Below are 72,089 nucleotides of genomic sequence, written 5' to 3' on the forward strand. Positions count from 1 at the left end.
CAGATAAGATGAGGCTGGGTAGTATATATTTGTCTCATGTCTTCCTCCATCTCTACCTGGCCCGCATGCAAAGTTTCATGTTTAATTGTCAGCAGCGACTGTTTAAGTAGGCACAGAAGTGGGATCGTTGCATTGATGATGTCATCACCGCTGCTCACCATCTTTATGGAGTCTTAAAAGTCTTGGACAACTGCACAAAGATCAGACATCCATGCTCACTGTTTACTTGTTATGTGCAGAGGCTGACCAGAATACTAACGGGCATCTTAGAGCTGGTATTTCACAACTGGCCTATGCTGCTCACAAAGCCTTGTTAGCATGAGCAGTGTGGAGTTGCAGTGCGAGGTCACGTTGCACACCAGTCTGTGAGCTAGCACTTGAATGCGATGCTGCAGTAACGGCAGCAGTAGCTGACTTGCGGAAATGGCTGCTGACACAGAGTACCTGTCCTTGACCAGAAGCTCTGGCAACCGCTGAACTACCAAGTTGAGCACGTGGGCCAAGCATGAAATGTGTGAGCTTGCCAAGCTTCACAGCAGCCACCAGGTTATGGCCATTATCACACACAACCATGCCTGGTTTTAGGATCAGCAGCTAGAGCCACAAATCCTTCCGGTCTGTTATACCTTTCAATAACTGTGCTGTGGTGTGCAGTTTGTCTCCTAGACAATTTAGCTTCAGCAGAGCCTGTTGTTGCTTCACTGAGGCAGTGCTGCAAAGCTTCCAGGTGATGTGTGCTCTGAGATAGTTTGTCGGAGATAGAGGATGAGCAGGAGGGGTGCGATGCGGGAACTGGTGTAGGAGGTGGAGGAAACCATGACAGAAATAGGGCCATCAATCTTCTGCAGCAGTAGCCCTGGCCTCCACAATGTTCACCCAGTGAAATATAGCGTCCCTGGCCACAAGCGCTTGTCCGCGAGTCATTTGTTAAGCGAAAAATCCCAGTAACTGTGTTGGTAAGGACACAGGTGATGTTCCTGGACACATGCTGGTACAAGGCAGGTATGCCACACTGGAAGAAATATTGGCGGCATGGGACCGAGTACCGAAGGACCAAATTTGTACATCTGTAGCAGGCCAACTTTGTTTTTCATTTCAAACAAACAAAATTGCAAACACCAAGTTCTACAGTATATATGAAAATAGTAAATTTTTGAAGAACCAAATTTGTACACCTGTAGCATGCCAACTTTGTTTTTATTTCAAACCAATGAAATTTCATACAAATAGTCATATATACCAAGGCCAAGCAGTTTTGAAATATTTGAACCTACCGTAATTTTATACAAAGCATGCTAAACTGTATGTGTCTGATTGCAGGGAAAGGTACCTGCAGCTGTTGGAGAGGACTTGCCCCTCAGACCATGTGGGGTCATCACAACTGTCCTCTCCAACAGCTGCAGGTACCTTTCCCTGCAATCAGAAAAAATGTAAAACCTGTCCATTTATAATGACCACGGACAAGATAAAGATCCCCAATTCACACCAGGACTACAAGATACCAGGTACATTCAGCTGCATCACTTCTAATGTGGTGTACCTAATTATTTGTACTAAATGTCCAACTGGGGGTCTGTATGTGGGGGAGACAGGGCAGAAACTGAGAACAAGGATGAACTCTCATCGCCATACAATAAAAGAATGGATATACCTGTGGCAATACATTTCTGTCTCCCAAATCATAGCATTATGGACATGAAATTACTTGTATTGAAAAGTAACTTCAAAACTCAGAGAGACAGAAGAGTCTGGGAGTATAAACTGATGACGACCTTTGACACTCTAAATGCAGGAATGAATGTGTCACACGGATTTATGTCTTTTTACATCAACTAATGAACTTGCCCCTCAGACCATGTGGGGTCATCACAACAGAACGAGACCCTAATCACAGGACAATAAAACAATCCTTATCTAAGAATTGGCCCAATATTTATGGACGTAACTGTTTATCACCCATGGTAATTCTGCTTCATGTCACCTAGCTTATCCATGGTTTTTTTTCCCCTCTTTTTTTTTTTTTTTCTCTATACTATGTTGTGCATAAATATGATTCTTCAGAATTTGTTTTAGTCTTTGCCTGATGAAGAGACGTATGTAGTCTCGAAAGCTTGCAATTTGTTACCATCTTTTCAGTTAGCCATTAAAAGGTATCAACCACTGAGGACTCTCAATTCTAAATATTTTTCTATCTACTGGCTAACACGGTACCAAGATATATTTCTTTCCTGTATCTAAATGAATCCAGACATTTTTTCAATGCTTTTGTCAAGATCCCCAGGACTGCTATACTGGTCAGTACCTGGGTCCCAATGAGTGCACAGCTATACAGGGGCTTACTCAGACAGTAGAGGAGTTAGAATGTCCTGGAATGGCAGTCGGCGTGCAGGACCTGTGGCACGTGACTGTCGGTGCGGAGCCGGAGGCGGAGTCAGCCGCGGGTCTCCCAGAGGGAGCAGCAGCTGTGAGAACTGGTGACCGGGAGAGCAACAGGTAACCCATATGGGCAAAGGTGCAAATGAGCATCGAGTATAAGGGGAGTCCTAGAACAGAGCCAAGGGTCAAAAGCTGAGAGGTACAAAACATACTCTGGAGGGGAAGACCGTAGCGCAGCCGGGAAACAAGCAGAAGTCAGGCACCAAGAAGTCAAATAGACAGAACCGAATCAGCAGGTAGATACACAACGGGGACAGACTGGGTCAATAACCAGAGATCAAACAAAGCAGTAGACACATGGCACAAATACAAAATGCACAGGGGTCTGTTATGACCTGGTGGTTAAGAGGCCGTACTGATATGACCTGGTGGCTAAAACGCTATATGGGACGAGCTCTGAGAAGGTGGTATCTCTACTGACCGCAGTCCCTAATCCTAACAACAACACTAGTAATAGCCGTGGGATGTTCCTGACTCTCCCTAGACACCTCTTCACAGCCTAAGAACTAACTACCCCTAAAGAAGGAAATAGAAAGCTATCTTGCCTCACAGAAAACCCCAAAAGGAAAGATAGCCCCCCACAAATATTGACTGTGAGTGGAGAGGGAAATGACGTACACAGAAATGAAATCAGGTTTCAGCAAAGGAGGCCAATACTAAACTTGATAGACAGAGAGAAAAGGATACGTGCGGTCAGTATTAAAAACTACAAAATCCACGCAGAGTTTACAAAAATGAACTCCACACCGACTCACGGTGTGGAGGGGCAAATCTGCTTTCCCAGAGCTTCCAGCTAGCCTGAATATGACATAGTGACAAGCTGGACAAAAAGAGACATATTTGCAGAGCAATAAAGTCCAAAACAAATGGACAAACAAGAACTAGAAGAAACTTATCTTTTGCTGACAAGGACAGGCCATATGAGAAATCCAAGGAGAGAACCAAATCCAACCAAGAACATTGACAGCTGGCATGAACTAAAGCCCAGAGCAGGTTTAAATAACAAACCCAGGCAAGGCGATTAGTGAAGGCAGCTGCTACAGCCACCTAAAGGAGCAGCAGTTCCACTCGAAACCACCAGAGGGAGCCCAAGGGCAGAACTCACAAAAATACCATTAGCAACCACAGGAGGGAGCTCCAGAACGGAATTCACAACAGGGGTCACTTAAGTAAGCCAAGGGCACAAGTATAACTGATGAAGATGGAGGTCTGCAGTGGCTATAAAAACCCTCCCTATGCCCAAACCAAGGCCACAGTGTTAACCCCCAAGGCTCCAGCTCGAACTTAACCACAGGATCATGACAGCTTTTTTGGGGTGTTATATTCCACTTTAATGTCACGCAAAGCACCTAATACTCTATGGATGACTAATTAAATGCAATCAAATTTTTCAACTCTTTTCTCAAGTGTTATATACCACCAAAATTTTACAGAAAGTACCTAATACTGTAGGGAGGACTTATTGAATCCAAATTTTGACACTTGTTTGGAGTATTATATAACACAGAATTTTAAAACAAAGCATCTAATACTGGATGGATGAGTAATTGAATCCAGAAAAAAGTTTTGAACATATACCCCTGAAAGGCAACAACTGGCCTAATTCAAATATGTATATAGTGTAATTGATTTATTTCTACTCTCATAAAGGCTGTGTAGAAAGTGTCTCCTGAAGCATGAGCTGGGCACGTTTCTGGAAAACACCCACGGGGTAGAAATCGTCACTACAGATAAATGAGGGGGGGGATTCTGCTTTTCTTGCAATTGTCTATGATATGGGGTCCGCAAAATATTCTAGGAGAATCTGCGCTCCAAGAGGCAAATAGCGCTAAGTCCCTCCTGAATCTCGCCGTGTGGTCAACAGTACTGTACAGCCACATATGGGGCATTTCTACATTGAGCAGAAATTGTGGGACAAATTTTGGTGCCATTTTTACCCATTTCTCAGTATGAAAATGTAAAATCTGAGGCTAACACAAAATCTTGGTGGTAAAAATGTAAATAATTTTTTCTTCACTGCCTAATTGTATAAAATTCTGTGATACACTTGTGGTGATAACATGACTACCGCACCCCTAGATGAATTCATTGAGAGGTGTAGTTTGTAAAATGGTGTCACTCATGGGGTGTTCTGCTGTTCTGGCAACTCATGGGCTCTGCCAATGTGACATGTCACACGCAAGCCAGTGCAGCAAAATCTGCACTGTAATATAGCGCTCCTTCCCTTTTGAACTTTGCATCAAAAGTAGTTTTTGACCACATATGGGGCATCGATGTACTCAGGAGAAATTGCACAGCAAATTTTGGGGTACATTTTCTACTGTTACCCTTGTGAAAATGCAAAATTGGGGCTAATAAACATTTTTGTGGGAAAAATGTGATTTTTTTAAAATTTTTTAATTTTCACGGCTCATTGTTCTAAAATTCTGTGAAGTACCTGGGGTCGTGCTCACCACACATCTAGATATCTTCCCAGAAGGGTCTAGTTTCCAAAATGGTGTCACTTATGGGGGATTTCTATTGTTTAGGCACATCAAGGGCTCTCCAAACAGGACATGGCATCCACTAATTATACCAGCAAATTTTACATTCAGAAAGTCAAATGGCGCTCCTTCCCTTCCCAGATCTGCCATGCGCCCAAACAGTTGTTTTACCCCACATGTGGGGTATCGGTGTGCTCATTAGAAATTGAACAACAAATTGTATTGTCCAATTTGTCCTGTCTAAAAAATGTATTTTAAAAAAATTTAAATGTATTTTTTCCTTACACATTCCATTAATTCCTGTGAAACACCTGAAGTGTTAAAAACTTAATGAATTATTATTATAGCGCCATTTATTCCATGACGCTTTACATGTGAGGATGTGGTTTTGAGCACCTTGATGGGTGCAGTTTTTAGAATGGTGTCACTTTTGTTTATTTTCTGTTATATATATGCCCCTCAGAGTCATTTCAAAAGTGATGTGGTTCCTAAAAAAATGGTTTTGTAAATTTTGTTAAAAAATGAGAAATCGCTGGTCAACTTTCAACCCTTCTAACTTCCTAGCAAAGAAAATTATGTTTCAAAAATTGTGATGCTGTAAAGTAGACATGTGGGAAATTATATTTATTAACTATTTTATGTAACACGACTCTCTGATTTAAGGGTATCAAAAATAAGTTTTAAAAGTGCAAAATTTTCAAAATTTTCACCAAATTTCAGATTTTTTTCACAAATAAGCGTGTCATATCGAAGAAATTGTACCACTATCATGAAGTACAAAATGTCATGAAGAAAGATTCTCAGAATTAATGGGATTTATTGAAGCATTTCAGAGTTAAGACGTCATAAAATGACTGTGGCCAGAAATGAAAAAAATTGGCCCTGTCAGGAAGGTGAAAACAGGCTTCAGGGTGAAGGGGTTAAGGATGTGATAACAAAAATGCAATTGCCACTTTGCTGTTGTGGTATAATCTATAAGTAATACTGGGTCATTATATTATAATATTCAGTTAATATTGCCGATTGTTGGCTAAGCACTATATTTACGTTTTCTTTTAAAAGGTCCTGAAATCTTTCTGTACTGGATATATACTACAGAGCAAAAGTTTGGACACACCTTCTCATTTAAAGATTTTTCTGTATTTTCATGACTATGAAAATTGTAAATTCACGCTGAAGGCATCAAAACTATGAATTAACACATGTGGCATTATATACTTGACAAAAAAGTGTGAAACAACTGAAAATATGTCTTATATTCTAGGTTCTTCATATATCCACCTTTTGCTTTGATGACTGCTTTGCACACTCTTGGCATTCTCTTGATGAGCTTCAAGAGGCAGACTCCGGGAATGGACTTCCAACAATCGTGAAGGAGTTCCCAGAGATGCTTAGCACTTGTTGGCCCTTTTGCCTTCACTCTGCGGTCCAGCTCACCCCAAACCATCTCGATTGGGTTCAGGTCTGGTGACTGTGGAGGTCAGGTCATCTGGCGTAGCACCCCATCACTCTCCTTCTTGGTCAAATAGCCCTTACACAGCCTGGAGGTGTGTTTTGGGTCATTGTCCTGTTGAAAAATAAATGATGGTCCAACTAAACACAAACCGGATGGAATAGCATGCCGCTGCAAGATGCTGTGGAAGCCATGCTGGTTCAGTATGCCTTCAATTTTGAATAAATCCCCAACAGTGCCACCAGCAAAGCACCCCCACACCATCACACCTCCTCCTCCATGCTTCATGGTGGGAACCAGGCATGTAGAGTCCATCCGTTCACCTTTCTGCATTGCACAAAGACACCATGGTTGGAACCAAAGATCTCAAATATGGACTCAGACCAAAGCACAGATTTCCACTGGTCTAATGTCCATTCCTTGTGTTCTTTAGCCCAAACAAGTCTCTTCTGCCTGTTGACTGTCCTTAACAGTGGTTTTCTAGCAGCTATTTTACCATGAAGGCCTGCTGCACAAAGTCTCCTCTTAACAGTTGCTGTAGAGATGTGTCTGCTGCTAGAACTCTGTGTGGCATTGACCTGGTCTCTAATCTGAGCTGCTGTTAACCTGCAATTTCTGAGGCTGGTGACTCGGATAAACTTATCCTCAGAAGCAGAGGCGACTCTTGGTCTTCCTTTCCTGGGGCGGTCCTCATGTGAGCCAGTTTCTTTGTAGCACTTGATGGTTTTTGCAACTGTACTTGGGGATACTTTCAAAGTTTTCCCATTTTTTCGGACTGACTGACGTTCATTTTTTAAAGTAATAATGGCTACTCGTTTTTCTTTACTTAGCTGCTTTTTTCTTGCCATAATACAAATTCTAACAGGCTATTCAGTAGGACTATCAGCTGTGTATCCACCAGACTTCTGCAGAATCAACCCCATTTATAAGGCAAGAAATCCCACTTATTAAACCTGACAGGGCACACCTGTGAAGAGAAAACCAATTCCGGTGACTACCTCTTGAAGCTCATCAAGAGCATGCCAAGAGTGTGCAAAGCAGTCATCAAAGCAAAAGGTGGCTACTTTGAAGAACCTAGTATATAAGACATATTTTCAGTTGTTTCACACTTTTTTGTTAAGTATATAATTCCACATGTGTTAATTCATAGTTTTGATGCCTTCAGTGTGAATGTACAATTTTCATAGTCATGAAAATACAGAAAAATCCTTAAATGAGAAGGTGTGTCCAAACTTTTACTCTGTACTGTACGTGCATAAACGATGTACATATTGTTAGGGCTGGCAGAACGCACCGAGTAAATATCGAGATCATATAGGTGCGTTTGCAGCCCGTGGTCCACCGTGCAGGAGTGGAACCTGCTGCTAGTAAATGGTGGCACTTTCTGGCGGTACTATGCCTGAATAGACACGGGTTCCGTCACTCTTGCTTCACAGAGTCACCGGGATTAGAGATAACGCTGTGCTCTGTTAACCTCACAGAGGATCACAGCTCACAAACGGAGCAGGTAGCTTACAGTGGTCATACAGTCAGCAACAGCACACAAACAACTCCTCTCCGGAGGTGCCGGAATTCTAGTGGCTATATGCCAGCCCTAAATTCACACACACAAACTCCTCTCCGAAGGTGCTGGAATTCTAGTGGCTTTACAGCCGACCCTGAGCACATGCTGACACAGACCACAAGGTAGCTAAGCTCATACGCTCATAGACATAAGTTGATGCTAGCGCATGGCCGTGCGGCCATGCAAACCTTTTTATAGAAAAAGCTCTCCAGGACCTTCATAGTGATCCAACAGGAACTGCTTCAGGACCTGAGCATGTGACCCCCGACCTCCAATGAGAAATCGTCCCTTGGGCATGCTCAGTAGCGGAAAAGCAGGACTTGGTCCCAGGAGCATCTGCTCGCCGCTGAACAGTGCTGGTTACAATGGCTGAGCATGGAAGATCAGCAGTAACCAAGCGCACAGTATGAGACTGAGCCAGACGCTGGGACCGACGTCTCCGCTGAGCAAGCTCCACTGCGGCTGAAGTAGAATGGGAGACCGCAGCGGAGGTGGCTCGAGATTCCCCCTGTGCAGCGGCAGGAACTCGACACCTAACACATATTCTACTAATTGCTTGGACTGCTGCCCATCACTCACTTGTCACATATTAAATCTATATATCTAAGCAACTGTTTTTTAACTAATCATAATAATAATCTTTATTTATATAGCGCCAACATATTCCACAGAGCTTTACAGTTTAACAGTTTCAAATGCAATACATACACCAAAGAAAAAGCACTAAGCGAGAAAGTAATAAAATATATAAATTTTATTATAACACCAATAAAATCAATCAAGTAAATACCATATATAACCAAGGGGAACCAAAAAATACAGAAAAAACACAAGGTATGGCTGGAAAAAGTGGTAACAGTCAATATGGAGTAACCTTTACAATATCAGCATCATCATAATGACAGCAAAGTAATCACATATTCAAAGGACTTATATATAAAACATTAACAATACACATGATACCACAGCCATCAATGACAATGAACCCAAAGCCAGTGCATATATATGATAAAATATTAGTTTATATAAAGATAAGGTGCAAAGTACCAGCTAGGAATAAATATAAGTATCAACAAATGGTAAAGTTTTTAAGGGTTCAGAATCATTGTAAGCCAAAGCATCAGAGGATATAATAACAGCATTAGAAAAAAGCAAGTAAAGGGAACATATTTACCCAGTATAGACCACCAGCCAGGGACCCACGACACCCGACGCACGTTTTGCTCAGGAAAGCTTCGTCCAGGGGTGGTGGGTAACTGGAAAGGAGGCCCTTTTATGGTTGTCATTGGCCAATGACAGAGAGGCACATTGACTCTCTGATACTATACCCCAAAAAAGACCTTTATGAGATATGCAAACCACAGACGCATTGTCCAAAATATCTAATATATACATAAAGATAGATAAATGATAAATTAAACATCTTAATAAAACACTAATGTCACCAATCAGGCAATCACTTCCGGGTTATCTCCATTTGTTTCCTGCTCCTGTGAGTCCGTGTACTGCTGTAGTCATAGTGATGGAGCTCCAGTCACGTGAGCGGGAAAGACCCACCTCCGAACACATTGCCATGGAGATGAGTCACTCCACGTAACGGAAAGGGGGAAGAACGTCCTTATCCATCATATAGATCCAGAATGTTAGCACAAGCTCCGGACAGAATAGCACACGGGATACAAGCGACACACATCCTCCATGGAATCCCAGAAAACATGCAAGTTCGAGTCCAACAGGTATGTCCAGCAAAAAACAAAGAGATTATACTAAAGCAATTTTTTAATTATTAAATCCTACAAAAAAAACTAATCATTAATGACAATATATACTATGTGCAATGTGAAAAAATAAATAAAAATTTTTTTTTTTACCAAATATGAGTAAAAGACACAACTTATAAAGGCAACGTATGCCAACCCTTTACACAATAATAAATAACAAGTGAATATGAAGATGCATGACAATAGGTGCAAACAATTGAAATGTAAAGTGAAAAAATGAAAGTCATAAGTAACAACGTTAACAATACAATAATTGAAGCAAAATAAGCCGACCCTGCTCGCGAGAGCTTACAATCTTCATTGAGGTGGGGGAGATATAAAGTACAGGTGTGTATTTACAATGATGGTCCAGTCATCTTGAGGGAGTGGGGGATAGATGGAGATAGTGAATGGGCTACACAGTCACACTTACACTTACACATAAAATGACTTTGATTCTGGAACGTGATAGGCTGCTCTGAACAAATGTGTTTTGAGGGAGCGCCTAAAACTGTGCAAATTGTGGATGGTCCTAATTTCTTGGGGTAGAGCATTCCAGAGGATTGGCGTTGTGCCGGAGAAGTCTTGGAGTCGGGAGTGGGAGGTATGGATCAGTGCAGAGGTTAGTTGAAAGTCGTTTGCAGAGCGCAGCGGTCGGTGTTATGATCCGGTGACCTTGGAGCCGCATGAAAACTTTCTCTGGAGTCGGTGGGACCTGTACTGACCGCAAATCCTGAACTAACACCGCAACTAGAAGTAGCCGTGGGGTGTGCCTAACAAACCCTAGACACCTCGACACAGCCGGAGGACTAAATACCCCTATAGATGGAAATAGGAATGCTATCTTGCCTCAGAGCAGACCCCTAAAGGATAGGCAGGCCCCCACGAATAATGACTGTGAGTAGGAGAAGAATAGACACACGCAGGTAGAAAACAGGATTTAGCAAAATAGGCCACTCTAGCTAAATAGGAAAGGATAGGACAGATTACTAGGCAGTCAGTATTAAAACCCTTCCAAAAATATCCACAACAGATAATACAAAAAGTTCCCCAATCTAACTAAAGACATGGAATGTATATCTGCCACTCCAGAGAATCCAGCAAGACTGAGAAAATACTGACACAATCTAAGCTGGACAAGAAAACACAAAGAATAGCACTGAATTGTGAAGCACGCAGCATGTGTGCCACAGGAAAAAAAACCAGACACTTATCTTTGCTGATTTGGCAGAATGACAGGAGGAACCAGGCAGAGGTCCAACACCTCCCAACAACAATTGAAAACTGGCAAGGACTAATGAATCCTGCACACCTAAATACCCCAGTCAGAACTGCAATCAGCAGACACACCTGACCAGGACTGCAACCCAGGGACAACTGCATTACCACCTACTACCACCGGAGGGAACCCAAAAGCAGATTTCACAACAGTACCCTCCCCTTGAGGAGGGGTCACCGAACCCTCACCAGTGCCCCCAGGCCGATCAGGATGAGCCAGATGAAAGGCACGGACCAGATCAGCAGCATGGACATCAGAAGCAAAAACCCAAGAATTATCCTCCTGGCCATAACCCTTCTATTTGACAAGGTACTGAAGCCTCCGCCTCGAAAAACGAGAATCCAAAATCTTCTCAACCACATACTCCAACTCCCCATCAACCAAAACAGGGGCCGGAGGATCAACAGAGGGAACAACTGGCACCACATATTTCCGCAATAAAGATCTATGGAAGACATTATGGATAGTAAAAGAGGCCGGAAGCGCCAATCGAAAAGACACCGGATTAATAATCTCAGAAATCCTATAAGGACCAATAAACCGAGGCTTAAACTTAGGGGAAGAGACCTTCATAGGAACATGACGGGAAGACAACCAAACCAAATCCCCAACCCGAAGCCGGGAACCAACACACCGACGACGTTTAGCAAAATGTTGAGCCTCCTCCTGAGACAACACCAAATTGTCCACCACATGAGCCCAAATCTGCTGCAACCTGTCAACCACAGAATCCACACCAGGACAGTCAGAAGGCTCAACTTGCCCAGAAGAAAAACGAGGATGAAAACCAAAATTACAAAAAAAAGGCGAAACCAAAGTAGCCGAACTAGCCCGATTATTAAGGGCAAACTCGGCCAATGGCAAAAAGGCCACCCAATCATCCTGATCGGCAGACACAAAGCATCTCAAATAAGTCTCCAAAGTCTGATTAGTTCGCTCGGTCTGGCTATTTGTCTGAGGATGAAATGCAGAAGAAAAAGACAAATCAATTCCCAGCCTAGCACAAAAGGCCCGCCAAAACCTAGAAACAAACTGGGAACCTCTGTCGGACACAATATTCTCTGGAATACCATGCAAACGAACCACATGCTGAAAAAACAACGGAACCAACTCTTAAGAGGAAGGCAATTTAGGCAAAGGCACCAAATGAACCATCTTAGAAAACCGGTCACAAACAACCCAGATAACCAACATCTTCTGGGAAACCGGAAGATCAGAAATAAAATCCATAGAAATATGTGTCCAGGGCCTCTCAGGGACCGGCAATGGCAAAAGTAACCCACTAGCACGGGAACAACAAGGCTTGGCCCGCACACAAGTCCCACAGGACTGCACAAAAGAACGCACATCACGCGACAAAGAAGGCCACCAAAAGGACCTACCAACCAAATCTCTGGTACCAAAAATACCAGGATGACCAGCCAACACAGAACAGTGAACCTCAGAAATCACTCTACTAGTCCATCTGTCAGGAACAAACAATTTCCCCACAGGACAGCGGTCAGGTCTATCAGCCTGAAATTCCTGAAGAACCCGCTGTAAATCAGGGGAAATGGCAGAAAGGACCACCCCTTCTTTCAGAATGCCGACCGGTTCAAGGACCTCAGGAGAATCAGGAACTCCTAGAAAGGGCATCAGCCTTAATATTCTTAGAACCCGGAAGATACGAAACCATGAAATCAAAACGGGAAAAAAACAAGGACCATCGAGCCTGTCTAGGACTCAGCCGTTTGGCAGACTCGAGGTAAATCAAATTCTTATGATCGGTCAGGACCACAATACAGTGCTTAACTCCCTCAAGCCAATGTCGCCACTCCTCAAACGCCCACTTCATAGCCAACAACTCCCGATTGCCGACATCATAATTGCGTTCAGCAGGCGAAAACTTGCGGGAAAAGAAGGCACACGGTTTCATCAAAGAACCAACAGAATCCCTCTGAGACAAAACAGCCCCTGCCCCAATCTCAGAAGCATCAATCTCAACCTGAAGCGGAAGAGAAACATCTGGTTGGCGCAACACCGGAGCAGAAGTAAATCGGTGTTTAAGCTCCTGAAAGGCAGAGACAGCCGCAGAGGACCAATTCGCCACATCAGCGCCTTTTTTCATCAAATCAGTCAAGGGTTTAACCACGCTGGAGAAGTTAGCAATGAACCGGCGATAAAAATTTGCAAAACCCAAAAATTTCTGAAGGCTCTTCACGGATGTGGGTTGAATCCAATCATGAATGGCCTGAACCTTAACCGGATCCATCTCCATAGATGAGGGAGAAAAAATAAAGCCCAAAAAAGAAACCTTCTGCACCCCAAAGAGACACTTAGACCCCTTCACAAACAAAGCATTGTCACGAAGGATCTGAAATACCATCCTGACCTGTTCCACATGAGACTTCCAATCATCGGAAAAAATCAAAATATAGTCCAAATATACAATCAAGAATTTATCAATATAAGTCCGGAAGATATCATGCATGAAGGATTGAAAAACAGATGGAGCGTTAGTGAGCCCGAATGGCACCACAAGGTATTCAAAATGGCCTTCGGGCGTATTAAACACAGTATTCCATTCATCACCCTGCTTAATACGAACAAGATTATATGCCCCCCGAAGGTCAATCTTCGTAAACCAACTAGCCCCCTTAATCCTAGCAAACAAATCGGAAAGCAAAGGTAAAGGGTATTGAAACTTGACCGTGATCTTATTCAAGAGGCGATAATCAATACAAGGTCTCAAGGAGCCATCCTTCTTAGCAACAAAAAAAAAAACCTGCTCCCAACGGTGAAGAAGATGGCCGAATATGCCCTTTCTCCAAAGACTCCTTAACATAACTCCGCATGGCGGTATGTTCAGGCACAGACAGGTTGAAAAGTCGGCCCTTAGGAAACTTACTGCCTGGAATCAAGTCAATCGCACAATCACAGTCCCTGTGCGGTGGAAGGGAACTGGACTTGGGCTCATCGAATACATCCTGAAAATCAGACAAAAACTCTGGAATTTCAGAAGAGGAAGAAGAGGAGATTGACATCAAAGGAACATCATTATGAACCCCCTGACAACCCCAACTAGTCACAGACATAGATTTCCAATCCAACAGAGGATTATGTACCTGCAACCACGGGAAATCCAGCACGATAACATCATGCAAATTATGCAACACGAGAAAACGGCAATCTTCCTGATGGGCTGGCGCCATGTGCATGGTCACCTGTGTCCAAAACTGGGGCTTATTTTTAGCCAACGGTGTAGCATCAATCCCCCTTAAAGGAATAGGGTTCTGCAAAGGCTGCAAGGGAAAACCACAACGCCTGGCAAACTCAAAATCCATTAAGTTCAAGGCGGCGCCTGAATCCACAAACGCCATGACAGAAAATGATGACAATGAGCAGATCAAGGACACCGATAACAGAAATTTAGGTTGTACAGTACTGATAGTAAATGAACTAGCGATCCTTTTTGTCTGCTTAGGGCAGACTGAAATGACATGAGAAGCGTCGCCACAATAATAACACAACCTATTCTGACGTCTGAATCCTTGTCGTGCCATTCTAGACAAAATCCTATCACACTGCATTGGCTCAGGACTTTGCTCTAAGGACAACGCCACAGCGCGCACAGTTTGACGCTCCCGCAAACGCCGATCAATCTGAATGGCCAGAGACATAGAATCACTCAGACCGGAAGGAATGGGAAACCCCACCATAACATCTTTAACGGATTCAGAAAGACCCTTTCTGAAAATTGCCGCCAAAGCATCATCATTCCATTTAGTCAACACAAACCATTTTCTAAATTTCTGACAATACAATTATGCCGCCTCTTGACCCTGAGACAGGGCCAACAAGGTTTTCTCCGCTTGATCCACAGAATTCGGTTCATCATATAATAATCTTAAAGCCTGAAAAAAAGAATCCACATTAAACAAGGCCGGGTTCCCAGATTCCAGGGAAAATGCCCAATCTTGTGGATCGCCACGCAGCAGGAAGATGACAATTTTAACCTGCTGAATGGAATCACCGGAGGATCGTAGTCTCAGAGCAAAAAACAGTTTACAATTGTTTTTAAAACCCCAAAATTTGGATCTATCACTAAAAAACAAATCAGGAGTAGGAATCTTCGGCTCTAAAGCAGGAGTCTGAACAATATAATCAGAAATATCCTGTACCCTAGCAGCAAGCTGGTCTACACGAGAAGCTAATTCCTGAACATCCATGCTGGCACAAGACTCCTCAGCCACCCATAAATAAAGAGGGAAGAGAAGACAAAACAGACTGCAGAAAAAAAAATGGCTCAACACCTTTCTTCCCTTCTTCTGAGATGCATTTAACTCATTATTGGCCAGTTGTATTGTTATGATCCGGTGACCTTGGAGCCGCATGAAAACTTTCTCTGGAGTCGGTGGGACCTGTACTGACCGCAAGTCCTGAACTAACACCGCAACTAGAAGTAGCCGTGGGGTGTGCCTAACAAACCCTAGACACCTCGACACAGCCGGAGGACTAAATACCCCTATAGATGGAAATAGGAATGCTATCTTGCCTCAGAGCAGACCCCCCAAAGGATAGGCAGCCCCCCACGAATAATGACTGTGAGTAGGAGAAGAATAGACACACGCAGGTAGAAAACAGGATTTAGCAAAATAGGCCACTCTAGCTAAATAGGAAAGGATAGGACAGATTACTAGGCGGTCAGTATTAAAACCCTTCCAAAAATATCCACAACAGTTAATACAAAAAGTTCCACAATCTAACTAAAGACATGGAATGTATATCTGCCACTCCAGAGAATCCAGCAAGACTGAGAAAATACTGACACAATCTAAGCTGGACAAGAAAACACAAAGAATAGCACTGAATTGTGAAGCACACAGCATGTGTGCCACAGGAAAAAAAAAACCAGACACTTATCTTTGCTGATTTGGCAGAATGACAGGAGGAACCAGGCAGAGGTCCAACACCTCCCAACAACAATTGAAAACTGGCAAGGACTAATGAATCCTGCACACCTAAATACCCCAGTCAGAACTGCAATCAGCAGACACACCTGACCAGGACTGCAACCCAGGGACAACTGCATTACCACCTACTACCACCGGAGGGAACCCAAAAGCAGAATTCACAACAGGTCAGTTAGGCTGATAGCCAGAGATAAGGGAGGAGATTTAAGGGGGTGCCGCACTGTGGAGAGCTTTTTGGGTGAGATCAAGTACTTTTGTTTGGACCCTATAATGAATAGGCAGCCAGTGTAATGAAGAGCGGATGTGTCTGAATACCGATTAGCTAGATGGATCTTCATTATCCTACAACCCAAAACAACTGTTCAGCACATTCAACTCTCTCCTTAGCACACCACTGCCACCTTCAACTCCCCTCATCTCTGCCGAGGACTTTGCCACCTACTTCAAAAATAAGATCGACCAAACAAGGCAAACTTTTACTGTTCCACCACCCCAACCACTCCATATACCTGACTTCTGCCCTTCCCTAAAAACCTCCCTCTCCAACATCACTGAAGGAGAGCTCACTCACCTCCTTTCCAAATCACTCCTCACCACCTGTGCACTTGACCCCTTCCCTTCCCACCTGCTCCCCAACAGCACTAAGAAGCTCATTCCAGCCCTAACCCATCTCTTCAAACTATTGCTATCTTCTGGTACCTTCCCCACTGCCTTCAAACATGCCACCATCACACCCATCCTCAATAAAACTAACCTTGACCCAACTGCTATGCCCAGCTATCGCCCCATATCACTGCTCCCATTTGCTTCCAAACTCCTTGAGCAACATGTCCATGCTCAACTTTCCACCCACCGCTCATCTAACTCTCTCCTTGACAACTTCCAATGTGGCTTCCGCCCCATCACTCCACCGAAACTGCCCTGACCAAAATTACTAATGACTTACTCACAGCCAAAGCTAACAGAGAGTTCTCCATCCTCTGCCTTCTCGACCTGTTCTCTGCCTTTGACAGTCGACCACTGCTTACTGCTACAGATTCTTTCTTCCCTTGGCATCAAAGACCTTTGCCTGTCCTGGATTGCCTCATACCTTTCCGACTGCACATTCAGCGTTTCCCACTCTCACGCTACCTCCTTATCCCACCCTCTCTCTGATGGAGTCCCTCAAGGCTCTGTCCTGGGGTCCCTACTTTTTTCCATCTATACCCTTGGCCTAGGACAACTCATAAGGTCCCATGGCTTCCAGTACCACTTGTATGCGGACGACACTCAGATCTACTTCTCTGGCCCAGATGTCACCTCTCTGCTGTCCAGAATCCCATAGTGTCTATCAGCCATATCCTCCTTCTTCGCCTCTTGCTTCCTAAAACTCAATGTAGACAAAACCAAACTCATCATCTTTCCTCCATCTCACGTACCTCCCCTACCCGACCTATCTATTATGGTAAATGGCATCATGCTCTCTCCCTCAGCTGAAATCCGCTGCCTCAGAGTTACTCTCGATTCTGCCAAGTCCTACAAACCGCATGTCCAAACTCTTGCCACCTCCTGTCGCCTCCAACTCAAAAATATTTCCAGAATCCGTACCTTCCTCAGCCCTCAATCTACTAAAACTCCTGTGCATGCCCTCATCATCTCCCACCACGATTACTGTAAAACCCTCTTCTGTAGCCTCCCCGCTACCTCTCTTGCACCACTCCAGTCTGTCTTCAACTTTGCTGCCCAACTAACCCATCTCTTTCCTCCCTACTCCCCTGTTTCTCCCCTCTGCAAATCCCTCCACTGGCCCCCAATTCCCCAACAAATCCAGTTCAAACTACTAACACTGATCTACAAAGCCATCCACAACCTGTCCCCTCCCTATATCTCTGAACTAATCTCCCAATATCTTCCCTCACGTAACCTTCGATTCTCACAAGACCTCCTACTCTCCTCCACACTTATTCGTTCCTCACACAACCGCCTCCAAGATTTCTCCCGAATATCCCCCATCCTCTGGAATTTCATGCCTCAACACGACTGATAATAATAAATAATAATAATTTTATTTATAAGCGCCAACATATTCCACAGCGCTTTACAAATTATAGAGGGGACTTGTACAGACAATAGACATTACAGCATAACAGAAATCACAGTTCAAAATAGATACCAGGAGGAATGAGGGCCCTGCTCGCAATCTTACAAACTATGAGGAAAAGGGGAGACACGAGAGGTGGATGGTAACAATTGCTTTAGTTATTTGGACCAGCCATAGTGTAAGGCTCAGGTGTTCATGTAAAGCTGCATGAACCAGTTAACTGCCTAAGTATGTAACAGTACAGACACAGAGGGCCATTAACTGCATAAAGTGTATGAGAACATGATACAAGGAACCTGATTATGTTTTTTTTTTTTTTTTTTTTATGATAGGCCACACAGGGATCGTTAGGTTAATGCATTGAGGCGGTAGGCCAATCTGAACAAATGAGTTTTTAGGGCACACTTAAAACTGTGGGGATTGGGGATTAATCGTATTAACCTAGGTAGTGCATTCCAAAGAATCGGTGCAGCACGTGTAAAGTCTTGGAGATGGGAGTGGGAGGTTCTGATTATTGAGGATGCTAACCTGAGGTCATTAGCGGAGCGGAGGGCACGGGTAGGGTGGTAGACTGAGACCAGAGAGGAGATGTAGGGTGGTGCTGAGCCATGGAGTGCTTTGTGGATGAGGGTAGTAGTTTTGTACTGGATTCTGGAGTGGATGGGTAGCCAATGTAATGACTGGCACAGGGTAGAGGCATCGGTGTAACTGTTGGTGAGGAATATGATCCTGGCTGCAGCATTCAGGACAGATTGGAGCGGGGAGAGTTTGGTAAGAGGGAGGCCGATTAGTAGAGAGTTACAATAGTCCAGACAAGAATGAATAAGTGAGACAGTAAGAGTTTTTGCAGAGTCGAAAGTAAGAAAAGGGCGAATTCTAGAAATGTTTTTGAGATGCAGATAGGAAGAGCGAGCCAGTGATCGGATGTGGGGGGTGAATGAAAGCTCAGAATCAAGGATGACCCCAAGGCAGTGGGCATGTTGATTTGGAGTAATGGTGGAACCGCACACGGAGATGGCAATGTCAGGCAAAAGTAGGTTAGTAGAAAGAGAGAACACGAGGAGTTCAATTTTTGACAGGTTCAGTTTCAGATAGAGGGAGGACATGATGTTAGAGACAGTGGTAAGACAATCACTGGTGTTTTCTAAAAAGGTCGGTGTGATAACAGGAGAAGAGGTGTATAATTGGGTGTCGTCAGCATAGAGATGGTACTGGAAACCAAATCTACTGATTGTTTGTCCAATAGGGACTGATTATCCACCACCCTCGGATCCTTCAGATGGAAACAGAAAACCCATCTCTCTAGGAAAGCTTACAGCCTGTGATAACAATTCTGCCGCATCACCACCACCCGAGCTGCCACCTCACCACCACTGGAGCTGCTGCACCCCGACCTTCTGTCTCTTCCCCATTATCCCGTAGAATGTCAGTCCGCAAGGACAGGGTCCTCTCCCTTCTGTACCAGTCTGTTATCGTAAATTTGTTTACTGTAAAAGATATCTATAACTTTGTATGTAACCCCTTCTCATGCACAGCACCATGGAATTAATGGTGCTATATAAATAAATAATAATAATAATGGACAACCCTGGCTGCTGTATTAACCCCTTCACCCCTGGAGCTTTTTCCGTTTTTTCGTTTTTGTTTTTCGCTCCCCTCCTTCCCAGAGCCATAACTTTTTTGTTTTTCCGTCAATATGGCCATGGGAGGGCTTATTTGTTGCGGGATGAGATGTCCTTTTGAACGATACCATTGGCTTTACCATGCCGTGTAACAGAAAACGGGAAAAAAATTCCAAGTGTGATGAAATTGCAAAAAAAGTGCAATCTCATACTTGTTTTTTGTTTGGCTTTTTTGCTAGGTTCACCAAATGCTAAAACTAACCTGCCATTATGATTCTCCAGGTCATTACGAGTTCATAGACACCTAACATGTCTAGATATTTTTTTATCTAAGTGGTGAAAAAAAATTCCCAAATTTGCTTAAAAAATAAAAATAAAAATTGCGTGATTTTCCGATACCCGTAGCGTCTCCAATTTTCATGATCTGGGGTCAGGTGAGGGCTTATTTTTTGCGTGCCAAGCTGGCGTTTTTAATGATAACTTTTTGGTGTAGATACATTCTTTTGATCACCTGTTATTGCATTTTAATGCAATGTCGCGACGACCAAAAAAATGTAATTTTGGAATTTTGATTTTTTTTCTCGCTACGCCATTTAGCGGTCAGGTTAATCCTTTGTTTTTATTAATAGATCGGACGATTCTGAACGCAGCGATACCAAATATGTGTAGGTTTGATTTTTTTTAACTGTTTTATTTTGATTGGGGCGAAAGGGGGGTGATTTGAACTTTTATATATTTTTTATTTTTTTTATATTTTTAAACACTTTTTTTAAATTTTGGCATGCTTCAATAGCCTCCATAGGAGGCTAGAAGCATGCACAACTCGATCGGCTCTGCCACACAGAGGTGAAGTACAGATCACCTCTATGTAGCAGAAATGCAGGTGTACTTTGAAAGCAATTGGCCATCAACAACCATAGAGGTCTCAAGGAGACCTCTGGTTGTTATGGCAATGCACCGCTGACCCCCGATCATGTGACGGGCGTCAGCGGTGCGAGCACTTCCCGCCGCGCGGCCGGGAGCGCTAGTTAAATGTCAGTGCTTGACGACATTTAACTAGTTAATGGGCGCGGGCGGATCGTGATTCCGCTCGCGCTCATTGCGCGCACATGTCAGCTGTACAAAACAGCTGACATGTCGCGGCTTTGAGGTGGGCTCACCGCTGTAGCCCACCTCAAAGCAGGGGATCTGCCAGCTGATGTACTATTCCGTCAGCTGGCAGAAAGGGGTTAAGGATAGACTGGAGAGGGGCAAGTCAAGTGAGGGGGAGGCCAATTAATAGAGCGTTACAGTAATCCAGACGGGAATGGATCAAGGCGACAGTGAGAGTTTTTGTTGTTTCCATGGTGAGAAAAGGGCGGATTCTAGAGATTTCTTTTAGGTGTAAGAGACACGGGCGGGTAAGAGATTGTATTTGGGATGTGAAGGAAAGATTGGTGTCAAACGTAACACCCAGACAGCGCGTGTCTGCTGCAGGGGTGTTATTATGGTGCCACCCACGGAGAGGGAAATGTCAGATTTAGGGATGTTAGTAGACGGTGGGAGCAGAAGAAGTTCAGTTTTGGAGAGGTTGAGTTTCAGATAGAGAGCGGATGTGATGTCGGAGACTGCGGACAGACAGTACACATATAGTTCAGAAGATACAAATTAATAGAAATCATAGTTATTACTTGGTATTATTCCAATGTATACTCGATTATATGTACAGCAGGAAAAATAATCAAACCCATCATGTCAAGCACGGAGGAGTCGTGGTGCTGTCTACCGATAGTCTGTAGTTGATATAGCGCCTACTTCAATTAGCTAATTATAATGAAATACTGAATACAGAGATTAGTGTTAAGACATCTGCCAGACCATGTGGTGTTATCTTAAAGCCACAGCAAATAATAATGACAGTGCCCATACGAAGTTGAGACAGTTAACAGAAGATCCACAAATTTCTTGTTAAATGACGTATGGTAATAAGTCATAATAATTACATCCCTAGCATTGTTGTATCAGTATTAGAAGTGGATTCTACTAATCTGTTGTCTACAAAAGACACCAAACATATAAATGTTCTCTGCATGCCTCTGAATATAGAATCATGCCTTCTGTGATATAGAAAATCTAATTTCCTAAAAAAAAATCCTTATTAAATCAAGGATTAGGACCAAAGCACACTGCCGTATTACAGCTCCATGCAGTTCTCAAGCTAGAATGCTATAGGGCTCTCTTTAATGTGAAATCAATATTTTATACATTTTATAAATTTAAAAATCTGAATACTGTTTGTTCACAATATTGACGAGTAGTCTGCCAGTTTATTCAATGCCATAAAAAACATATAAATGTATGCTTTGTTGTTTTTTTTTTAGGAATAAAAATAAAGAAATTCATATTTGAATCTTTCGGCTGTGAATAAAGCCTCACGGATTTTGTGTCAATTTAAAAAATAGTTTTAACACTGACGTCCTCCACACTTATCATATAATACAACTGCTCTTTGTCTTTTTTTTCTAGCTTGTTCATTTATCCACTGCACAAATTATTCTCTTTGCTACTGCGACCCTCCACCCTCAATGTAAAAATGTATAACAGGTATTATGGTTATTCCTATGAAATTTATATTTAGGTTTGTGGATGAATGGTCGATTTTAGGAGAATCTGTCACCAGGTTTTTGCTATCCCATCTGAGAGCAGCATAAAGTAGTAGCAGAGATCCTGAATTTAGCAATGTCACCGGGTTTCTTATGCACAATGTAGACAGAAATCTATCAAAGAAAATGGTGGGGTTATACAGAGCTCTTCAGTGAGAAGACTAGCAGATAAATCAGTCATAATATTCTCTCTATCCCTATTGATGCTGCCCTCGAATTTGGAAGCATAATCCTTTTAACAGTGGCAGTTAAGGGGCCTTATTCCTCAGCGCCGCTTTTTAACGATTCTGAGAAATAACTGTATAGCACCTCTGAGCCTCGGAAAATCTCCAGGGTCTCAGCTGGCAGCTGAGAACCCGGAGAACATGTTTTGGGCCAGTTTTTACCATCCCCTGTCACGTGATAACCATTATTCACTGAATAATGGTGATAAAACAAGTCTGATTTTCCATTCATTTCTCTCTCCTCTGATATGATCTAGCATACCAGAGGAGAGAGAAATGGTGTCCCTCGAGTCCCCCTTACACGATCCCTGGACCTTCCTGATCCATCCTGTGGCCCTCCACATCATCTTCCAGGAAGAAAATGGTGGGTGCATGCGCAGTGCGACCACCGAGATCTGCCGGCTGGTACCCGACAACAATAGGACATTTTTCCTATTGGTTAGTTTTTATCACTGTGATAGACCTTATCACAGTGATCAAAATAAAAAATAGTAAATCAAATCGCCCTTTGTCATCATCTTAGTTAGATAAAAATAATAAAATAAAAAAGTTGTAATTTTTTCTATTCTTTGCAGTTAGGGTTGGGGTTATTGTTAGAGTTAGTGTTAGGATTGAGGTTAGGGTTGGGTTCAGAGCTGGGGTTAGAGCTGAGATTAGGGTTGTGTTAGGGTTGTGGTTATGGTTGGGGTTGTGTTGAAGTTAGAGTTGTGCTGAGTTTAATGTTGGGTTGGGGTTAGGGTTGGGATTAGGGTTAGGGTTATGTTGGGGTTAGGGTTGGATTTAGGGTTGTGTTAGGGTTGGAGTTAGAATTGGGGGGTTTCCACTGTTTTGGCACATCGGGGTCTCCAAACGCAACATGGTGCCTGCCATCGATGCCAGCCAATCTTGTGTTCAAAAAGACAAACAGTGCTCCCTCCTTTGTGAGCCCTGCCGCGCGCCCAAACAGTGGATTTCCCCCACATATGGGGTATCGGTGTACTCAGTAGAAACTGCACAACAGATTTTGTGGTCCATTTCCTCCTGATACTCTTGTGAAAATAAAAAAGTTTGGGTCTAAAGTAATTTTTTTGTGAAAAAAGTTAAATGTTATTTTTTTCCTTCCACATTGCTTTAGTTCTCGTGAAACACCTGGCTAATAAACTTCTTGAATGTGGTTGTGAGCACCTTGAGAGGTGCAGTTTTTAGAATGGTGTCACTTTGGATATTTTCTGTCATTTTCTGACCCCTCAAAGTCACTTGAAATGTAATGCGGTCTCTAAAAAAATGGTTTTGTAAATTTTGTTGGAAAAATGAGAAATCACTGGTCAACTTTTAACCCTTATAACTTCCTAACAAAAAAAATATGTTTCCAAAATTGTACTGATGTAAAGTAGACATGTTGGAAATATTATTTATTAACTATTGTACAATTATGTGGGTACTGTGGAATCTGATTGTGTGGGATAAAACGAGTCTGAGACCAAAGCTGAGACTAATGAGTGTTTTTCACAAAGCAAGAAGTAGAACATAAACAAGCAGAGGTTTTCCTGCAATTGTAACGAAGTGACAGCACAAAACAAAAATGTCAGCAAACTTAGTAGCAGGTGCGAGCGCTCATACAAACAAGTCCAGCAGTAATATGCAGCAAGAGTGTGAACGGCACTTATACGTGGAAGTCCAGCTGTAGTATGCAAACAAGAGTGCGACCCGCACTTATATGTCGAAGTACAGCAGTAGTATACAGCAAGAGAGCGAGGGGCACTCATACGTGGAAGTCCAACAGTAGTATGCAAACTAGAGTGCGACGGACACTTATATGTGGAAGTCCAGAACTATGCAGATAGATCAGAAAGAGGAGATGACACCTTTCATGGAAGTCCAGAAATACATAGGTGTAGCAAAACAGTGAGTAGGTCCTTAAATGTACCTTTTGGGCTGAGAAGTCCCACTCAAGTCCCACAAAGCAGCCCGCAACAGAACAAAGTCTCAGAAGTCAGTACAGGTAACCCCAGCCAGGATCCGGAAGGAGCTTAGAAGACTGAAGGCAACTGGAAGTGGTGAAGCAGAGCACTGAGTAACGAGCAGCAGCAGGAACCTCAGAGGCAAGGCAGGAGGAAGCACAGAAGCAAACAGCAACAAAATACTCAGGCAAGGAGGGTCTCCCTACCTGGACTTAAATAGCAGGGCAGAGAGGAAGTTCCAGGGCAGGACGAAGTACCAGACTCCATCTTGGACAAGGGCAAAACAAGCTCCATGGATGCATCTGGAATTCTTACAACTATTCTGTGTGACATGACTCTCTGACTTAAGGGCACAAAAATTTAAAAGTTTGAAAATTGCTAAATTTTCAACATTTTTTGCCAAATTTTAGTTTTTTCCATAAATAAACTCACAGATTTAACCACTATCATGAAGTACAATATGTGATGAAAAAACAGTCTCCGAATCAGTGGGATACGTTGAAGCGATTCAGAGCTATAAACTCATAAAGTGAAAGTGGTCAGAACTGTAAAAATTGGCTTGGTCACTAAGGTCAAAATTGGCTCAGTCACTAAGAGGTTAATATGTAATAATTAAGCAAACCATCAATAAATGATCCCTGACACAAATAATTGGATGGACATTTCAATTATTGCAACTATTGTACGCCTGCTGCAATTTCTGAATACAAATTAATTTGTTCCCATAATTTACTTGTGCAACAACATTGAAGTTTACAAATGAAATACCAATTTTAATAAATGATACATGAAATACAATCTTATTGTTTATTGTTTTGTTAAAATATACAGGGTACCTGGAAATGTTAAAATGGTAGCAATAAGCTGCACACTATTGATTATTGCCACTGTTAATAACTTCATTCCTCGGCAATAAATGTAGAAACTTGGCACTGAAAAATTTGTAGAAAATGAAACAAAATTTATTGGCAATCCATTTGGTCAATTTAGTTCACACTTTCATCAGAATTGATTGCCATATGTGATGTTCTTACGACAAGCACAAGGCAGCGCTGTGTATTCGCCACTCCACAGTGGCGAAGATCGCACTAACACACAGCGCTGCCTTGTGATTGTCGTAAGAACATCACATATGGCAATCAATTCTGATGAAAGTGTGAACTAAATTGACCAAATGGATTGCCAATAAATTTTGCTTCATTTTCTACAAATTTTTGAGTGCCAAGTTTCTACATTCTATGGGTTGGAACACCACTTGGGAACCTCATCTTCTTACCAGAAGTGCCGTATATCTTCCTTAGTTCATTCCTTGACAATGTCATGAATGAACTACATTGCCTTTCAGATTTTCATTTTTGGAATTGCACAATCTTTTAACTGGCTGATGGAGTTGGGGCTTTATTAAGAATAGTGTATCAGGTTGTAGAAGTTTTCTGTACTTTCTGACTTGCACCATATTTATAATTTGTTGTAGACGCATTCTGTGACTTGTCTAATAAGGAGGCGTAGTCTCGCTAGAAAGAGCATGGTTTACCGGAAAGGCATGGCCTAGTATAAGCCACCATACACCAAAAAATATGTCAACATTGTGGCATACATTACGCACCTATCTTGTTTACAGGGCCGAGCTCTGCTCTATTACCGTGTGGTCACTCACAACTCTTGTGCATCTTTAACTGTACAGGAATTGAAATATTCTCTGTCTTGTGCTAATTTCTGGTGTGAGAATACATCTGTTTGTCCATGACTGCAGGAGTGAGTGTGGCTGCTGTATCCCAGCACTAAGGTCTAAGGTAATTTAACCAATATAAGAAGACCAATACTAATAAAGACCAATAATACTTAGGGGCCCTGTCGGAGATTTTGTATTGGGGCCCAATAGCATCATGTCAAACAACAATGCAGGGGTATTTATGCTAAATTTTCTTGATACTATTAAAAAGTGCTGTGATCTCTGAAAAATCACAAATTATGGTGAATGCCTTTGGCATGTCCATAATTTTCAACTTTCCAACAAAAAGGGATCTTAAAGCCTTTGATAAATTCCTTCAATATGCATGAATTCTTATCCTCGCTTTTATTTTTATTACAAATCAGCTTAGTCCACGCTGTTATGGGCTTGTAGTAGTTGAGTGCCGAGTCTCCTTCTGTTTTCTTTTTATATGTTATCACACAATTGTGGTTTGGTATTCTGTAATCTTTATGCTGATGAAATTTTAACTGTTCACTTCCTCAAGTGAAATTTATTCTGGTTTAAATGAGACCACCTCCCCATATCGGTCAACTACATCTGTTATGTTCATGCTGCACCTAATATTGATCCTTTTAGAAGGGATCTCTTGTTTACTTCATTTTCTGAATCTCATGCTTAAATTTATATGTGCATGATAACATTCTTTACTACTGTGCAAATGTTTTAGGCGAGTGTGCAAAATACTGCAAAGTAAGAATGCTTTCAATAATAGACAATAATAGAAGTATTAATAGTTTATATTAATCAACAAAATGCAAAGTGAATGAGCAAGAAAAAATGTAAATGTAATCAATATTTGTTGTGACCACCCTTTTCCTTCAAAACAGTATCAAAGCATCAATTTTTCTAGATACACTTGCACACAGTTTTTGACGAAACTCGGCAGCAAGGTTGTTTCAAATATCTTGGGGAAATAGTCAGAAATCATCTGCGAATGTAGATTTGCACAAATATTTCTGTGTCTCCTTTCTGTGCTTTCATGTAATTTCTGGCAGACTCAATAATATCTGTGAGGAGCATATCCTCACTACCAGGACTCCTTGTTATTTTTTACTCTTCAGATAATTACTGATTATATTGCCTGTATGCTCAGGGGTGTTGAGCTTCTGCAATATGATTTTGGATATAATCAGTGACCTCCCTGATGTGTTACATGATGAAGAATTATCTGCCTTTCCAACATTGAGGGTACTGAGAAATGGGCAACATGAAGGACTGCACATGCAGTGGTCAGCCAAAAAAAAGTTAGTGTAGTAGATGAGAAACATCATGCTTACTTCCCTTCACAACTGCAAGATGCCCAGCAGTGTCATCAGCTCAGAAATGGCAGCAACCAGTGGGTACCAGCTAAACCCATCTACTGCTCAAAGAAGCCTGGTCAGAAGTGGTCTTATGTAAGAATTGTGGCCACAAAAAAAACCTTTGACATGGATGCCATTCCAAGAGATTCAACTTTGCTTGAAAACATAGGAACTGAGTGCTAAAAATCACCAGAGGTGCTCTGTACTAATGAGTCAAAATTTCAAAATATTTTTCTGTAACAGAAGGGATGTATCTAGGGGGAAGGCGATTAGGGCATTTACCCCAGGCACTGTTGGCATGGCATGCTGTCAGGATGCATGCATCTCCTTAGTGACTGTGCAGCGCCCCAGAGTCCTGGTCGTTGCAGTACTGTCGCTCCGCCGCTAAGTGGAGTGATGGTACGTCTGATGGCACTAAAGGAGTTCACCTGACCAGGTATCACAGTCACACATTACACTTCACACTCTGGCCACCAGGGGGAGCAAAGGTTCTATGTATTAGGCCACTCCTCACACTCTGGTAAAACTGGGGGTTGGATAGGAAGTTAGAGAGAAGCTGACTGGGTTTTGCCCAGGTAACATCTAGTGAGAGGAGAGTGTTGCTTGGGAAGATTCAGGGGGGTCCCTGTCAGGGGTGGGATCCTGACAGTGGCCTAGCAAAAGGACAGATCGTTACGGAGCCGTGCCTGCACCTCATTGCGGCGGCATCTTAAGAAAGGACACGAAGCGAGGTATATTGTGGAGAAGTGAGAAACAAGATCACAGCACAAAGGCGATAGAACTAGTAGGAGTCGTGCCCCAAGATCGGCAACATCCTTCTGAGGTGCGAAGCCGGCGGCCGGAACGCCGAGGAAGTAACAGACTCTACGCATTACTTCGAACTACGGCAGGGCAGTTAACTTTAGGTTGGCTGTCTCACCTTAATCACCTAATGAAGACAGCGGAGGCAATTGTGGGAGAGGGGCGTCTCTAGGGTCCCTATAAAATAACTCCAGGCCTACCCCGTCATACGGGTGCGTCCTATCCATATCATCTGGGGGACGGAGAGAAAGCACAGAAACATACACGACAGTTGTGAGGACTATCCCGTGGTGCTCAGCAGGGAAGTACTATAACACCCAGGCGCTAGTAGGTAGGCTACTGATTTCCACCTGCAAAGGGAACTCTGGATGTGCCTTCGGACCGGCCGGTCTCAGCCAGCCCTGTTAGCAGTGCTCTGGATCGCGGATGCCGAAGCCTTCAGTAAAGAGGTAAAGAGACTGCAACCCTGTGTCCTCATCATTTACTGCGACCTACACCGTCACCTACATCTTTAATTGGGCGCCCCTTAGCAGGGCCACGGACCGGGTCAGGCCACCGTGACATCCCCAGAACCGAGAGAGACCCGGTACCGAGTACCCTGCTGCCCTGTGTCTGGGGGCCGCTCCAACTGCATTTTGCCTACCCCCAGAGTGGGAGTCGACCTCTCTCTGTACCAACTGTCAAGCTGACAGCCAACTCAAAGAAGCAATTAATTGTACGTGCATCTACTCGCCTCTCTCAGACGTGAGTACAATTGTAGCCCTGAGCTCGTCAGGGTGACATCAGCAGCACGACCAGTTCAACTGATCACACTGTTGATGTCCCTCTCAAGCACCACAGTTCTTGTTCTGCTGATGTATTCTTGTACTGATGGTGGCTCTAGTGATGTATTTCTCTACTGATGGTGGGTCGGTGTTGTGAATTCCGCTCTTGGGCTCCCTCTGGTGGTTGTAAGTGGCACTTTTGTGAGTTCTGCTCTTGGGCTCCCTCCGGTGGATTTAAGTGGAACTGCTGCTCCTTGGATTTAGCAGTCAGCAGCTGCTTCCACTGATCGTCTATTCTGGCTCGGCTATTTATCCTGGCTCTATCCTTCAGCCTGTGCCAGTTATCAATGGTTCCTGCTTGGATTCACATCTCTCTTGGATTTCCCTGATATTTTGACCAGTTCAGCAAAGATAAGTCCTTGCTTGTTCTTTTGCTTTCCACTTGTTGTGGACTTTAATCGTTCAGCACATTCTATGTTTTTTCTAGTCCAGCTTGTCAGTATGGATTTATTCAGTTAAGCTGGAAGCTCTGGGAAGCAGATTTACCCTCCGCACCTTTAGTCAGGTGTGGAGATTTTTGTAAAGTCTGTGGTGGATTTTTCTAGTTTTTAATACTGACCGCACAGTATTCTGTTCTGTTCTATCTATCTAGCTAGATTGGCCTCCTTTGCTACATCCTAGTTTCATTCTGTGTATGTCATTTCCCTCTCTACTCACAGTCAATATTTGTGGGGTGCTGTCTGTCCTTTGGGAATTTTCTCTGAGGCAAGATAGCTTTCCTGTTTCTATCTTTAGGGGTAGTTAGTCCTCCGGCTGTGATGAGGTGTCTAGGGAGTGACAGGAACATCCCACGGTGTTGTGAAATTGGATTCTGGGCTCCCCCGGTGGCCACTTGTGGAATTGTACTTGTGTGCATCATCCCCTCTGTTCACCTGCTCCTATCAGGATGTGGGAGTCGCTATATAACCTTGCTCCTCTGTCAGTTTCATGCCGGTCAACAATGTAATCAGAAGCCTTTCTGTGCATGTTCCTGCTACTAGACAACTCCCAGCTAAGTTGGACTTTTGTCCTTGTGTGTTTTTGCATTTTGTTCCTGTTCACAGCTGCTGTTTCGTTACTGTGTCTGGAAAGCTCTTGTGAGCGGAAATTGCCACTCTGGTGTTATGAGTTAATGCTAGAGTCTTAAAGTAATTTCTGGATGGTGTTTTGATAGGGTTTTCTGCTGACCATGAAAGTGCCCTTTCTGTCTTCTTGCTATCTAGTAAGCGGACCTCGATTTTTGCTAAACCTATTTTCCTACTACGTTTGTCATTTCATCTAAAATCACCGCCAATATATGTGGGGGCCTCTGTCTGCCTTTTGGGAAAATTTCTCTAGAGGTGAGCCAGGACTGTCTTTTCCTCTGCTAGGATTAGGTAGTTCTCCGGCTGGCGCTGGGCATCTAGGGATAAAAAAACGTAGGCATGCTACCCGGCCACTTCTAGTTGTGCGGCAGGTTTAGTTCATGGTCAGTATAGTTTCCATCTTCCAAGAGCTAGTTCTCATATATGCTGGGCTATGTTCTCTCGCCATTGAGAATCATGACAGTTTGACCGGCCCAAAAAAAAGGGTTAAATTACTGGCTGAGAAAGGAGAGAAAAAAGAAGTCTGCTACAATTTTTTTTTTTTTTTTTTTTTTTTTTCCCTCTAGTTCTGAGTGTGCTCTTGATTGAATCACTTGCTGGTCTGCCTGTGCTGCGGCCTTCCTCTCTTTCTCTCCTTCTTGTCCTTGAATGGCTCTGTGTTCACCTGTTTCAAATGGATCTTCAGAGTGTAGCTACAGGTTTGAATAATCTCGCCACAAAGGTACAAAATTTGCAAGATTTTGTTGTTCATGCACCTATGTCTGAGCCTAGAATTCCTTTGCCTGAATTCTTCTCGGGGAATAGATCTCACTTTCAAAATTTTAAAAATAATTGCAAATTGTTTTTGTCCCTGAAGTCTCGCTCTGCCGGAGACCCTGCACAGCAGGTCAGGATTGTAGTTTCCTTGCTCCGGGGCGACCCTCAAGACTGGGCTTTTGCATTGGCGCCAGGGGATCCTGCGTTGCTCAATGTGGATGCGTTTTTTCTGGCCTTGGGGTTGCTTTATGAGGAACCTCATTTAGAGCTTCAGGCGGAAAAGGCCTTGATGTCCTTGTCTCAGGGGCAAGATGAAGCTGAAATATACTGCCAAAAATTCCGCAAATGGTCTGTGCTTACTCAGTGGAATGAGTGCGCCCTGGCGGCGATTTTCAGAGAAGGTCTCTCTGATGCCATTAAGGATGTTATGGTGGGGTTCCCTGTGCCTGCGAGTCTGAATGAGTCCATGACGATGGCTATTCATATCGATAGGCGTCTGCGGGAGCGCAAACCTGTGCACCATTTGGCGGTGTCTACTGAGAAAACGCCAGAAAATATGCAATGTGATAGAATTCTGTCCAGAAGCGAGCGGCAGAATTTTAGACGAAAAAATGGGTTGTGCTTCTATTGTGGTGATTCAACTCATGTTATATCAGCATGCTTTAAGCGTACTAAGAAGCCTGACAAGTCTGTTTCAATTAGCACTTTACAGTCTAAGTTTATTCTATCTGTGACCCTGATTTGTTCTTTGTCATCTATTACCGCGGACGCCTATGTCGACTTTGGCGCTGCTTTGAGTCTTATGGATTGGTCCTTTGCCAAACGCTGTGGGTATGATTTGGAGCCATTGGAGGCTCCGATACCTCTGAAAGGGATTGACTCCACCCCATTGGCTAGTAATAAACCACAATACTGGACACAAGTGACTATGCGTGTTAATCCGGATCACCAGGAGGTTATTCGCTTTCTGGTGCTGTATAATCTACATGATGTTTTGGTGCTGGGATTGCCATGGCTGCAATCTCATAACCCAGTCCTCGACTGGAGAGCTATGTCTGTGTTAAGCTGGGGATGTAAAGGAACTCATGGGGACGTACCTTTGGTTTCCATTTCATCATCTATTCCCTCTGAGATTCCTGAATTCTTGTCTGACTTTCGTGACGTTTTTGAAGAACCCAAGGTTGGTTCACTACCTCCGCACCGGGAGTGCGATTGTGCCATAGACTTGATCCCGGGTAGTAAATACCCTAAGGGTCGTTTATTTAATCTGTCTGTGCCTGAACACGCGGCTATGCGAGAATATATAAAGGAGTCCTTGGAAAAGGGACATATTCGTCCTTCGTCATCTCCCTTAGGAGCCGGTTTTTTCTTTGTGTCTAAGAAAGACGGCTCTTTGAGGCCGTGTATTGATTATCGACTTTTGAATAAAATCACGGTTAAATATCAATATCCGTTACCACTGCTTACTGATTTGTTTGCTCGTATAAAGGGGGCCAAGTGGTTCTCTAAGATTGATCTCCGTGGGGCGTATAATTTGGTGCGAATCAAGCAGGGGGATGAGTGGAAAACCGCATTTAATACGCCCGAGGGCCATTTTGAGTATTTGGTGATGCCTTTTGGTCTTTCAAATGCCCCTTCAGTCTTCCAGTCCTTTATGCATGACATTTTCCGCGATTATTTGGACAAATTTATGATTGTGTATCTGGATGATATTCTGATTTTTTCGGATGACTGGGACTCTCATGTCCAGCAGGTCAGGAGGGTTTTTCAGGTTTTGCGGTCTAATTCCTTGTGTGTGAAGGGTTCTAAGTGTGTTTTTGGGGTTCAAAAGATTTCCTTCTTGGGATACATTTTTTCCCCCTCTTCCATCGAGATGGATCCTGTCAAGGTTCAGGCTATTGGTGATTGGACGCAACCCTCTTCTCTTAAGAGTCTTCAGAAATTTTTGGGCTTTGCTAACTTTTATCGTCGATTTATTGCTGGTTTTTCTGATGTTGTAAAACCATTGACTGATTTGACTAAGAAGGGTGCTGATGTTGCTGATTGGTCCCCTGATGCTGTGGAGGCCTTTCGGGAGCTCAAGCGCCGCTTTTCTTCCGCCCCAGTGTTGCGTCAGCCTGATGTTGCTCTTCCTTTTCAGGTTGAGGTCGACGCTTCTGAAATCGGAGCTGGGGCGGTGTTGTCGCAGAGAAGTTCCGACTGCTCCGTGATGAGACCTTGTGCTTTTTTTTCCCGTAAATTTTCGCCCGCCGAGCGGAATTATGATATTGGGAATCGGGAGCTTTTGGCCATGAAGTGGGCTTTTGAGGAGTGGCGTCACTGGCTTGAGGGGGCCAGACATCAGGTGGTGGTATTGACTGACCACAAAAATTTAATTTACCTTGAGTCTGCCAGGCGCCTGAATCCTAGACAGGCGCGCTGGTCGTTGTTTTTCTCTCGGTTTAATTTTGTGGTGTCTTACCTACCGGGTTCTAAGAATGTTAAGGCGGATGCCCTTTCTAGGAGTTTTGAGCCTGACTCCCCTGGTAATTCTGAGCCCACAAGTATCCTTAAAGATGGAGTGATATTGTCTGCCGTTTCTCCAGACCTGCGGCGGGCCTTGCAGGAGTTTCAGGCGGATAGACCTGATCGTTGCCCACCTGGTAGACTGTTTGTTCCTGATGATTGGACCAGTAGAGTCATCTCTGAGGTTCATTCTTCTGCGTTGGCAGGTCATCCTGGAATCTTTGGTACCAGGGATTTGGTGGCAAGGTCCTTCTGGTGGCCTTCCCTGTCACGAGATGTGCGAGGCTTTGTGCAGTCTTGTGACGTTTGTGCTCGGGCCAAGCCTTGTTGTTCTCGGGCTAGTGGATTGTTGTTACCCTTGCCTATCCCGAAGAGGCCTTGGACGCACATCTCGATGGATTTTATTTCGGATCTGCCTGTTTCTCATAAGATGTCTGTCATCTGGGTGGTGTGTGACCGTTTCTCTAAGATGGTCCATCTGGTTCCCTTGCCTAAGTTGCCTTCTTCTTCCGAGTTGGTTCCTCTGTTTTTTCAAAATGTTGTTCGTTTGCATGGTATTCCGGAGAATATCGTTTCTGACAGAGGGACCCAATTCGTGTCTAGATTTTGGCGGGCATTCTGTGCTAGGATGGGCATAGATTTGTCTTTTTCGTCTGCTTTCCATCCTCAGACTAATGGCCAGACCGAGCGGACTAATCAGACCTTGGAGACATATTTGAGGTGTTTTGTGTCTGCGGATCAGGATGATTGGGTTGCTTTTTTGCCTTTGGCGGAGTTCGCCCTCAATAATCGGGCCAGCTCTGCCACCTTGGTGTCCCCGTTTTTCTGTAATTCGGGGTTTCATCCTCGATTTTCCTCCGGTCAAGTGGAATCTTCGGATTGTCCTGGAGAGTATGCTGTGGTGGAGAGGTTGCATCAGATTTGGGGGCAGGTGGTGGACAATTTGAAGTTGTCCCAGGAGAAGACTCAGCTTTTTGCCAACCGCCGTCGTCGTGTTGGTCCTCGGCTTTGTGTTGGGGACTTGGTGTGGTTGTCTTCTCGTTTTGTCCCTATGAGGGTTTCTTCTCCTAAGTTTAAGCCTCGGTTCATCGGCCCGTACAAGATATTGGAGATTCTTAACCCTGTGTCCTTCCATTTGGACCTCCCTGCATCCTTTTCGATTCATAATGTTTTTCATCGGTCATTGTTGCGCAGGTATGAGGTACCGGCTGTGCCTTCCGTTGAGCCTCCTGCTCCGGTGTTGGTTGAGGGTGAGTTGGAGTACGTTGTGGAAAAGATCTTGGACTCTCGTGTTTCCAGACGGAAACTCCAGTATCTGGTCAAATGGAAGGGATACGGTCAGGAGGATAATTCTTGGGTCACTGCCTCTGATGTTCATGCCTCCGATCTTGTCCGTGCCTTTCATAGGGCTCATCCTGATCGCCCTGGTGGTTCTGGTGAGGGTTCGGTGCCCCCTCCTTGAGGGGGGGGTACTGTTGTGAAATTGGATTCTGGGCTCCCCCGGTGGCCACTTGTGGAATTGTACTTGTGTGCATCATCCCCTCTGTTCACCTGCTCCTATCAGGATGTGGGAGTCGCTATATAACCTTGCTCCTCTGTCAGTTTCATGCCGGTCAACAATGTAATCAGAAGCCTTTCTGTGCATGTTCCTGCTACTAGACAACTCCCAGCTAAGTTGGACTTTTGTCCTTGTGTGTTTTTGCATTTTGTTCCTGTTCACAGCTGCTGTTTCGTTACTGTGTCTGGAAAGCTCTTGTGAGCGGAAATTGCCACTCTGGTGTTATGAGTTAATGCTAGAGTCTTAAAGTAATTTCTGGATGGTGTTTTGATAGGGTTTTCTGCTGACCATGAAAGTGCCCTTTCTGTCTTCTTGCTATCTAGTAAGCGGACCTCGATTTTTGCTAAACCTATTTTCCTACTACGTTTGTCATTTCATCTAAAATCACCGCCAATATATGTGGGGGCCTCTGTCTGCCTTTTGGGAAAATTTCTCTAGAGGTGAGCCAGGACTGTCTTTTCCTCTGCTAGGATTAGGTAGTTCTCCGGCTGGCGCTGGGCATCTAGGGATAAAAAAACGTAGGCATGCTACCCGGCCACTTCTAGTTGTGCGGCAGGTTTAGTTCATGGTCAGTATAGTTTCCATCTTCCAAGAGCTAGTTCTCATATATGCTGGGCTATGTTCTCTCGCCATTGAGAATCATGACACCACGGCTACTTCTAGTGTTGTGTTGAGCTCAGGAACTGCGGTCAGTACAGGTACCACCTCCTCCAGAGCACGTCCCATGTTGCTCCTAAACCACCAGATCATAACAGTTCGGGTGGCATATTCCTGTACTGATGGTGGTTCTGGTGATTAATTTTGGTATTGATGGTGGTTCTGGTGATGTATTTCTGTACTGCTAGTAATGTATTCTTGTGCTGTTATTGGTTCTGATCCTGCACACATATAAGAATCCATAACTTATAAGATTACATGATACATGGCTATGTTAATAAATTATTGGCTGTCTGACAAGTTAAGGGTTACTATGTTTTTATTTGTTAGGAGCATTAAAGGGGTTGACCATGTTTGTGATGGAAGTCAGCAGTCTTTCTATGTGACTTCGGACTTCACGCATTGCACACTGTAAGGATCCTCTGGTGCCGATAGTGAAAGCAAGAGGTCATGCAACCGCAAGTAGGTGATTTGCATACATGCAGTTATGTGCCAACTAGACATGCGCTGCCTCACTCAATACAAGTGAATTGAGCGAGGCCAGACACGTCTAGTTGGAATGTGGCCGGAAGTATGCCGCCGGCACCACAGGATCCTGAGAGTGTGTGTGGTGCATGCATTGAGAGAATTCAGGAACCTAGAGCGACTACAGACCTTCATTACAAACCTGGACAATCCTTTTAAATATAACATTAAGCACTGTAGCATGCCCAATCGTAAAAGCGTGTCAGATGCTCACAGTCAGGACTCAGCTCTGCTTCCTAGTTCCAGTATTCATCACATGATCACTCATATTCGATTTTCATACTTACAGTCATGTGACAACGAGCTTCTCTTACTTCTTCTATCAGTGAAGCAGGAAAAGCAGCTCATCAGCATATAAGTGTTCACATGACAACTACTCAAACTGAATTATTGCCCCGGGTGCCAGAAAGCCTAGATACACCTCAACAGAAGTCTGCAGAGCTGGAGTGCGATACAATAATGAGTGTCTTTAGACGAGAGTGACGCATGGTGGAAGATCCATGCAATTTTGTTACTGAATTTCAAGATTAATGCTGTCATCAATGGTAAAAATACAGGCAGATTGCTATCAATTATGTAATACCATCAGGGAGATCTAATTAGCTCCAAATTTGATATCCAGCAGTATGACATTAAAATTGCAATGTCAATAAGAACTGTCTGAAGAGTAGAACAAGGCATCCTAGAAATGATGATATGATCTCCACAGAGCCATAATCTCAACATCATCGATTCTGTTTTGGTTTACATCAGGGGTGGGGAACCTCAGGCCCGTAGGCCATTTATGGCGCTCAATTACTTTTCTCCGGCCCCGGGGCAGATTCCCGGAGACCGCAGTGCTTGAGCCGGCAGCTGTATTTTGACAACCATTGGCCCATTAATTTCTAATTGCTTTGTGAGCATACGCACACAATGTTCACTACTAAACACTGAGGAGCGTGCAATGAAAGATTACATCATGACACAAATGCCAGCGTCAGAAGGTACTTCGTGGGTGCAGGTAGCGTGTAATTTGTATGGCCCCCGAATGAAAGTATGAATATCCAAATGGTCCTTGGCAGAAAAAAGATTCACCACCCCAGTCTTACATGAAAAGATTTGCACAAGCCTACATCCACAGTGACAAGTTCTTTCAAAAATCATGTGCAAGCATACCAAGAAAAATGGATGCTTTAATGCTGTTGTGAAGGCAAAGGATGGTCACATCAAATATTGATTTCATTTAGATTGCTCTTTGTTCAGTTTCTTTTCATTTTACTGATAAAAATAAATAATTAAGACTTCTATTTTTGAAAGCATTCATACTTTTTCTACACCTCACTTTGGCACAGTACAGTATAGGGTCACATTTATCAAGCTTGCACCATATTTATTTGTTTTATACACTTTGTGACTTGTTAAGCCAAAAGGCATGGCCAGGCAGAAAGGAGCATTCTTTACTGGAAAGGCATGGCCTAGTGTGAGACACCATATGCCAAAGCTGTGGTATACATTTATGGTGCAAATTAAGAGTTATGCCTCTTCAACGCCAATCTCCTCTCTATTACCCTATGGCCATCGCCCTTTGTTGTGCTTTATATCAGGTCTTACAAGTGGCTTGACATTCCTCAGTGGCATCATCTGCCAAGTCCTTTTAATGTCGATGTGGACACAACCCTGTGTCTGAAAATTGAGACAGTAATGTGTTTAGATTCTCTTACATTCATCTTTTCAAACTCCTGTGACTTCTACAAACCCACTGACCTGCTGGTTAACCCTCTGCTTGCTAGCTCTTGGTTAACCCATTGTTTGCAGTAAGCATCACGAACTGATATTTATAGACTATTCATACTATACTGCATTCATCTTTGCAAACTTCTGTGATTTCTATAAACCCACATATCTGCTGGTGAACCTGTCATTTTTTATAATTATGTTTTAAGTGTGCATTGAAAACCCACCTTTTTATGAGATATTTAGTATGTTTAATTATATTGCAATTACTACCACAACAAATTAAGCCTATGATGGTCAATTCAAATTATTGTGAGGGTCCTAAATTCAGTCATTGACAGCATACAATGGAGAAACATCACTTTTAGCTAAGATCAGGTCAGGAAGTAGACGCACACATTTTATTTTTGTAACTAAACATTTTTGGCATTCTAAAGCTGATCCCAAACTTTATTTAATATTTTGGCAAAGTACATATGGAAGGGACCCAGACTACAAATATATTAAAAACCCCACATAAAGATATACCATCATATAAATATTCCCCAAGGGCCACCAGTTTGGCATTAGACTCCTATAAACTGACCTTCTTATTCTTATTCCAGACCTTTGTACTTTTTCAGTTAGCATAGCTATGGGCTGATTGATTCTTGCATCACTCATTGTAGTGGCTGAGCCAGTTGACAAAATCTGTATTTTTTTGAATAGTTTAGTGTATTGTGTTTATTTCTTCATAACATGTAATTCTATATATATATACTATATTATAACATGATGTGGAAAATTTTAATGCATATTGGTACTAGAATTCTTTCAGCCACACTGTGTCTTTTTAAATAACCTTTATTTAAGTTCCACTCCATGCCATTTAGTATAGACTTGACCTTTCCTGCCATCGTATGGCATATTTTATTTTATGTGTAGTATTATTGCACCAACAAAACAAGAAAGTTATTTAAAGCCTGTAGAGCTTCTTGGCTTTCAAAATGTCATCTGTATGTAGCAGAAGATCAGGCCAAGTTGCTATAGTTTCTCCAGCTTATATATTGCATCTGCCTCACAGCTGAATGCAGGCTCGTACTGCTGGAAACTGTGCACATACCATCAAGGCTGCTGAAAGACTACATGAGCTTTTACAGCTGTCCCCAGCAAGCCTCCCTGAACTAGCTTCAAATGTGAATTAGCCAACCTACCATGCTGCCCTGACCTATGAAACTATAGATTCTGTGTAGAATAAAGTGTTTCAGCCATTAGTGCAGAGCCAGATTAAATCTGCTAAAACAGACAAAAGCACATCATCTCTAAGTACAATGTGTTGTTTTAGGCATCAATATTGCAAACACATGCAAGAGATGTCAGTTTGGAATCAGATTACCATCTCTAAGCCAAACATCTTCTGACTGACTACCGCAGTTACATACACTAAAAAGGTGAATAAATATTATTTAAAGGGAATCTGTCACCCCAAAAATCGTATATGAGCTAAGGCCACCGGCATCAGGGGCTTATCTACAGCATTCTGTAATGCTATAGATAAGCCCCCGATGTAACCTGAAAGAACAAGAAAAACGAGTTAGATTATACTCACCCAGGGGCGGTCCCGGTTTGGGTCTGATGGACGTCGCGGTCCGGGGCCAGCGCCTCCCATCTTCATACGATGACGTCCTCTTCTTGTCTTCCTGCCGTGGCTCTGGTGCAGGCATACTTTGTCTGACCTGTTGAGGGCAGAGCAAAGTACTGCAGTGCGCAGGGCACCAGGAAAGGTCAGAGAGGCCCGGCACCTGCGCACTGCAGTACTTTGCTCTGCCCTCAACAGGGCAGACAAAGTACGCCTGCGCCGGAGCCGTGGCAGGAAGACAAGAAGAGGAATGTAGCCCTTAAAAAAGACCCATATCTTTAATGGTCTAATCACTGCCTCCATGAAGAAGCTGAAATTTAACCAAATATGAGAAAGCGCCACTCCAATAGGTATTTTGTTAATGCAATGTTGAAGTGGTGCTACTAAGGTACGTTTCCTGCGCTTAGTCTCATACTTACCAGCAATCATCTTCACCTTTTATCCACGCCGCTCTGGTCGGTCTCCAGCAGTTTGTCACCTGCTGGATTTCTCCAGTGTTTGCTGGGGGAGCAGGAGGTCACAAATCAGTGTAAGTCTTTGAGAGCCAAACTGAGGCCAGAACGAGGTTCTCAGAGCCTTTCAAAGAGAGCTTGTGACCGTTACCTCTGACTTTCAAGTAGTTAGAAGTTGTGGTCACAAGATATTGTCACTGGATCGGAGGAGTACCAGGAAGAGCTAAAGAGTAGATGGTGGGTAGGGAGTATAATGTTAAATGCAGGGACTTTTACATTAATAACACTATTCCCGCCCTGAAAAAACAAACACTGGAGTGGTACTTTAATTAGGGTGTTCGGTACACCCTTGGTGTAGCCAAGAGGCTCGATGTACTGATTCACCCCCTGATTTTGCATGCCCGCCTTCTTCACTAGTGAATGACAGTGCTGGCTTGCCCGAGCTTTCTTTGCAAACAATGCTCACACAAGGGAAGCTAGTGCTACTGTATCTAATATATAATTGCCTAGAATACTACTTCCTGCAATTTGTGCCAACTTCCGTGGCTTTGTCCGGAGCTAATGTCCGGAGATAATGTCCGGAGCTAATGTCCGGAGATAATGTCCGGAGCTAATGTCCGGAGCTAATGTCCGGAGATAAGTGACGTCACCAGTGTCCTACACCCAGGCAGAGCACAGGGGCCCCAGGCAGCATATGGGGCCCCAGGCAGAGCACAGTGGCCCCAGGCAGAGCACAGGGGCCCCAGGCAGCATATGGGGCCCCAGGCAGAGCACAGTGGTCCCAGGCAGAGCACAGGGGCCCCAGGCAGCCTATGGGGCCCCAGGCAGAGCACAGTGGCCCCAGGCAGAGCACAGGGGCCCCAGGCAGCATATGGGGCCCCAGGCAGAGCACAGGGGCCCCAGGCAGCATATGGGGCCCCAGGCAGAGCACAGTGGCCCCAGGCAGAGCACAGGGGCCCCAGGCAGAACATGGGGCCCCAGGCAGAGCACAGGGGCCCCAGGCAGAGCACAGGGGCCCCAGGCAGCATATGGGGCCCCAGGCAGAGCACAGGGGCCTCAGGCAGAGCACAGGGGCCCCAGGCAGCATATGGGGCCCCAGGCAGAGCACAGGGGCCCCAGGCAGAGCACAGGGGCCCCAGGCAGAGCACAGTGGCCCCAGGCAGAACATGGGGCCCCAGGCAGAGCACAGGGGCCCCAGGCAGAGCACAGGGGCCCCAGGCAGCATATGGGGCCCCAGGCAGAGCACAGGGGCCCCAGGCAGCATATGGGGCCCCAGGCAGAGCACAGTGGCCCCAGGCAGCATATGGGGCCCCAGGCAGAGCACAGTGGCCCCAGGCAGAGCACAGGGGCCCCAGGCAGCATATGGGGCCCCAGGCAGAGCACAGTGGTCCCAGGCAGAGCACAGGGGCCCCAGGCAGCTTATGGGGCCCCAGGCAGAGCACAGTGGCCCCAGGCAGAACATGGGGCCCCAGGCAGAGCACAGTGGCCCCAGGCAGAGCACAGGGGCCCCAGGCAGAACATGGGGCTCCAGGCAGAGCACAGGGGCCCCAGGCAGAGCACAGGGGCCCCAGGCAGCATATGGGGCCCCAGGCAGAGCACAGGGGCCCCAGGCAGCATATGGGGCCCCAGGCAGAGCACAGTGGCCCCAGGCAGAGCACAGGGGCCCCAGGCAGCATATGGGGCCCCAGGCAGAGCACAGAGGTCCCAGGCAGAGCACAGGGGCCCCAGGCAGCCTATGGGGCCCCAGGCAGAGCACAGTGGCCCCAGGCAGAACATGTGGCCCCAGGCAGAGCACAGGGGCCCCAGGCAGAGCACAGGGGCCCCAGGCAGCATATGGGGCCCCAGGCAGAGCACAGTGGTCCCAGGTAGAGCACAGGGGCCCCAGGCAGCATATGGGGCCCCAGGCAGAGCACAGTGGCCCCAGGCAGAGCACAGGGGCCCCAGGCAGAACATGGGGCCCCAGGCAGAGCACAGGGGCCCCAGGCAGAGCACAGGGGCCCCAGGCAGCATATGGGGCCCCAGGCAGAGCACAGGGGCCCCAGGCAGCATATGGGGCCCCAGGCAGAGCACAGCGATATTTTGGACCACTGTGCGGTGTTTCAGACCCCCTGTGTGATGTCTGGGGCCCTGTTCTTAAGTATATTAAAGATTAAAGTAATGTATATTAAAGTATATTATAGATCAAATTTTACACGTTTATGAGCACCATTGAGTGATATACTCAAGAATGACATAATTTTTCAACATTTTATGGTTTCAAACTGTAAACACTCAGAGTTTTTTTTACTTCAACCAGAAAACCTTAACGGTTCATAAAAAACTTGACTGTTCAGGATATGATAAAAGTCATAGTATTCTGAATCTTTAACTTATAAAGATACCTTTACATGGGGTGATTATTGGTTCCAGAGAGGCTTTCGGCCGATAATCGTACACATGGCTGGTGACAGGACAATACAATATAAACGTTCAAAGGTAAACACTGATAACATTAAAATCTAATATATAATTGCCTAGAATACTACTTCCGGCAATTTGTGCCAACTTCCGTGGCTTTGTCCGGAGATAATGTCCGGAGATAAGTGACGTCACCAGCGTCCTACACCCGCTCAGGGTGGACAAAGATATATGCCTTCGTGGTGCGCGGCACTTTTCTGATTGGTTGCCGCCTGCCGCGAGCGACCAATCAGAAATGTGCCGTACTGTCAAGAATTGTCAAGAGCTGGTGAGTGCAGCCATTTTTTGTTCTTTCTTACTATTATTTATTAATTGTATTATTCTTACATTTGAATAAATAAAGTATATATGGATTCTAGACTCCCGATTCTTTAGAATCGGGCTGCCATCTAGTTAATATATAAGTGATTCTGTTTTCATCCATTTTAGTGATAAAGAAAGGCTAGAGCACCACATCACGTTAAATAGCAAAGTAAAATTAATTGGTTGCACAATTTAGAGTATATAGAATTGTTTCCTTATTAAAATACTCAAATTCGTATCTATAAAGAAAATGCAAAGTGTGATCCAGAGCCCCACAGTAGTTGGTGAGATTAAACAGCCCATGACAAATTAAAAAATGTAATATAAAATTAGAAAACTTAGAAAGAAATGATCTGATTGGTTTATTTTGCTCCAATGTTTATCAGCTAGTTGTTATATATGTAATGTATAATGTATTGTTGCTATAGGCACATGCTGTGATCTCCATAGGGAGGCAAGTGCTTGGTGACCAAGCAACCTAAAGCAGCAATGAGCAAACAGCTGGGGAGTCAAGCTAGTGCTTCTGAAATTCCAAGAAAAGCTGACATATATTTGCACATTTCAAGATTAATTAATACACAATGTTGACAGCTACACTTGTATTAGGACTTGCATCCATTTAACTTATTTAGTAAAGACAGCAAAGTGCTATGCACTAAAATAGAAAAAATACAAAATCCAGAGCCAGCACTTCAGAAAAATACACATTCTTTAACTATTACAAAACAAAGAAACGGAGTATATGAATCCCAATACGCATTTTACTTAAAAATGTATATAATTTTATTAATCTCAGAGAATAAATCTCAATACAGATAATCCATAATCAATACAATACATATATAACAGAAAGTGTAAAGGAGGAAAACACTTAGTAGCGGCGGAGCAGGTAGGAGACCTGTCACATCACCTCACAGGAGCTGCTGTATGGAAATCATAATATAGGATTGCTCTGTGGCAGTAACCCAAATCTCCATAAATCAATTGCTGAACAAAAGTGCGGCAGTGCAATTAGCATGGTTAACTAAGGTGCCATAGTGCTACCCAGGCCAAACAGCTCAGGTCATATGCAGCAGCTTACCCATTGAATCCGGATGTCCCACCACGCTCCACACGCTACCCCCTGACGCAAGTTTCGCGGTCGCTTTCTCAAAAGGGGTTTGTTAGTAGCTTGCTCTCTCACCAATTAAAATAGGACGCTAACCGGAAATCACATCAGGCGCATCGGCGCACACGTGCCCAGGATCCGGCTCCATCATACCCGGCGATCGTCAGCGCCGCACACACAGGGGGCGGAAATCCGCCCAATGACGTCACATGGTGTGTGTGCGGCGTATAATGATAACCGCCCAGGAAGTCAGGCGCATAGAACCCAGAGCGCGTGTGCGCACAGCCCGAAGCCCTCCCACCGGAGACCATGGAAGCCGCCATTTTCAAGGTGATATCCAATGGGTAAAGTACCACATAACTAACATATACACAAATAGAAAACGGCCTCGACCAGGAGCCATTAAAAACACCGCATATCAAACCATGTTAGAAACTGCATGTGCACACAGGCCGATGACCTACTACAAAAGACCATGATAGCCGCCATTATCAAAGTAATATCTAGTGAATAAAATTCCAAATACCTTGTATATAAATAAATAAATAAATAAAAATAAATAAAAAAAATAAATAAATAAAAAAACGACCACAACCAGAGACCATTAAAGACGCAAGTCACCGCATAAAAACCGTATTGAAAACTACTATGTCAAGTGTAAAATGCATTATTTAAATCTCTAGGTGTCCCATCCAGGGACCACAAAAACTATACTATAACTAAATACAATCCATGTAAGTCCAGACTCCGCCAATGGGAAACCATGGAAGTGACTGGATAGTGATAACCTAAATGTGCAAAATGTGATACATAATCAACACTAATAAAGTGTAGTAGAAAGTGATCAAACTATCCCTACCACAATACAAATTAGGGCACATACTTAATGAAACCATGACAATACGCTCCATGACAGGAGCACAGAAAAAAACACATACAAACAATACATAATTATAATGTATATAACACAAATAATACAGTGAAAAATATGTGTAAATGTTTACAAAATTATAAAAAGATAAAACAAGCACATATAATGCATTACACAAATATTACAAATGATGGAAAAACAATTATTGTTTTATTATTATCTTCAATAGTGTCATCTGATTTTATTCCTGTACATCTCAGGGTCTCGAGCAGTTCCGGTGGGTGATCACATAATGGGTTACATTACGGCAACGTCCCATAAACAAAATAACTAAAAACAAGAAAGACAAACATATTAGTATAAAAAGTTAAAAATGTAGAAGGGAATCCTCTGGGAAGAGGATGTGTAACAGTAATCAAAATTGTACAGAGTACTGAATGAAACAAACAGCACCAATGTACTACAGTAAGGACAAAGCTGCGATGGAACACAGGTTACGCATGAAAATACCCTTAAAGGTGGAGTGTCATATCATAAAAATGGAACAAAACTTAATTGTTCATTAAGTCCCTTAGGGGACATGGTATCAAGGGTGACAATCCACCTGCATTCACATTGTGCAAGTAGTTGTTTGAGATTGCCACCCCTGATACCCCCATGAATCATATCAATGCCCCTCTGTCATGGTTCCCAATGGCAAGGGAACGTAAAAAACACATAAGTAACGAACGAGCTCTCGGGTGATGGAAACTCGAGTTGACCGTGAGCTAAATCTACCACACAACTAACAGTAGCCAGGGAGCATACCTACGGCTTCCTATATGCCACGCGCCAGCCGGAGGACTAACTACGCCTGGAAGAGGAAGAAACAGACCTGGCTTACCTCTAGGGAAATACCCCAAAAGATGATAGCAGCCCCCCACATGTAATAACGGTGAATTAAGAGGAAAAGACATACACAGTATGAAAGTAGATTTAGCAAAGAGAGGTCCACTTACTAGATAGCAGAAGGATACAAAAGAGGACTTCACGGTCAACTGAAAACCCTTTCAAAAACCATCCTGAAATTACTTTAAGACTCCTGTGTCAACTCATGACAGTGTCATGAGTGGCAATTTCAGCCCGCAAGAGCTTCCAGCTACAGAGAATTACAAAAACTGCAAACTGGACAAAAGGTACAAAACAAAAGGACAAAGTCCACTTAGCTGATCAGCAGACTAGTAGCAGGAACATGCAACCGAAGGCTCTGGTTACAATGATGACCGGCAAGGAAATGACTGGAGAGCAAGGCTAAATAGGAAACTCCCAAACACTGATGGAAGCAGGTGAACAGAAGAAGCAAAGTGCAAACAAGTCACCAGTACCACCAGCAACCACCAGGGGAGCCCAAAAAGCGGATACACAACAGTACCCTCCCCTTAAGGAGGGGGCACCGAACCCTCACAAGAACCGCCAGGGCGATCTGGATGAGCCCTATGAAAGGCACAAACCAAATCCGAGGCATGAACATCAGAGGCAGTTACCCAAGAATTATCTTCCTGACCATAGCCTTTCCATTTAACCAGATATTGAAGTCTCCGTCTGGAAATACGGGAGTCCAAGATCTTCTCCACGACGTACTCCAATTCACCCTCCACCAGCACAGGAGCAGGAGGTTCAGTAGAAGGAACCACCGGTACCTCATATCTCCGCAACAACGACCGATGGAACACATTATGGATAGCGAAAGATGCCGGGAGGTCCAAACGAAAGGAAACAGGGTTAAGAATCTCCAAAATCCTATAAGGACCGATGAACCGAGGCTTAAATTTGGGAGAAGAAACCCTCATAGGGACAAAACGGGAAGACAACCACACCAAGTCCCCAACGCGAAGGTGGGGACCAACACGACGACGACGGTTAGCAAACTGCTGAGTCCTCTCCTGGGACAATTCCAAATTATCCACCACTTGTCCCCAAATCCGATGCAACCGATCCACCACCGCATCCACTCCAGGACAATCCGAAGATTCAACCTGACCAGATGAAAAACGCGGATGAAACCCTGAATTGCAAAAGAAAGGAGAAACCAAAGTGGCAGAACTAGCCCGATTATTAAGAGCAAACTCTGCCAACGGCAGAAAGGCAACCCAATCATCCTGATCCGCAGACACAAAACACCTCAAATAAGTCTCCAAAGTTTGATTAGTTCGCTCCGTCTGGCCATTGGTCTGAGGATGGAATGCAGACGAAAAGGACAAATCAATGCCCAACCTGGCACAGACTGCCCGCCAAAATCTAGACACGAACTGGGTACCCCTGTCAGAAACGATGTTTTCTGGAATACCATGCAAGCGAACCACATTTTGAAAAAACAGAGGGACCAACTCAGATGAGGAAGGCAACTTAGGCAATGGCACCAAATGAACCATTTTAGAAAAACGGTCACACACCACCCAGATGACAGACATCTTCTGAGAAACAGGGAGATCCGAGATAAAGTCCATAGAGATGTGCGTCCAAGGCCTCTTCGGAATAGGCAAGGGCAACAACAACCCACTAGCCCTAGAACAACAAGGCTTGGCCCGAGCACACACATCGCAAGACTGCACAAAAACACGCACATCTTGAGACAGGGAAGGCCACCTGAAGGATCTAGCCACCAAATCTCTGGTGCCAAAAATTCCCGGATGACCTGCCAGAGTAGAAGAATGAACTTCCGAGATGACTCTAGTGGTCCACTCGTCAGGAACAAACAGTCTACCAGACGGACAACGATCAGGTCTATCCGCCTGAAATTCTTGCAAAGCACGTCGCAAATCTGGAGAGACAGCAGACAAAACCACTCCATCCTTAAGGACACCAGCAGGTTCAGAATTCCCAGGAGAGTCAGGCTCAAAACTCCTAGAAAGAGCATCTGCTTTTACATTCCTAGAACCCGGTAAGTACGAGACCACAAAATTAAACCGGGAAAAGAACAACGACCAACGTGCCTGTCTAGGATTCAGGCGCCTGGCAGACTCCAAATAAATTAAATTCTTGTGATCAGTCAAAACTACCACCTGATGTCTGGCACCCTCAAGCCAATGACGCCACTCCTCAAATGCCCACTTCATGGCCAAAAGCTCCCGATTACCAACATCATAGTTTCGCTCGGCGGCCGAAAATTTTCGCGAAAAGAACGCACAAGGTCTCATCACTGAGCAGTCGGAACTTTTCTGCGACAAAACCGCCCCCGCTCCGATCTCGGAAGCATCGACCTCAACCTGAAAGGGAAGAGAAACATCAGGCTGGCGCAACACAGGGGCAGACAAAAAGCGGCGCTTAAGCTCCCGAAAGGCCTCCACGGCAGCAGGGGACCAATTGGCAACATCAGCACCCTTTTTAGTCAAATCCGTCAGAGGTTTAGCAACGCCAGAAAAACCAGCTATAAATCGACGATAAAAATTAGCAAAGCCCAAGAATTTCTGGAGACTCTTCAGAGAAGTAGGCTGCGTCCAGTCGTAAATAGCCCGAACCTTGACAGGGTCCATCTCAATAGAAGAAGGGGAAAAAATATACCCCAAAAATGAAATTTTTTGAACCCCAAAAACACACTTTGAACCCTTTACACACAAAGAATTCTCCCGCAAAACCTGAAAAACCCTCCTGACCTGCTGAACATGAGACTCCCAGTCATCAGAAAAAATCAAAATATCATCCAAGTACACAATCATAAATTTATCCAAATATTCCCGGAAAATATCATGCATTAAGGACTGAAAGACAGAAGGTGCATTAGAAAGGCCGAAAGGCATTACCAAATACTCAAAATGGCCCTCAGGCGTATTAAATGCGGTCTTCCACTCATCCCCCTGCTTAATTCGCACCAAATTATACGCCCCACGAAGATCAATCTTAGAGAACCACTTAGCCCCCCTTATGCGAGCAAACAAATCAGTCAGCAAAGGCAACGGATACTGATATTTGACTGTAATTTTATTCAGGAGACGATAATCAATACAAGGCCTCAGAGAGCCATCCTTTTTAGAGACAAAGAAAAAACCGGCTCCTAAAGGTGATGAAGAAGGACGAATATGTCCCTTTTCCAGGGACTCCTTAATATACTCGCGCATAGCAGCATGTTCAGGTACAGATAGGTTAAACAAACGACCCTTTGGAAATTTACTGCCAGGAATCAGATCTATGGCGCAATCACAATCCCTGTGAGGAGGGAGTGAACCAATCTTAGGCTCTTCAAAAATATCACGATAATCAGACAAAAATGCCGGAATCTCAGATGGAATAGATGACGAAATGGACACCATAGGAGTGTCCCCATGAGCCCCCCGACATCCCCAGCTTAACACAGACATAGCCTTCCAGTCAAGGACTGGGTTATGAGACTGTAACCATGGTAATCCAAGCACCAAAACATCATGTAAATTGTACAACACAAGGAAGCGAATCACCTCCTGATGGTCTGGAGTCATACGCATAGTCACTTGCGTCCAGAACTGTGGTTTATTACAAGCCAAAGGTGTAGAATCAATACCCTTCAGAGGTATAGGGACTTCCAGAGGCTCTAAATCAAACCCACAGCGCCTGGCAAAGGACCAGTCCATAAGACTCAGAGCGGCGCCCGAGTCCACATAGGCATCCACGGTAATAACTGATAATGAACAAATCAATGTTACAGACAAAATAAATTTGGACTGTAAAGTGCCAATTGAAATGGACTTGTCAACCTTCCTAGTACGCTTAGAGCATGCCGATATAACATGAGCAGAATCACCACAATAGAAGCATAACCCATTTTTACGCCTATAATTCTGCCGCTCGCTTCTGGACATAATTCTGTCACATTGCATTTTCTCTGGCGTCTCTTCAGAAGATACCGCCAAATGGTGCACGGGTTTGCGCTCCCGCAAACGCCGATCAATCTGAATTGCCATTGTCATGGACTCATTCAGGCCTGTAGGTGCAGGGAACCCGACCATAACATCTTTAACGGCATCAGAAAGGCCCTCTCTGAAATTTGCCGCTAAGGCGCACTCATTCCACTGAGTAAGCACAGACCACCTACGAAATTTTTGGCAGTATATCTCCGCTTCATCTTGCCCTTGAGATAGGGCTATCAAAGCTTTTTCAGCTTGAATCTCCAAATTAGGTTCCTCATAAAGCAACCCTAAAGCCAGGAAAAACGCATCCACATTGAGCAACGCAGGATCCCCTGGTGCCAATGAAAATGCCCAATTTTGAGGGTCACCTCGCAGCAAAGAGATTACAATCTTAACCTGCTGGACAGGATCTCCTGAGGAGTGAGGTCTGAGAGAAAGGAATAATTTACAATTATATTTGAAATTCCAAAAACCGAGATCTATCTCCGAAAAACACCTCTGGTGTAGGGATTTTAGGTTCAGAAATAGGAGCATGTATAACAAAATCTTGTAAATTTTGAACCTTCGTAGCAAGATTATTTAAACCTGCAGCCAAACTCTGGACATCCATGTTAAACAGCTAAGGTCAGAGCCATTCAAGGGTTAAGAGGACGTAAGAAGCAGCTAGACAGCAATTAAGGGCTAGGCAGCAAAACTCTGAGGGAAAGAAAAAAAAAAATTTCCCTAAACACTTCTTTTTCTCCTGCTTCAGCCCAAACAATTAACACTTTGTTGGCCAGTCATACTGTCATGGTTCCCAATGGCAAAGGAACGTAAAAAACACATAAGTAACGAACGAGCTCTCGGGTGATGCAAACTCGAGTTGACCGTGAGCTAAATCTACCACACAACTAACAGTAGCCAGGGAGCATACCTACGGCTTCCTATATGCCACGCGCCAGCCGGAGGACTAACTACGCCTGGAAGAGGAAGAAACAGACCTGGCTTACCTCTAGGGAAATACCCCAAAAGATGATAGCAGCCCCCCACATGTAATAACGGTGAATTAAGAGGAAAAGACATACACAGTATGAAAGTAGATTTAGCAAAGAGAGGTCCACTTACTAGATAGCAGAAGGATACAAAAGAGGACTTCACGGTCAACTGAAAACCCTTTCAAAAACCATCCTGAAATTACTTTAAGACTCCTGTGTCAACTCATGACACAGGAGTGGCAATTTCAGCCCGCAAGAGCTTCCAGCTACAGAGAATTACAAAAACTGCAAACTGGACAAAAGGTACAAAACAAAAGGACAAAGTCCACTTAGCTGATCAGCAGACTAGTAGCAGGAACATGCAACCGAAGGCTCTGGTTACAATGATGACCGGCAAGGAAATGACTGGAGAGCAAGGCTAAATAGGAAACTCCCAAACACTGATGGAAGCAGGTGAACAGAAGAAGCAAAGTGCAAACAAGTCACCAGTACCACCAGCAACCACCAGGGGAGCCCAAAAAGCGGATACACAACACCCCTCACTCTTAAACCAGCGGGATCGGACCCGTGGTGGATGCGGAAATGCCTTGGCAGGGTTTTCAAAGTTGATATATCTTTCGTCTCCTTTGCAGCCAAAATGTCCCGAACATGCTCGCGCGTCCTAACCTTCAACTCCCTAGACGTGAGACCAATATAAATTAGGGAGCAGGGACATGTAGCATAATATACCACATGGGTGGAATTACATGAGATGTAGTCACGAATTGTGTATTCCCTGCTCCCATCAGAAGATGAAAAGGTCCCACATCTAAGGATGTTAGGACACGCGACGCATGACCCACAGGGGAAGCAACCCAGTCTGGGATTCATCCTTGTCAAAAAAGTATCACATTTTGCCACATAATGGCTCTTCACCAGACTGTCTTTAAGATTTCTCCCCCTGCGCTGCACCATGCATGGTGCTGGAGACAAATGTTTAGCCAACACATTATCCGTCATCAACACCGACCAATGTTTAGTCAGGATATCACGGATCCGATCCCACCGGCAATTTGCCGAGGAGATGAACCGTATCTCAGGGTCCCGTGCTTTCTGAGTCTTCTTAGATGGTACTAACAGATCCTCTCTCCGGGTCTGTTTTGCCCGTCTATAGCCTGCCTTGATGCACCGACGACTGTACCCCCTGGCCTTAAACCTGTCCAAAAGAATCGCGAATTGCCCCTCAAAGCGGGCCTCTGTGGAGCAGACACGCCTGTTCCTCAAGAATTGGCCAACTGGGATGGCCTTAATAGTTGAGTAATTGTGTGCCGAGGAGGCATGAAGTAAAGAATTGACAGCCGTCTCTTTACGATAGAGATCCGTCTCTATAGAGCCATCCCCGGCAACACAAAGTGTAATATCCAAAAAATTAATCCGAGTTTTGTGCCAACAGTAGGTAAATTTCAAATTAAAACAATTTTGATTAAGGCACTGCATAAAATGGGTCAGGCTGGTCTCGTCACCATTCCAGATCATAAGTACATCATCGATGTAACGAAACCAGCCCACCACCTGGTCCGCGGCATGTGCCCCGTCCCCCTGGAAGATGGTTCTTTCCCAGTACCCCAAAAATAGGTTAGCGTAAGACGGGGCACATGCCGCGCCCATTGCAGTGCCTTGTAACTGTAAAAAAAATTTATCCTTGAAAACAAAAAAATTATGTTTCAAAACAAATTCCAATAAATCTAAAATAAATTCTGAAAAATGTCCATCCCAGTTGGCCGTCTCGAGAAAGAAGCGTGCCGCCCTCAGTCCATCGCTATGTCGAATTGACGTGTATAACGATTCTATATCTATGGTAACCAAAAGCATACCCGCTTCGAGGGACAGGCCATCGACCCTTGTTAAAACATCCGTGGTGTCTCTGACATAGGAGGGGAGCGTCTCCACAAGTGGTTTTAAATAGTAGTCAATGAATTTACACACATTGTCACACAACCCTCCCATGCCAGAGACAATAGGTCTGCCAGGGGGATTCACAGCGTCTTTGTGCACCTTCGGCAGTAAATAGAAAGTGGCTATCTTTGGATATTTCGGAAGAAGGCCATCAAGGACCTTCTTCGGGACAATCCCTGACTCCCCGGCATAGGATAGGATCACCTCCAGTTCATTGGTAAAGGATTGTAAGGGATTACGAGGCAAAACACGGTACGTAGTTTTGTTCTTAAGCTGTCGAAATGCCTCCTTCTCGTATTTGTCGGTTGGCCAGATGACCACATTCCCTCCCTTGTCTGCTGGCTTAAAGACCACTGAGTCTAATGCTTGTAATTCCCTCAGAGCTCTTCTTTGTGTATACGTAAGATTATCGTTACATCTGAAATTCGATATCTTCTTGAGATCCTCTGTTACAAGTCTGCAGAAAATCTCAACTTGTGGACAAAGAGACAAGGGAGGGAAGGAGAGAGATCTGGACACAACCGACATAGGAAATTTACCTGGAGATTCGGACTCTTGTTCCCTCAACAAGTCCTCCAATACCTCCAAGGCCTCACGTTCCACATCCATAGATATATCTTGATTAGGATCCCTTTGGCTATATAGCTTCTTAAGTATCAGCTTGCGACAAAAAAGATGAGTATCTTTCAAGACTGTAAAAAAGTCGAAATTGTTACAAGGTACAAAGTTCAAGCCTAATTTTAACAGTTCTACTTGTGTTTGGGAGAGGTGATGGGATGATAAGTTAATTACCTCCAAGTCAGAGGATTTAGACTTGCAGTCATATGTCACTGCTGATGAAAATTTGTTCTTGTTGAAATTTCGTTTCTTAGCAACCCTACCAGGTTGTATTTTTCTGATAGGCTGCTTATTCCTAGAGTGATCAGATGCCACACTTGATTCATCAATGGAGGTTCCAGAAGATATGGAACCGGATCGGGATTGGAACCGTGGACGGCCCCTTTTGTTATTGTTTCTCCATCGGTATACTTTATTGTCTAAATAATCAGAGTTATCCCTCTGTAGCTTTTTCGTTTTCACTGCACCAATCTCTTGTTCCCACCTCAAAAAATCTTTGTCCAAATCTCCATTTAATTTAACTAAAGCCTCTGATGTCAGGTCGTCCTTGATTTGAGACTGGAGGGTATCAATCTCCCTTTCAATCTCTCCCAATTTCGTCTCATCCAGTCCCATAAGTAACTCAATAAACCCCCTAGAGCATTTAGTAGCCAAATCCTCCCATTTTCCTTTGAAAACTTCGTCATCCACTATAAAAGAAGGAAAAATCTGGATCCGCAAGCCCCTGGGTATTAACCCCTTCACCCCCGGAGCTTTTTCCATTTTTCCGTTTTCGTTTTTCGCTCCCCTCCTTCCCAGAGCCATAACTTTTTTATTTTTCTGTCAATTTGGCCATGTGAGGGCTTATTTTTTGCGGGACGAGTTGTACTTTTGAACGACATCATTGGTTTTACCATGTCGTGTACTAGAAAACGGGAAAAAAATTCCAAGTGCAGTGAAATTGCAAAAAAAGTGCAATCCCACACTTGTTTTTTGCTTGCCTATTTTGCTAGGTTCACTAAATGCTAAAACTGACCTGCCATTATGATTCTCCAGGTCAGTACGAGTTCATAGACACCTAACATGACTAGGTTCTTTTTTACCTAAGTGGTGAAAAAAAATTCCAAACTTTGCAAAAAAATAAATAAATAAAATTGCGCCATTTTCCGATACCCGTAGCGTCTCCATTTTTCGTGATCTGGGGTCGGGTGAGGGCTTATTTTTTGCGTGCCGAGCTGGCATTTTTAATGATAGCATTTTGGTGCAGATACGTTCTTTTGATCGCCCGTTATTGCATTTTAATGCAATGTCGTGGCGACCAAAAAAACGTAAATCTGGCGTTTCGATTTTTTTTTTCATTACGCCGTTTAGCGATCAGGTTAATGCTTTTTTTTTATTGATAGATCGGGCGATTCTGAACGCGGCGATACCAAATATGTGTAGGTTGGGTTTTTTTTTTATTGATTTATTTTGATTGGGGCGAAAGGGGGGTGATTTAAACTTTTATATTTTTTTTATTTTTTTCACATTTTTTTAACTTTTTTTTTTAACTTTTACCATGCTTCTATAGCCTCCATGGGAGGCTAGAAGCAGGCACAGCCCGATCGGCTCTGCTACATAACAGCGATCATCAGATCGCTGTTATGTAGCTAAAATGCAGGTGTGCTGTGAGCGCCGACCACAGGGGGGCGCTCACAGCCACCGGCGATCAGTAACCATAGAGGTCTCCAGGACCTCTATGGTTACAATATACAAGCATCGCCGACCCCCGATCATGTGACGGGGGTCGGCGATGCGCTCATATCCGGCCGCACGGCCGGATGCGGTAGTTAAATGCCGCTGTCTGAGTTTGACAGCGGCATTTAACTAGTTAATAGCGGCGGGTGATCGCGATTTCACCCGCCGCTATTGCGCGCACATGTCAGCTGTAAAAAACAGCTGACATGTCGCGACTTTGATGTGCGCTCACCGCCGGAGCGCACATCAAAGCGGGGGTCCCGACATGTGACGTACTATTCCGTCACATGTCGGGAAGGGGTTAAATTGCGAGTCAAATATTGGCCTAAAGAGGCCCTATTCCACCACAGCTTAGTCCTTCTGTACAACAGTGACTTCAATCTGACAATCCTCTCCCCAGAGTCCCCTCTATCGAAAGTTAAAACAACATTAGCATCCTCCTTAAACACCTCCTGTAACCGGGATAACCAGGTTTTGTCCCGGATGCGCCTGATGTGATTTCCGGTTAGCATCCTATTTTAATTGGTGAGAGAGCAAGCTACTAACAAACCCCTTTTGAGAAAGCGACCGCGAAACGTGCGTCAGGGGGTAGCGTGTGGAGTGTGGTGGGACATCCGGATTCAATGGGTAAGCTGCTGCATATGACCTGAGCTGTTTGGCCTGGGTAGCACTATGGCACCTTAGTTAACCATGCTAATTGCACTGCCGCACTTTTGTTCAGCAATTGATTTATGGAGATTTGGGTTACTGCCACAGAGCAATCCTATATTATGATTTCCATACAGCAGCTCCTGTGAGGTGATGTGACAGGTCTCCAACCTGCTCCGCCGCTACTAAGTGTTTTCCTCCTTTACACTTTCTGTTATATATGTATTGTATTGATTATGGATTATCTGTATTGAGATTTATTCTCTGAGATTAATAAAATTATATACATTTTTAAGTAAAATGCGTATTGGGATTCATATACTCCGTTTCTTTGTTTTGTATCTATTGGGGAGTTTCCTAAACTGTCCCATTGGTGTGGACAGAAATACAGGGAGAGATGTAATGGTTTTCTGCTCTCGGCCACAAACATATATTGATTTTTGTAAGTTTTGTATTGATTCTTTAACTATTGACTTGAATGAAATCTAAGCATACCAGATAAGAATGAACTCACTTGTAAATCACTAATTTCAATATGTATTTGTGATTTCAGGGTATTTGCATGAAATGTGTAGACATATCTTTTACTCCATTATAGACAGTTAGCAAGATTCACACATCTAGTGCGGAGCTAAAACAATACTGGAGGCAGGTTACACCGTGTATTCAAGAAGTAAAATTGGCATAAAAGTATTTATATTTATCAAACAGCTGCAACATTTTCTTTTAACTGTCAATATGAATTTATTATGACTTGTTCAGGGTACAATCTATAATATACCCATGGAGGGTAAAACTAGTGCTGTGAAAAGGTTCTACCATCCAACAAGTAAAATACATAAATGCAACAAAAACTTATAAAAAACGCATGTGTTTTAGGCTATGTGCACACGTTGCGGATTAGCCTCTGGAATTTTTTTGTGTGGATTCTGCATCTGTTGGCAGAAAACGCAGGTGCGGATTTGCTGCGGATTTTGTGCGGATTACATGTGTTTTTACCCCTGCAGATTTCTATAATAGAATGGGTACAAAAACGCTGCTGATCCGTACAAAAGTAGTGACATGCTCCTTCTTTTAATCCGCAGCTTTTCCGTGTGGAATTTTTTTTTCCATTGATTTACATTGTACTGTAATTCACTTGTGGAGCTGCAGTGTTTCTGCATTGCTAAAATCCCTGCGGATCCGCAGTAAATCTGCAATGTGTGCACATACCCTTACATAGCGTTTTTCCTGCCAATACTCTGCTTTTTAGTGCAGAGAAATTGGGTGCAAATACTTGATGTGTGCACATACTCTTAAAGTATTAACAATATAAGTAATGTTGGCATCATAAGTCATCACAATCAGAGTGATCACAAACAGAGTGATCTATTTCAAGTGTTTATTTCTGTTAATGATGATGATTATGGCTTACAGCCAATGAAAACTCAAAAGTCATTATCTCAGTAAATTAGAATACTTTATAACACCAGCTTGAAAAATGATTTTAAAATCCGAAATGTTGGCCTACTGAAATGTATGTTCAGTAAATGCATTCAATACTTGGTCGGGGCTCCTTATGCATCTGCAGCGCCCAGAGTCCTGGTCGTTGCAGTAATGTTGTTCTTCCACCAGGGGGAGCAATATTACGTCTGATGGCAATAAAGGAGATCTTCTGTCCAGGTATCACAACCACACACAACACACTTCACACTCCGGGCCACCAGGGGGAGCAAAGGTTCTATCTACTAGGCCACTCCTCACATATAGGTAAAACGGGTGGGTTGGTTAGGAAGTTAGACAGTCAGAACCCGACGGAGTTTGGGAGAAGCTGTCTGGAGTGGGTTCCAGCCAGATCCAGACTGCGGTCTGAGGAGGACGAGGGTCCATGGAGCTGCGCCTGCCCCACGTGCGGCAGCATCCAAAGAAAGAGACATTGAAAGGAAGCGTGTTGTAGTGAGTGAGAAACGAAGTCATAGCAAAAGGAGAGGAAAAGCAGAAGGAGTTCTGTCCTGTGAGAGGCTGCCTCCTTCTGAAGCGCAGAAATACCGGTAGCCAGAATACCGAGGGAGTAAGGATTTCTATGCTTTACTTCAGAGACTGGCAGGACAGTCAATTCCAAGTTGGCTGCCTGACCTTTATACACAGGAGACACAGTGGCAACTTGTGGGGGCCGGGGCGTCTCTAGGGTCCCTATAAAAAGCCTCAGGCCACCAGTCATACGTGTTTTGTTCTATCCGACCACGGAGAACAGTGAGAGGAGTAATAACAGTGAGGACCTCATTAGAGCTTATGTAAGTGGGAACCTACTGTGTTACTGTGCGCAAAGGAAGGCTATTGAATTCCACCTGAATAAGGAGACTCTGGATTTGCCTTCAGACCAGCCGGACTCTGCCTACCCTGTGATCCGGTGCCCTGGACTGAGGACACTGAAGCCTTCAGTAAAGGTAAAGAGACTGCAACCTTGTGTCCTTGTTCTTCACTGCGCCTCACACCATCCACCATCTACACTTCTGGGAAGCCCTGGGGATACACTTCACCTGTGGGAAGGTATACCATGTTGCTGCCATAACATCACCCCAGCGGACCCCTAAGCAGCGTCGATCACCCTGACCGAATACCACAGGTGGCGTCACGAACATGTCCCCTTTAAAGACCTTTCCCAAAACCATAAAAACCTCTTTTCTTTATTGGACTTCCCTCAAAGGGCCACGGACCGGGTCGGGCCACCGTGACATCCCCCGGACCGAAGGACCCGGTACCAAGTACCCCATTGCCCTTACGTGGGGGCGCTCCACATCAATTACTGCATCAGTGTGGCGTGGCATGGAGGCGATCAGCCTGTGGCACTGCTGAGCTGTTATGGAAGCCCAGGTTATTTTGATAGTAGCCTTTAGCTCATCTGCATTGTTGGGTCTGGTGTTTCTCATCTTCCTCTTGACAATACCCCATGGAGTCTCTATGGAGTTAAGGTCTGGCGAGTTGCTGACCAATCAAGCATAGTGATGCTGTTGTTTTTAAACAAGGTAAAGGTACTTTTGGCAGTGTGGACAGGTGCCAAGTCCCGCTGAAGAATGAATCTCCAAAAAAGCTTGTCGGTAGAGAGAAGCATGAAGTTCTCTAATATTTCCTGGTAGATGGCTGCGATGACTTAGGTCTTAATAAAACACAGTAGACCTACACCAGCAGATGACATGGCTCCCCAAACTATCACTGATTTTGGAAACTTCACACTAGACCTCAAGCACCTTGGATTGTGTGCCTCACCACTCTTCCTCCAGACACTGAGACCTTGATTTCCGAATGAAATGCAAACTTTACTTTAATCTGAAAATAACACCTTAGAACAGTCCAGTTCTTTTTCTCCTTGGCCCAGGTAAGATGCTACTGGCGTTGTCTATTGGTCATGAGTGGATTGACACAAGGATTGCGACACTTGAAGCCCATGTGCTGGAAACGTCTGTGTGTTTAGGCTCCTGAAGCAATGACTCCAGCAGTAGTCCACTCCTTGTGAATATCCCCCAAATTTTTGAATGGCCTTTTCTTAACAATCCTTTCAAGGCTGCAATTATCCTAGTTGCTTGTGCACCTTTCCATTAATATGCTTAGGTACTGCACTCTGTGAATAGCCAGCTTCTTTAGCAATGACCTTTTGTTGCTTACCCTCCTTGTGGAGTATGTCAATGACTGTCTTCTGGACATCTATCAAGTCAACAGTCTTCCCCATGGTTGTGGAGCCTGCTGAAACAGACTAAAGGTACCGTCACACTAAACGATATCGCTAGCGATCCGTGACGTTGCAGCGTCCTCGCTAGCGATATCGTTTAGTTTGACACGCAGCAGCGATCAGGATCCTGCTGTGATGTCGCTGGTCGCTGAATAAAGTCCAGAACTTTATTTGGTCGTCCGATCGCCGTGTATCGTTGTGTTTGACACCAAAAGCAACGATACCAGCGATGTTTTACACTGGTAACCAGGGTAAACATCGGGTTACTAAGCGCAGGGCCGCGCTTAGTAACCCGATGTTTACCCTGGTTACCAGCGTAAAAGTAAAAAAAACAAACAGTACATACTTACATGCGTCCCCCAGCGTCTGCTTCCTGACACTGACTGAGCGCCGGCCCTAAACTGAAAGTGAAAGCACAGCGGTGACGTCACCGCTGTGCTGTTAGGGCCGGAGCTCAGTCAGTGTCAGGAAGCAGACGCTGGGAGACGCGCAGGTGAGCATGTACTGTTTGTTTTTTTTACTTTTACGCTGGTAACCAGGGTAAACATCGGGTTACTAAGCGCGGCCCTGCGCTTAGCAACCCGATGTTTACCCTGGTTACCCGGGGACCTCGGCATCGTTGGTCGCTGGAGAGCGGTCTGTGTGACAGCTCTCCAGCGATCAAACAGCGACGCTGCAGCGATCGGCATCGTTGTCGCTATCGCTGCAGCGTCGCTTAATGTGACGGTACCTTAACGGTATGTGTCCACGTTCAGGTTTGCTTCAGGCTTTGGTCAGGATTTTATGCAGGTAAAATCCTGACCAAAAATGCCCCTGAGGTCACTGGCAGGTCACCTGCGGTGTTCCTGCGTGTTTTGCTCATTGTAGCAGCATGCTGCGTTCTGAAAAAACACAACGCATGTGCGTTTTTGCGGGAAAAACGCATGCATTTTTTAATGCACAGTGGAGACGGGATTTCATTAAATCCCCTCCACTATGCTGTAACATCTGGACGCTGCTTTTTTGACGCTGCGGTTCAGCGCTGCTTCAAAAACACAGCGTTTCCTGAACGTGGACACATACCCTAAGGGACCTTTTCAAATGTTTAGGAAGCCATTGCAGGTGTTTTTTGTAATTACTCAACATTAACAGAAATAAACACTTGAAATAAATCACTCTGTTTGTAGTGACTCTATATAATATATGAGTTTCACTTTTTGCATTGAAGAACTGAACTAAATTAACTTTTTTATGATATTCTAATTTAGTGAGAAGCACTTGCATATAGTATGGTAGATCAGCTCACTCAGCTGCACACGTAGGTAGACACAGGTACACTGTCTCTTTAAATCTTCCATTGGTTTATTAGATATGTGGCATAAACCAATGCAAAGTGAAAATGAACACAGCCCTTTGGACAAAAACAGGAAAAAAACAAAATGGTACACAGTCTCTGCTCTAGATAACAACCACTCACTGGTTCAGTTTTTCCTTCTCAAGACACAAAATGCTGACGTTCCTCTCTCCCGCCCTACTGAACACTGAATGCTTCTGGAGGCCAACTATTTAAACCCCAGACCACACCCTGGTGTGGAGACAAGGTGGACAACCTCCCATCTGCTCTATTGTTGTCCACAAACCACTGAAGCTAACAGTTTCAGTGAAACATATCTCCCCTCCAGCACTTTGCCAGTGACTTTTTCACAATAGTCATAAATTGATGTATGACTCCCGGGATGTCCTTGATAAGCCTGGTAATGTTTTGCTTCAGCTGTTAGGGTACCATCACACAGTGGCATTTTCATCGCTACGACGGTACGATTCGTGACGTTCTAGCGATATCGTTACGATCTCGCAGTGTCTGACACGCTACTGCGATCAGGGACCCTGCTGAGAATCGTACGTCGTAGCAGATCGTTTGAAACTTTCTTTCATCGCTGGATCTCCCGCTGTCATCGCTGGATCATTGTGTGTGACAGCGATCCAGCGATGCGTTCGCTTGTAACCAGGGTAAACATCGGGTTACTAAGCGCAGGGCCGCGCTTAGTAACCCGATGTTTACCGTGGTTACCAGCGTAAAAGTAAAAAAAAAAAAATCGTACATACTCACCATCTGATGTCCATCAGGTCCCTTGCCGTCCGCTTCCCGCTCTGACTGTCTGCCGGCCGGAAAGTGAGAGCAGATCACAGCAGTGACGTCGCCGCTGTGATCTGCTTTCACTTTACGGCGGCACTCAGTCACAGCGGGAAGCAGACGGCATGGGACCTGACGGACATCAGATGGTGAGTATGTATGGTTTGTTTTTTTTTACTTTTACGCTGGTAACCACGGTAAACATCGGGTTACTAAGCGCGGCCCTGCGCTTAGTAACCCGATGTTTACCCTGGTTACCAGGGAACCTCGGCATCGTTGGTCGCTGGAGAGCGGTCTGTGTGACAGCTCCCCAGCGACCACACAACGACTTACCAACGATCACGGCCAGGTCGTATCGCAGGTCGTGATCGTTGGTAAATCGTATAGTGAGACGGTACCCTTAGACTCGTGTTTGAGTGCTTTTGTTTGAGGTGCTTGCTCTCCTCCATCACACAAACAACATCAGCTTAGACCAAAAAACTTACAAATTGGAAAGCTACAGTGGAAAACAATGATTTCATTAGTCATTGGCATAGTGCCATGTTTACATTAAGTGCTATTTTTTCTGGAAAAGAAATGACAAAAGCAGTTATAAACCACTTCTGTCTTCATCATGGGGTCCTAGAAAAAATAATCAAGTTTTCTAGGCTGTCTTTTACTGCAGAAGAAACTGACTTTCTTATGATAGATTGCAAACGTTTTACATGCAACTTATAGCTAATACATGCTGCCCAATCCATGGGTATCATGTATCAGACACTGGCTGCATTATTTCAGCCATATATGTCTAACTCTAAAATGCTGCAAAAAAGGAAATATAGTTTAATACAGCCACACAGAAGATTAGTCGATCGAATGGGCAGGTCCCCTGCTGTTTCTCCTCGCCCACTGCCCTTGAGTGATAGGTCTCTCCGTATACAGGAATGAAATGAGAAAACTGTCACTCAAATGCAGTGGCCGTTGAGAAGCTACTGGGAAAAGGCCTGTCCGACTAGATGTTTGGTCCCTAGTTTCTCTGAAACGATGCAGTGTTTCAGAATTAGACATATATGGTCGACATCATACAGCCAGTTTCTGATACATGTCAATGATCAGTGAACAAAGGGTCAAAAAAATGCTTGTTACCGATTATCGACCTTTGTAAACATGGCACCATCAGCCAGCTAATTAGATTGTTCATGACAACATAAACAATCTAAGCAGTGCCATTGTTTATGGGGGTCCGGATAGATAGCCATCTCCTGTTCATCCACCAGCTATTTCCTGTTTAACTCCAGCTAGCCCTGAATTGGGCAGCATGGTGGCTCAGTGGTTACCATGGTAGACTTGAAGTGCTGGCATCCTTGGTTTAAATACCACCAAGGACATCATCTACAGTACACAGTTTGTTCTCCTCGTGTTTGCATGGGTTTCCTCCAAGTTCTCCAGATTCCTCCCATACTCCAAATACATACTGATAGGGAATTGATAATGTTAGCCCCAAGGGGACACAGCGATGCTGATGTCTGTAAAAAGCTGTGGAAATAATGACGCTATGTAAGTGACTAAAATAATTAAATACTTTGTATAGTATACTTGTTTGTTATCAGGTTGATGTTTTTGGCAAAGGTTCATTTAGATGGGCCAATAATTGGGGAACAAGTGTTCACAGGAACGTGCAGTCAATCGCCCAACGATTGAGCTAAGTGCTTGTTTGTCATATGTGACAATTATTATACTTACTGAAAAATTATTCTTGCCAGCACATCTTCCTGTGTAAATAGGAGACGTGCTGCCGAAAACATGACATTCTATGTGCGCAGAAAAATGGTATTAACAATCGTTCCATGTGCACAAAACATTTGTCGGCCTGGGTAAGCGGTTGGCAAGAATACATGTGCCATGAGTGAGGTCATTTGTTGAAAATAGTAGGGTGTTTGTCGAACTTTGCCTGGGGGCTAATACAGCTTGTGAAGCCAGTGAGTCGGCCATGTAAGATTACAAGCTCAATTTACATAAATTACTAGGAAAAGTGTATGTTTTTGACATCAGCAGACATAAGAGTTGAGCTTGATGTGCGTTTTCATAATTAACCTGACTCCTTATAATAACTGAATTTATCCAAGCCGAGTTGTTTCCACTGTTAAGTGCATATGTGTTAGATGAAATCTTTAGCGGTACAGGGCATGGATAGTGGAAGCAGTGGAAACATGAAATGTTTCTTTTTCTCACATCAAAATAAAAAACTAGAAATATAGTTATATGAAAATAATGTCTATGTGAGAACAAATGTCATTGAGCAACAAAATCCAAGTTCACTCCACCAGCAAATTTTTCCTTTTGTTTTTTGATCGAGTCAACAATGCATATGTTCAGTATGGAAATAAGTAATTTTCATAAAAGACACAGATATGGCATACTTCTTTCCATAAACATCTATGAACACAGGTGGAGATTTTTCCAGGACATACACATAATGAGCATCACATATATAGGGTAGATTTATTATTTAATTTGCTGAACCTTTCTGGTGGAATAAAAAACAAATTTTTAAACTTCATTTATCAGTTTTGTGCAAAAATTTGTGTCTTTATTTGAACTGCTCTCTTTTATTAAAAAAAAAAGTGGGCAGGATCACTAGTCACCTGACAGATTTAATATAATTTATGGCATAACTTGGCATAAAGTGAAGTACATATCCATGTCTGCTCATAGAAAATATAAACATGCACGTCGCAGTAAATTATGAATATGAAAATTTATGCAAGTTTCCAATATTCATCCTGTACCAATAAAATTCACAGATTTCAAAATCTTTATAGTAATCTTCAATCTTTACCTAGGGGGTTATGCATACACCTTGTTTTGGGCTCACCTGTGGAGTTGAATTCTCTGAGCTGCAGTTCAGGGTGGACAACATAGACCAAAGATGATGGTGTAGCTGGCTGACTTACTGGATGCCATGTGGAACAGCACGACTGGGATGGTAAACGAATGGAGCAGGAAAAACCAGAAAATACTGAGCCATGAGAAACTGAAGATGTGAAGATTTATAGTGAATGCGGTGTTTGTAATTTGAACAGCTCCTGAGCAGAGTGTATTATGCTTACAGCAGATGAAGGGTTAACCCGTAAACAAATGGAGAGCCACTGACAGCAGTGATGAAAAGACAAACTAGTTTATAAAGAAGACACAGTCTGATGCATTTATAATGTGAACAGCGCTAGGGAATAGTTTGTAATTATTATGCTTAAAGGGAACCTGTCACCTCAAATTGGCGAGATATTAAAATGGGTTTTTACCGGTCCGATGGGCGGCATTTACTCTTCATTTTTCCACCCCGTCCGTCCCTGTTTTCTGCAATATTTTAGTGAATTAGAGTATGTGTGCGCCATTGTTGGCACGTGCGCCATGCAATCTATGTCCCGGAAGTATTTCGCTGTGTTCCGGGACATATTGCGCGGGCACATGCGCAGTAATGCTTTTCGGCTTTGCCCGCAGTTGGGCAAAGCATACTGCGCGTGCGCCACCGAAGATTGCCAACTATGGCGCACACATACTCTAATTCACTAAAATATTGCAGAGAACAGGGACAGACGGGGTGGAAAAATGAAGAGGAAACGCCGCCCATCAGACCGGTAAAAACTCATTTTAATATCCTGACAATTTGAGGTGACAGGTTCCCTTTAAAGCAGACGTCGGGTTAGCAGCAGGTCTGAAGCAGAAAACAATGGAGATTGAATAATCAAAAAAAGATTGCAGAGATGATAGCCAGCTGTGAGCAAACACCAAGGCACACGGTAACTGGGTACAAAGCTTGCTGAAGACACACATGTGTGTCTTAATTGGTATAAAAGGCTGGGGGGGATGGTATCACTGGAGCTCATCCTACAACTTGAGAGACCCAATATGGATGATAGCAAAGAACAGTGGCCATAAAAGAAAGGAGCAGGGCCAGGCAATAAAGCCAAGACAGTTGAGGAGCATGCCCATATAACTGCTTTGTTTTGTATACCTCAGATTTGCAGTCTCCTTAGAGCAGGCCTTCACAATTATGGCCCGTGGACTGTTATGATCTGGTGGCCTAGGAGCAGCATGGACGAGCTCTGGAGTAGGTGGCCTCTATACTGACCGCAGACCCTGAACTTAACACCGCAACTATAAGTAGCCGTGGGATGTTCCTGTCACTCCCTCGACACCTCGTCACAGCCGGAGGACTAATTACCCCTAAAGAAAGATACAGGAAAACTATCTTGCCTCAGAGAAAATCCCCAAAGGAAAGACAGCCCCCCACTAATATTGACTGTGAGAGGTGAGGGAAATTACAAACGCAGACTGAAAACAGAATTTAGCAAAGGAGGCCACGCTACCTAGAAAGAAAAGACAGGACAGAGTACTGTGCGGTCAGTATTAAAATACTACAAAAATCCACCACAGAGAATACAAAAATCTCCACACCTAACTAAAGGCATGGAGGGTAACTCTGCGACTCCAGAGCTTCCAGCTTGGCTGAATAAATCCTTACACAGACAAAGCTGGACAAGAAAAACATAGCAATTCACTGAACTATAAAGTCCACCGCATGTGGACTGCAAAAACAAAGCCAGGACTTATCTTTGATGATTTGGACAATCCAGCAGGAGAAACCAAGTAGAGATGTGAATCCTCAAGAAAACAATGGACAACTGGCACTCACTAAAGGGGGAAGCCAGACTAAATAGCCCCGTCCAAAGTGGAAGCACCTGATGACTGCTGTGAAGGACAAACAGCAGCACTACCACTTATAACCACCGGAGGGAGCCCAAGAGCAGAACCCACAACTGAATTCACAACAGTGGACCGCATGCGAAGTATGTTGTGTGTACCGCGGAGCTGCCAGAGAGACGCCACTCTGTTCTTCTTAAATTCAAATGTATTCATGCCTTTCAGGCACAAACACATTTCCAAATTGGGCAGAGCAGCACTCGTTTGTCCTGGCCCCGATGTACAGTGGCGTGATGAGATCATCACACTGCTGACGTCATTACATTGATTCTGGTGCCAGGCCACAAAGGTGCCAAGGACACAAAGGGTAAGTGTAAAGGTAAGTGCTCCAGAAGTGAAAGTTACATTTTTTTTGTGCTTGGTGTTACTTTCCAGGGGGCATTGTGGAGCAATGGGTAACGCTATGGAGGCAGTTATGGGGGACATTGAGGCAATGAGGAAACTTATAGAGGCGTTTATGGGGGACATTATGAGGCAATGAAGAACCTTATGTAGCAGTGGGGGACATTATATGGCAATGGGTGACATTATGAAGCAATGGAGGCCATTATGGGGCCATGGTGGACATTATGGGCCAGTCTGGGACATTATGGGAGAATTAATGAATGGAGTCTTAGTACAGTAAAATGGTTGTGAATGGGGTCTTAGTATAGTGTACAGTGGGGGGATATATTAAGCCTGTTCATGGCAGAGCAAAGTACTGCAGTGTGCAGGCGCCGGGAAAGGTCCGAGAAGCCCAACGCCTGCCCACTACAGTACTTTGCGCTGCCGGCAGATAAAGTACACCTGCGCAGGAGCCACGACAGGAAGCAAGGAAGAGGACATCATCGAATTAAGATGGGAAGCGCTGGACCCGGACAGCGACGCCCATCGGACTGGTCTGCATCGGGCCGCCCCCCCAGGTGACTATAATATAACTTGTTTTTCTTATCTTTCAGGTTACATCGGGGGCTTATCTACAGCATTACAGAATGCTGTAGATAAGCCCCTAAAGGCAGTGGCCACAGTTTATATACGAAAAAGTAGGTGACAGATTCCCTTTCAGTTTGGCAATATGGCCCTTAGACCAATAAATGTCGTGCACTTCTGCCTTAGAGGTACATGGAGACTCTGCTGTATTTTTGAATGTACCTAACCCTTAGGTTTTTTTTCTTTTTCTGTGCACGTCTGTTTGAATCAGACAAAAATATAACAGTTGCATAGTCCAATGGACTCCAAATAATTGAGTGTATTTTCTCTAGAGGCATTGTTTCTTGGTGAGGATATCTTTGTGCATATGACACCATGTAAAAGCCTGCATGTGCACCAACCCCTAGTGAATTAGAGCATTGTCTTTAAAGAAGTCATACACCTGTGTAATCATCACATTACCATAGAGAGATTTCTATCCCAGAGGTATAAACAATGAGAGTTCCTATTGAATGCTTGCAAGCAGAATCTTCAAAACTATAAGCAATTCATATAGAGTATATTAGAATATGGATTTTGTTACTAATACACTTGTTTTATAACCAGAATAACAAGGGGTGGATTAAGGGTAGCCAGGGCCCCGGGCTGTTCAGACACTGTGGGCCCCCCCGGTCATGTGACGGGGGGTCATGTGATGGGGGGGGGGGTCATGTGACGGGGGGGTCATATTATACCCGAACCAGATTATTCCAGAAAAATGGCCGGGCCCTACTCTACTGTAACCTATTAAATATTTGTTAAAATCTGCAATATAATTTAGGTATATTTTGACCAATAATATCACATACAAGGAACAAATACCACCGCGCCATGACCAGACCACAAATTACAAACACAGTGATCGAATAATATCACATACAAGGAACAAATACCACCGCACCATGTCAAGACCACATATTACCACCACTTGGTGACCAAATAGCACATTCAAGGGACAAATACCACAACACCATTTCCAGACCACATATTACCACCACATAGTGACTGAATACTACAATACTGATCAGTAATAATAAAAAAAAACACAATACTATCACCATAAGTGCCAGTATTCACAGGAGATCTATACTTAGTATGCAGTGTCTGTGTACAGGTAATACAGAGATCACTGGTGACATTATACACAGGAGCTCTGTATATAGTGTATAGGTAATACAGTGATCACTGGTGACATTGTACACAGGACCTCTGTATATAGTATAGTGTATAGTGTCAATGTATAGATAACACTGACTCACCAATGACGTCTCTAGGTGAAGTCCTTCATCTTTCATCCAGCACAGACCGCCATCATTTCTTCCAGCCAGGACTCGTTTCTGCAGGAAATAACACAGTTATCTCGAGCTCTGCTTGCAGAACACATTACTTAATTTTTCACAACTTCTACATTACACATGGAGAAAAAAAGACGATATAGAGTCACTCTGCACAGTAACAGGACCGCCCCCCCATTTAAAACAGTATACTCAAAAAATAAAATAAATACATCACTGCAGTAATAATATCCCTTAATTAGCCCCTATGGTAATAATATTCCCCACCCTGGCCCCGTGTGTCTCATTCCTGGCTCCTGCCATATGTTCTCCCATCCTGCACTCATGAGTATCCATTCTACCCCATGTGATCTCCCCATCCTGCCCCATCTGTCTCCATCGTATTCTCCTGCCCCATGATCCAATCCTGCCCCATGTCTTTCATTCTGCCCCGTGTCTACATTCTGCCCATGCCTCCAGTCCTGCCCCCAGTGTGTCCAGCAATCTGCCCCAGTGTGTCCAGCATATTACCCCCAGTGTGTCCAGCAATCTGCCCCAGTATGTCCAGCATATTGCCCCAGTAACCAGCAATCTGCCCCAGTGTGTCCAGCATTGCCCCCAGACAGTGTCTCCAGCAATCTGCCCCAGTGTCACCAGCAATCTGCCCCAGTGTCTCCAGCAATCTGCCCCAGTGTCTCCAGCAATCTGCCCCCAGTGTGTCCAGCAATCTGCCCCAGTGTCTACAGCAATCTGCCCCAGTGTCTACAGCAATCTGCCCCAGTGTCTGACTCCAGCATATTGCCCCCAGTGTGTTCAACAATCTGCCCCAGTATGTCCAGCATATTGCCCCAGTGTGTCCAGCATATTACCACCAGTGTGTCCTGCAATCTGCCCCAGTATGTCCAATTGTCCAGCATTGCCCCCAGTGTGTCCAGCAATCTGCCCCATTGTCTCCAGCATATTACCCCCAGTGTGTCCAGCAATCTGCCCCAGTATGTCCAGCAATCTGCCCCAGTGTCTCTAGCATTGCCCCAGTGTCTCCAGCAATCTGCCCCAGTGTGTCCTCCAGCATTGCCCCAGTGTCTCCAGCCATCTGCCCCAGTGTGTCCTCCAGCATTGCCCCAGTGTGTCCAGCAATCTGCCCCAGTGTGTCCTCGAGCATTGCCCCAGTGTGTCCAGCAATCTGCCCCAGTGTCTCCAGCATTGCCCCAGTGTCTCCAGCATTGCCCCAGTGTCTCCAGCATTGCCCCAGTGTCTCCAGCAATCTGCCCCAGTGTCTCCAGCATTGCCCCAGTGTCTACAGCAATCTGCCCCAGTGTCTACAGCAATCTGCCCCAGTGTCTCCAGCATTGCCCCAGTGTCTCCAGCATTGCCCCAGTGTCTCCAGCAATCTGCCCCAGTGTCTCCAGCATTGCCCCAGTGTCTACAGCAATCTGCCCCAGTGTCTACAGCAATCTGCCCCAGTGTCTACAGCATTGCCGCAGTGTCTCCAGCAATCTGCCCCAGTGTCTCCAGCAATCTGCCCCAGTGTCTCCAGCAATCTGCCCCAGTGTCTCCAGCATTGCCCCCAGTGTGTCCAGCAATCTGCCCCAGTGTTTACAGCAATCTGCCCCAGTGTCTACAGCAATCTGCTCCAGTGCCTACAGCATTGCCCCAGTGTCTACAGCATTGCCCCCAATGTGTCCACAGTCCACCGTTAGCTTATAAAAAAAAAAAAAAAAAAACCCAAAAAACAGTCTCCTCATCTTACCAGCGCTCCACGCGGCGAGCTCCCTCCAGCAGCGCACACTCGCCGGCGACTGACAATGACGTCAGACGCCGGCGACGTGTGAGCTGCGGCCAACTTCAGTTGCCAGCCTCCAATTGGCTGGCTGGCGGCTGTTGTTAACTATTGAGGTGCGGGGGCGCGCGCGCGCACGCACGTCAATAGGAAAGCGCCGCAGCGCCGGAAGGGGCCCGGTGAGCAGATGAGAAGGGGCCCGATGCGGACCCCCTCTCTCTGCCCACCGGGTCCGGGGGGCGGGGAATATAAATGCCGGCAGGCCGGGCATTCAGTCACGCTCCGGCGGATTATCAGAGGGTCAATCTGCGGTGGTCCAGGGCCCCCCCAAGCCACTGGGCCCTGGGCTACCGCCCATATTGACCCTCTGATAATCCGCCCCTGAGAATAACCATTGAATATTAAAATCAAACAGTATGAGGCAAAAAAAAACAAAGCAAATCAGTATCTACATTCTGCAGCTGAACCGGTAAGATTGGAGGAGTTTCCAATTAACTTTTTCTCCCCATTATAAACCAGATGCAATTTTATGAACTGGAAAATGCATTTATTTATATCTTTCTTCACATGTACAACTCCAACCAGAAATTGTATTATTTCTGGAAGAAACTCTTTTTATTATCTGTTTTTTCACATGTATGGCATCCTTAGGCCGGGATCACACATACGCGAGATATGGCCGAGTCTCGCAGGTGAAAACCCAGCTCTGGCGCTGGCACTCCGGAGCGGAGCGTGTAGCTCCATGTATTGCTGTGCGGCTGCACACTCCGCTCCGGAGTGCCGGCGCCAGAGCTGGGTTTTCACCTGCGAGACTCGGCCGTATCTCGCGTATGTGTGACCCGGCCTTACAATTGTTTTTTGCATGCGATGTCTGTGTGCCATCCATATGTCCATTTTGTACCTGCGTACTTTTTTTACATAAACAATTTAAAACATAATAAAAGTCAAATACACTTTACTATCTTTTAGGCCACTTGCACACGTTCAGTATTTGGTTACTTTTTTACCTCAGTATTTGTAGCCAAAATTAGGAGTGGAACAATCAGAGGAAAAGTATAATAGAAACACGACACCACTTCTGTATTTATCACCCACTCCTGGCTTTGGCCTACATATACTGAGGTAAAAAACTCACCAAATGCTCAACATGTGCACGAGGCCTAATAGTAATGTATTCATGAAAAACACGACAGATGGCAAACTGCATGTGATCCATTATTTCTACATATGAACTATCACAATGACTTGCGTTGGTCAGTGTGCTGTCCTGTGCTTCCTCTTTTGCATATGGGCAGCAAACGGACATTTTTATACACTCATCTGAACAAGCCCTAAAGCCAAAGGAACTAAAAATAGTCCTTCTGTTTCATAAGAAGACACCAATATTAGAAATAGCTATGAAAGGTATACATTTTGCACTGGGCTCAGAAGATTTTGCAACATACTGACACACAAAAAATTGAATAAACAGTGATCAAAAGTCCATATGTAAAAAAACAAATTGTATAAATGTAAACGCTAAAGCAGTCTTATCACTTGCACGAAAAACGGCATAAAAAAACCTTCTTGTTCTGCTGTTTTTCTTCATTCTGCTTCCCAAAATTCGGAATAAGGCTCAGGTCTATGTGGAGTTTTCTTTGCAAATCCCAAAAAACACAATTCAAACAAGACCCTTGATTGAACCACTCACGTATGAGGCAGATGGAGTCACCTTGGACTCCGTCAGACTCCTGTTCCATCAATGTCCTATTATTTTAGGTGTCTTTTTAGTATATAAGTGTGGATGACCACAGGTAGATGGACACCATAGAAAAAGACTCCAACAAACTTCAGTTACTTTTTATGCCTCATTATAGTGAGTTGTTCCGTTAGTGCTCAGTGTACGGAATGTGATCCCAGCCTTATGCCAAAAGCAATTAAAAAATGTTATGCATCATAGTCTGTTCTGTAATGTTGATGCCTTGATTTGAGTTTGATCTCCCAAATCGCTTAGTTAGTCTCTATATTTTAAGCAGAACTTTCTGACTCCCTACCCTTCCCTTTCCTTCCCGTGTCCCTCCCCACCACTGCACCT

This window comes from Ranitomeya variabilis, chromosome 6 (assembly GCF_051348905.1).
Source record: "Ranitomeya variabilis isolate aRanVar5 chromosome 6, aRanVar5.hap1, whole genome shotgun sequence".
NCBI lineage: Eukaryota > Metazoa > Chordata > Amphibia > Anura > Dendrobatidae > Ranitomeya > Ranitomeya variabilis.